We start from the raw sequence: 60,948 nt of genomic DNA, 5'->3' as shown, positions 1-60,948 counted from the left end.
GGATTTCACTTTGTTCTTAAGAAATTGAGGAACCTAATGAGCAATATGCAAAAAGCTCACTAATTTCTTGTCTGTGAAGGTAAAAATACACTAAAAAACAGATCACTATCTCACTATTCAAAGCAGTGTGCTCCATACGTGTGCTGAGATTTGCTGTGGTGATGCCCCAGCACAGAGCCACTCAGGGCACAGATCTATCTGTGTGATTGAAACATGTGATCATCTTCCCTGTGAGGAGACAGCGTTGTCCAGGCCAAGATCCACGTGAAGCAGCTGCACAGTCTGTTGAATCTTGTAACACTCGGCGTCAAATGGTACCACAATTCAAGTGGGAGCGAAGAGTGGAAAAACACACACATACACACATATCAAGATTGATGTGTTTTTTATTAAGATCTTTGCTGTGTTGCATTGCCTCTTAGTAATCTTACATCATTATGAAATCAAACTCAAGAGCGTGATCCATTCGGCACTACCGTCTCAGCCAGCTTTGTTGGTCTCGAGGCTCCTTTGCAACAATTGTGGCTGCACAGTCATCGATGGTGACTGTGTGTGTTCATATAACAGTGACTTTTGTAGCTGATGAAGGGTGATGAGGTTCATTGCGTTAAAAAAATGACAGTTTATGCAGAAACACTACAACAAAACCTTTATTTGTTGCCTTATTTTAACAGGGGGCTCCACTTACCTTTACCAGCTCCTGGTAAAAAGAATGCGGGTGGTTGCCTCCTTTCTTCCTCAAGACACAGGTGGTAGCATTCTGAGGAACAGCATGTTAGAAAAAAATCTGAAAAAATATTGTGGGCGGAGGAATAAAAGGAGGGGGGGGGTGAATGTGGAGGGTGAAGGAAGAAGGAAGGGAGAGGTTGAGATTAGGAGTGGGTGGGGCAGCAAAGAGGAAGGGTAAAGGGAGTAAAGGGATGGAAAGCGAGGAGTGGAGTGGAGGGGAGGGGAAAAAATCGAAAGGATGGAAAAATGTGGGGATATTGCAGCAGAGCGGATGGTGTGAGGGAGGCAGTGTGAGAAATGTTGCCGGAAATGCTAGAGCCAGCAGCGTGTGTAAAAAACCACACTGCAACATTTCTCATCCTTGACATCACTGACAGGCTTTCCAAACACACACAGTGTGCTTTCAAAGTGCACGGTTGTAATATCCAAATCTTTACCGCAGCTTCTCCTCTCAGATCATACTCTTTTGTTTTCCTTCCTTCTGTAAACACGGCAGATGTCAGAGGTATTAAATTTAACCAGTGCTGTAATTCTTAATTTGAAGGGTGTGTGTGCTTTAAGATTCCCACAGCAAATACAATAAAACATGTTTGTGTGCAGTGAGAACATTCTTTGACTCGCTCTCGAAGCCGTAGAAGAGACACACTGAGAGGAGTGAAGGGGTGAGGAATGACGGATATGAGGAGAGGAGAGGAGGAGGACAGAAGATTGTTGTGGAATGTTTGCAGATCTGGCCAGAACTGGACCATCTCATTTGTCAGGGCTTGACCTCAGCTCTGGGGTTAAAGGTTAAAGGCAACATCTGAGGGAAACTGACTCGGCTATCTCACGCCCGCACACACACAGGCAAGTAAACACACAAATGTGTGAGAGTGTCTCTCCTTTTGCATGCTCTCACACATAATTCAAGCTCATGCACACTACATCTGTATATATCATCATTAATATCCATCCCAGTCTTATTTGTTTTATTAATACCGAGTGTTATGTTGACCCCTAGCTATGAAAAGATTAGCTGCCAGTTTCCCAAAAGCATACCAAAGACTTTTTCCAAAACAAAGCACTGAAGAAGAATTTGAGTTCCAGGATGCTTGGATTCATTTCTGAGTAGAAAAGCTTGGAGTGTACTCGATAAACACACACTCCTGTACATAATGAAACAGAACAAATCGGGACTGGGCAATGGATTTCAAAGAGAGCAGCTCCTTAAAATCAAAGTAATGATTAATTCACCTTTTATGTTATATTTACCGCTCTTCGTGGCAAGTGGTCGCAATTCTCGTGCTTCTAAGCAGACGTGTCACTGTCACTGTCCTATGACCACACAACACTTGCCATAAATTACATCTCATCCGAGTGTCAGCCCTTCACCACACCAACATGTCCCACTGTGTGTCCAAGCGGCAGGCCACCGTGTTCCTCTTTGCCTGTGAGGTGACAAACAACACAAACTTAGCTGCAAAGGGCAAGGTTAACCACACGGAATCACTCAAACAAACTCTCTCCTCCAAGTTTCAAATTAAAGTGAGGACATAGCAGGAAATGACAATGTGTGTGGCCCGTTTCAGTGACCCACATAAACAGCAGACACCTGTGAGTCATATGAAATTAAAACAATTGGCTGATGGCAGCTACGCCTTGCATACTGAAAACGGCGGAACTCAGTCATGTTTGAGAGCATTTTTTTTTGTTATTATTATTCATTCATCTACAAATAAAGCAAAGCAGCAACTCACTTAATGTGACTGCACTTCCAGACACTTCCGTGCCCCTGTTAGGGAAACAAATTGTTCATTTTTTTGTTGTTTAAAATGCAGCCTTCCTCCCTGTTTCTCTTTTATTCAGCTTTAAAAAAAAAAGAAAAAAAAAAGGGAGAGAGACAGGTAGTGCAGTAGCTAATATTCATGGCTTTGAGATGCATTTTAAATCACACACCTTTGTCATTCTTTGGCCGGAGACATCAAACAGGTGCTATGAATAATTTATCTTAAGAGTTTCACATTGATAAGGTCACAATCTGCCAGGTCTGGACACTAAACACAGGCCATCTTCACACCTTCACTTTGCTGTCTCTTTAACACACATGTGCCCTCACACACACTAAAACACACTCCTTTAAAATGAAAACGTCAGCATGCGTGCGTGTGTGTGTGTGTGTGGGGGTGTGTGTGTGTGGGTGAGAGGGAGAGAGAGAAAGAAGGAGTTAGTGTGTGTCTTTTGATTTAAATATTTTTAATAGTTGCTCGACTGAGAAATTGTGTGACATGATAATATCTACATGTTAAGACATATTTCTCATACAGTATAGATCAATTTATGGCACAAAATATTTTTAAAGTTGGTAAATCTGCACGAATATGCCTCTCACTCAAACTGCCTCAGAGAATTACTGGGAAATGATTTCCTCTGTACTGATGTAAACTAGACTGCAGCAGCGTGCTCAGTCGCTCATGGTTCAGCTACACTACATTTCTAATTAATCCCCTGCTGTGTGTTGATTTTTTTTTTTTTCAGGAAAAAATGAGAGGAAAATAGTGCAGTGCTTATATCATGCCACTCATTCAGATTCAAAGGAAGGGATGGGAAAACTATGGCAAAGTATCACCAAAGGTCATCAGTCAGCGCAAAGCACCATAGCCCACAATGTAAACATCAGTGTGTTAAAGTTACCAGAAGAGAACTAATAAGATTCGTAAATGCTGTCTGATGTGAAATTGGCTGCCATAAATATTTTGAAATGGGAGCTAACTCTCATAGGTGAGTCCGTCACCCACTACAGCGCTATGGCAGTGACAGGACAATCTGAACATTAAGCACACAAGAAACACTCCTCCGCTGTGTTGACCCCCCTCTTCCTTTTCTCTCCTCGTCTGTCTCTCGCTTCTTGTTCGCTTCCGAAGTAATCGCAATACTTAAAAAAAGAAAGAAGGTTTTGCACTCTTCTGTGTCGGAGAGTAATCTCGCTCTTCTGTCGCTGGGCTATATTTCTACAGTGTGTTGTCGGATAATGTGAGGATGGGATGAAAGGTAATCTGCGTGCAGAATTCCTAAAGCTCCCTTATCCTTGTTGAATTTCTCAAGAATTCCACCTTTGGCCCCCCGGTTTCCCTGAAATAAATTACCTTAAGGGTGAGATGCCTTCACGAACCCCCGGTTAGGTTTTTTTTTTTTTTTTTTTTTTGCGTTGCCCTCTTTAAACTCAGCCAAGCAGGTATTAAGTCCCGTTCTAATTCACTTTGTTGCTCAGGGCTGCATCTCTCCCTGGATATTTGACAGGCACTTGGGGAATGAGACTAAATTATTTCCAAAACTTGTATGAAAATAGTCCTCACAATATTAAAATTGCGTTGTGTTGAGCATTTCTGATTACAGTGTTGCATTAAGTTGTCACAGTAATATAAGCAGGTCGCTTTTAAGGCAAACCCTCCGGGCACTGACAGTCACAAGCCCTTCTGATAAAACATTTTCCCATGTCAGTTAATTTTCTGTTAGTTTTTCCCTGTGTATTGGGCTTAGCTACTGATTGATATACGCTAGGCTTCCTTCCACGCTGGTTTCCTAAGAAGTACACACGCTGTTGAAAAATCTGTTTCCCTTCATCTAGCTCCTGGTACTTAAAGTTTGGTTTTTTGGTGTACTACAAAATTACAGTGTTTGCACTGTGGAACCACGAGGGTTTCAGTGCTAATGGATTTATAATCTCCGTCTCTGGGACCATCCAGAGTAATTAGCACATAGGCTCTAAAGAAATGATGGTTAGTGAGCAATAAAGCCATTGCCCATAGCATAAACTGACAGCCCCTCTAACCTAACCAACCTAAAGTCTAATTGGGAAAGTCGTTGCAGTTATTGTCCCCAATTATAGTCTGGGATTCGAAATCCCTGGAAAGAGACTTCAATTCATGACACGTTAAACTGAAGGGAGCGCATCTCTGCACACACACATCTACAGTAAATATAATGAGAAAATAAACATTTATTTCCATGCAAACTAAAGCGGCATAATATAAAGATAAAAGAATGCAAGAAATGATCACGGTTGTTGTTAATAAACTTAAAATCGTACACATCCGTTGTTGTTGGCATCTGGTTTTAAACTGAAAATGAAACTTTTTCTTTGTTTTGAGAATCACTTTTAATATATGTATAGTTTTCATTAATAATTAGTAAATGATTTATCGTGTGGACTCTGTCCTGTTAATTGTTTAGGTCTCCAAATAGTTGAAGCCCATATGCTATTACTGATTTTATATATTCCGACTATTTCTCACGAATCGTCTTTCCATTAAGAGCAATTAGATTATGTCTATTGAAAGTTGCTGATCCATGGGGGGGGGGGGGGCAATGGGATAAAAGGCGATTTCAAGTGACCTTCCCGTCCCTTTCACACCAATCCGAGCCTCTAGAATAATTTGGGGATCAGTTTTGGACAAAAAGAAGCCCCTCAACACCCCCCACCCACCCCAACAACCCATACCCTTCACCCACCCCTCCCTTTTCAACACACAACCACTCAGAGCAACAAAACCACCAGTTTAAACATGAGAATTAGTTCTATTTTTTTAATCAATATTATTAATTATAACTTGCAAGAAATATGACATTTAGGTATTTTTTTACAATTCTTATATACTTTTTCAAGAACAGAGTAAGGTGTTGAAAAAACAAAAAAGGTGCAGAGTAGCAATCAGACTGCTGCTTTAAAAACCAAGTCAAAGTCTCAGTTGTTTTGAAGAGGTCACGTGACGCGTTATTTTAGATTTAACTGCTTCAGCATAATTACAAAAATAATTTCATTTTGTTGCCCAACTAAAACAGGGCATATCAACGGACCACTACAGGTTTACTGTTAACACGAAGAAACAAATATGTTGGAAGTCGGTTATATATATATATATCCCCAAAACATTAAACTGAAAGACTGGCAAAGGGCTAAATTCTGTACTATCTCTTTTTTTTTTCTTTTTTTCTTTTTTTTTTTGTCGTTTTTTGACTCCTTCATTAGTAAGGTCAGATAAATGTAAATGCTAATTTTCCAATGTAAACACATTTTAATTAAAGTTAATTAAATATTTATATATCTATATAGAGAGATATAGATATATAGATATATATTTGGGAATATCTGTATTATACACATCATTATCTCACCTGGATAACAAGCGCACCAAGGGTCTGTTTAGAACATGAAAAGTAGTTTAAAAAAAAAAAAGTAACTTCTGTGACAAACTTTTTCACACTCCGCAGAAGCGGGGTTTAAACTTCTTTGGTGTGGCTATATCCTGTGCTCCACTTGACTTTTCATCAGTGTGTGTTACTCAAATAATAAACATTCGGGAGCAACATGGGAGATATTAAACGTTGCTTATAGTTGCATGCATAAAGGAGAACATCACTTCATTCCTTTTTGATGGTTTAATTGTTTTAATTTAGCACGCAGGTGTTGACGTCGCAGGGATCAGCTGTATGTGGCCCTTTAGCTCGGCAAGCAGAAACACAACACTCCTGTGTACACAGGAGGCGTTTTGAGCTGAGGCCCCTGGAAAAGGTAATCAGCCTCTAAGCCCCATACAATGTCTTATTGAATATACTGCGGTTACAAACTCTGAAGTGATTACATACACACAATCAATAATAAACAGACCTTCGACGCTTTTTTTACTAATGTTTTTTTTTCCTACATCAGTTTGCATCGTTTTAAATGCTCTGAAATGCATTCCTGTTGTCATCTGGTGTTTTATTAGGGAGCCTTGCACTTATGACCTCAGTGTTTTCCCAACTGATTGTGCTGCTTGTTGGTTTCAGCTGCGTTAAAGTTGCATTTTGTGAGCTTTACAAAGTCTGAATCTGTGTACAGAGGGCATTATTGATCACAGATTTGGCAAAACTGCAATGTGCTTCCCATTCTTACAAATGTTTATCTAATAAGGTCCTTTGACAAAACTACCATGCGAGGGAAATTTAAGCAGCCATAGAAATTCTATTTGTGGTTTATTCAAGTTTGATTGCAATGGAAAATGTCAGCCTTGTCTATTTCGAGACCGCAAATAATCTGTTGCAAAGCAAACCGTTGCATTGCAGTCAAAGTAGGACTGCTGCTATATAATGCGCAAATGCATCAATCACCTGAATGACTCGCTTTGTTAATGTGATTATGTCATTCTTTAGATGTTTTTTCCAATAAGTTCATATTTTATGGAGACGTCCGTATTTTTCTACCCGATTAAAAAGTGGAAACCTTAAGTATAGGACATGAAAAAATATTGCTTGGCTCACTTAGTATTAATTAGCATGAACTTTATTTCAGCATGGGAGGATTAGGTTAAATGTTATTATGTAAGGTTATTTTAGAAAGCCGTCTGGCACGCGCTTTGTCCTGGAATATATTAACCTGGCCCACGTTGCACATCGTTTATTTTATATCACTTTTCACTGCACTCCCTCCACATCAATAATGCTGCTTTGATGGAAAAAAAACACATACACACACGCATACTCCATGTCGCTTTAAATTTCCTCTCAGCAACATTTTCTGACGCATAATGACTTCTTAGAGGTGCGCTGATTTTTATTTGATTTTATTGATTCATTTATTTATTTTTTGAATCTATAATGTATGCATCTAGTAATATCCTGGCTAAATTGGCACTTGGGAAAGAGTGTAGAAGATGGGCAACGCCTGGTCTCCTTGATCGGTCTTTTAATCCGGTGACACTATCGCTGAGACAAGCAGACGGTTATCGATCTTTTCATTATGTGTTCAACCAACAAACAGCTTCGCAGGTGAAGTGCACTGGACGTCAAAAAAAGGGGCTCTGGTGTCCAGTTGTACTCCAACCAGCCTGCACTAACATCACTAGCATCAGATATACAAATCAGTGGGGAAAACGTGAAACGAGTGTCTACCGTCGCCCTTATCGTGGAGGGAGAAATGAGACTGTGCACTAGTTAAAAAGTTGTGACTTTGACACGACCCGGACTTCTGCACGCTTTAAAGTAAACGCTCCTGTGGCGGGACTCAAGAGAATTTTGTCCTTGCTTTCAGAAGCATGCGTGTGCATGGCAGAAGAAGTGAGTAATAAATAGTGCACTTGCCTTATCGGTGCCCGGTTTGCCCACGTAGAAAGCTGCTCCGCTACCGTTAACCACAGTCGCTGGCGCTTCTTCTTTAATGTCCTGCCGTCCACTTTCTCCTTTTTACTCTTGCCGATTCCCAGATTCTATTAGAGCGTCTACCCTGCTCCCATTCGCTGTCCCTCTCGCTCTCACTCTCCTCTCCTCTTCTCCCGCGGAGACCCTTTCCAATCTGTAGAGTTAAATCTTAATGATACACTTACAGAAGAAGAAAAAAAAAATCTTTGTCCGATTTAATCTTATTGGTTTCACCTTTTCAAAGAGCTAGAGATATGGCCGGGGAGTTTCAGTGGAGTGTCCGAGACAGGGACGGGAGAGAGAGCTCTCTTGTTGAATACTTAAAAAACAACCCATCCCTCCTATGCGTTTACAAAGGGGGCACTTGCATATTAACGCTCCTTTATATCTGCTATTATCTCGGTGAGGTTAAAGCTCTGTTTGCAACGTCTTTAATTCATTAAACAACAATTATACGTATTATGCATAGTTAGTGAGTCTCAGCACGGTATTACCATGTTTTTGGACATGTACGCACACGGTTTGGGGGTTTGTGTTCAATCTATATTCCGTGCGATCAAGAGTGTAGTGTATTATTGTCGCTATATTTATTCAGATGTAATAACACGTATTTTTTATGTTCGCTGAAAGTTTGGTGGGGTTTTTTTGTTGTGTTTTTTTGTTTTGTTTTTTGTTTGTTTGAGTTATACATCCCTAACAACAAAACAGTTGTACATTTCATAACCTCGTCAATAAAAATACACAAAGGATAAAAGACAACAGCGGCAAAGTTCGGACTTTAATATTTTTAAAATCAGCTTTTGCGATTTAAAATGCATGTCTGATGAGTTATGGATGCATTTATATGAGGCTGTAATTGTACAATGTACGCTAGATGGCAGCGCGATCCAGACATTTTTGAGTTGGAGAGGCAGTAAGCCTGCAGAAACCCTGGTACAAGAAAAAAGCCGGAATCCCCATGCAAATTGTCAGTAACTTCACATTTTGAATTACTGTCATTATTAAGACATAATATGACACCGGCTCAGTGATTGTAGAGACTATAGGACCTTGGTAATTATTGAATATTGCTCATTCCTCGGTCTAATTTTAGAGATTTTCGGCCGCTGGCAAGGCATCCCGTTTGTATAACACTGTCTTTTATGCATCATTCTTCCCACTGACATTTTCTTTCTCTTATTAACTGGTTTAAACTAAACGTTAAGTTTTAATCAGCGAGACTGTGCCGATTACAGGCAACGGTGTACCGCAATGCGCATGCCAAGGACAAAACAGCCTGTGAAAATATCAATCCATGGCAAAACATTAATGACATCCGTTAATTCTATAATGAAGATAACAGTCCGAGACAAACCATTTTGAAACTTCGGGGAATTTCTGAAGCAGAATCCCCCTTTTGCCGCTGTGTACATTTTTTTTTTTTTTTTTTGGTTTATTTGTCGTGCGTAAAATCTTTGTCCACTCTTTCCTTTACCCCGCTTTTTTGCTATTCTGTCCAGGGTTTCTTCCTCTTTTTTGGTGACAATAGACGGCCCATACTAATCAGGTTTCAAAGTAAATAGCAGCGCGGGGCGAGCTCAATGTAAATTGTGCCTGTCAGAGCGCCCCCCCCCCCCCCCCCCCCCCAGCCCCTCTAGTCGTCGATGGCAACACTGCAAAAAATATCCGTCCTCAGACCTCAGTCATTCGGTGCTGGAACCGAAGCGGGAGACTGAATCTTCCATCCAGGGGGGTGAGATGCTTCTACTTGTTCCTAATGCCAATCGATCCATTACTGTAAAATTCATAACATCGACTATTAATTACTAAACCGATCTCCCGCACGGTTGTCTTGATGTGAACATATCGACTCTTAAAATAACCCAAAAAACGACTCAAAATGCGATCGGAAACAAGGGGGATTCTATAAACCACAGTTATTTGTCTTTTTCTGCATTTTCAGAAAACAAAAATAACATTGGAACATTTGAACAGGAGACCCGGTGACTTATTTGGATGGACACTTTTTGCAGTGAATGAACGGAGGGGGACTCTAACCAATAGAGAGAAAGAGAGGGCTTGGCTATAACCTTAGCCTCCCATTTTCTCTCTCCCTCTCCCCCCCTTCTCCTCCTCTCCTCCTCCTCTATGCAGGGCTCTGGCCAGTCAGTCGCCTTTGATTATCAGTCTCCAGCAGCCCCTCTCTTGGCTCCTTGACATGAGCACCATATAAGGCGCAGCGATCTCCATAGAAACGTGTCAGTTTCAATAGTAGTGTCAAAGTTCACTATATACAGACATTCGCGCAGATCCCCCGTTTCGGAAACATTGCTCTGCTGGTCCTCCCGTTTAAGCGCATTCATTTTTTGGGTCTCTCCTTCTTCTTGCATATTCTATCAGTTGTTGGTGTTTTTCCTCTTCTTTTTTTATCTTTTCTCTTCGTATCTCCATTCCTCCTGCTGGAGAGAGGTGAAACTATACATGGGCACTTCATTCGGCGAAACGGTTTTCTTTCGCTGCCTGGCGAGATGATGAGGTTTATTTAAGAATATAGATGTAAAAATCCAGCTCTTCAGTTTTTCCTCCCCTCCTATACGACGAAGACGGGAGTGTAAAGGAGCACGGGGAAGAAAAGAAAAAGGAATTTATCTCCGCAGCACTTTGGATCGCGTGTCTTTCCAGCAAAAGCTTCTTTTTTTTCTCCACTCGTTCCTGCGTCCATGTGAATCGCTCCTGCCTTCCCTTTGTGGCTATTTTATATCAAACTGCAATTTGTTACGTCTGGACTCGGGTTTTCCTACAAGATTAGGGATTCCTGAATGGCTGACTGCAATTTACCTTGGAACTGGCCTCCCGATACTTGCATATCCTGATCGGGTGCCTATTCAATCGCACTCCTGAATTTTGAATGTATTGATCGCGTTGTACTCTCCTTCTCACCCCATATGAGATTGCGTGCTCCGATTTGACTTTGCACTGCCCCGTCTTTTGAGATCTCATTTTTCTCCTCTACGATTCATAAACATCGGCGATCATTTCGCTTTATAGCACTTTCCGGGGCCGAGATATGGCAATGGTAGTTAGCGTCTGGCGAGATCCGCAGGAAGACGTGGCCGGACCTCCGAGCGGCCCCAACCCAGCAGCGCAGCCGGCAAGGGAGCAGCAGCAGGCGGCATCGGCGGCGCCGCACACTCCGCAGACCCCCAGTCAGCCGGGACCCCCGTCCACGCCGGGAACGGCCGGGGACAAGGGGAGTCAAAATTCTGGACAGAGTCAGCAGCATATTGAATGTGTGGTTTGCGGAGACAAATCGAGCGGCAAACACTACGGCCAATTCACCTGCGAGGGATGCAAAAGTTTCTTCAAGAGGAGTGTACGGAGGAACTTAACATACTCATGTCGTGCCAATAGGAACTGTCCCATTGACCAGCACCACCGAAATCAGTGCCAATACTGTCGGCTGAAGAAGTGTTTAAAAGTGGGGATGCGGCGGGAAGGTGAATATATATATAATTTTTTAAGCCAACTCATGATTACGCATCATCCTAGTAGCAGAATAACAGAGCTGCCATGTTGCATTAAGGTCACAGGCTATATGGCTGGGCATACTGCAGTCTCCATCCATGTTTGAGAGGGATGTTTGCATGAATGGTTAGTCTGAGAGAAGGGTTAAAAAAAAAGGCCAGTGCAGCCACAGCAGCTATGCTTGTGAATGCAGGTCGCCTGAACAAAGCGACTCGTCCAGCTGACCCTCTTTATTTTGTGTTTTTCTTTGCAGGCTAAACTGAGCTCTTTGCGAGCAAAGGCGTAAAGTCGAGCAAGCCCGTTTTATGTATAGCTTTTAGACCAGAGGACCGATTTCTGTGTGTGTGTGTATGTGTGCCTGTTATGTTTGTCTCTGTGTGTGTGTGTGTGTGTGTGTGTGTGTGTGTGTGTGTGTGTGTGTGTGTGTGTGTGTGTGTGTGTGTGTGTACAGTATGTGTATGTGTGTGTCTGTGTGTGTGTACAGTGTGCAAGGCTAATAGTCCCTACCATCAAGTATCTGCAGCTTACTAATTTATAATTGTACAGTAGGATTTGTAGCCCGAGTTTCCGTGAATGTGAGGCGAACACACTACAAACCCACGTCTCTCTGGCTCCTTATGCTGACTAGACAGCTCAAACACACTAAATAACGTCGCTGAAGTTGTTCGTGGCTCCTTGTTTAGCTTGGTGCATTACAGGCCTTATAACTTTGCTCTCTATGTCAGGTGTTTGATTCCAATTTATGTAGACATCCCTCCGTTTAAGCCTATTATTTGCAGTACACAGTACGAGCCCATGCATAATGTACACCGACTTGCATTAATTTTTTATTTTTTTTTTAATATTAAACAATTGCCGGATTCCTTTTAATCCTAGCTGAGCGCTTGATGTGGGCAAAACGTGCAAATGTGCCTGCATTTAGCAGTAATTATCAATCGTATTTCGAACACGTTTGGCCGCTTTTAAAAATTATTTTCCTAAACACGACCCCACGTAAATACAGTGCTAAAGTGCCATGCAATTACGCCTCAAAACATCAAAGGGAGCAAAATTGTCAAATCTACTTTTAGATAAGAAATATATATATATGTGTGTGTGTGTGTGTGTGTGTGTGTTTGTGTGTGTGTTTGTGTGTGTGTGTGTGTGTGTGTGTGTGTGCTGTGTGTAAAAGGGAACATATTTTTCATTTGCATTCAACCTCATATACTTTGCATCCCTAAATACAAATGCAGTGTGAGGAATGAGGGACATAGCATATCTGTTCTGATAGAATAATTTTCTGTGAAATATTACAGTCTTACGATCAGGGCACAGTAGTCAATATGTTTTGAAAAGCGTGCTGAATTTTTTATTTCAGTGCATGCCTTTTTTCTTTTTCTTTCACTGAGAAGAAGCACACAAGCTGCAGCTTGCATCATGGTTATACTACTCATGAACAATCTTTATCAGTTCTGGATGCACATTTCCTCTTTTTTTCTTTCTTTTTGTCAGCGGTTCAGCGAGGACGAATGCCTCCAACCCAGCCCAACCCAGGCCAGTACGCACTGACGAACGGGGACCCTCTGAATGGCCATTGCTATCTGTCCGGATACATCTCGTTATTGCTGCGGGCCGAGCCTTACCCGACGTCCCGGTACGGGAGCCAGTGCATGCAGCCCAACAATATCATGGGCATCGAGAACATCTGCGAGCTGGCGGCTCGATTGCTCTTCAGCGCCGTGGAGTGGGCGAGAAACATCCCTTTCTTTCCCGACCTGCAGATCACCGACCAGGTGTCCCTTCTCAGGCTGACGTGGAGCGAGTTGTTTGTGCTTAACGCAGCCCAGTGTTCCATGCCTCTGCATGTTGCCCCTCTGCTTGCCGCGGCGGGCCTCCACGCCTCCCCGATGTCCGCGGACCGCGTCGTGGCTTTCATGGATCACATCCGGATCTTCCAGGAGCAAGTGGAGAAGCTTAAGACCCTGCACGTAGACTCGGCAGAGTATAGCTGCCTCAAAGCCATCGTGCTTTTTACATCAGGTGAGTGTCCCACATGTCACACAAAAACATGCCTAAAATCAAATGAGGCCTAGTTCCAGTAATGTCAGTGGGTGCATGCTCCTTAAAGCGAAGTGCTGTGGCATCAATAATATGGCTGTCAGGTTTAGGCTGGTCACAAATCTGAGATTACGAGATGTTTGTGTTGCCGATGAAAGCTATTTTGTCAACAGCTTGCTACATATCCACTTACATGCAATTCCATGTCAGCTGTAGCCGCAGCATAAGACGTGTAAACAAATCCAGATTGAGTAAGCGCATCAAGTTTTTCAAGTGCATCGCTCACTCCCAGTGCTTTTTTAAAAAGGAGATAATTAACATTCTCATGTGTAAATATTTTATAATTGTTGAGTTTAAAGTTTTCTGAACATGTCTGAGCCGAGGCTGAAATTGTTCGCCTCCATAAATTTTGGAACAGGTGTCAAATAATTGAGCGTAAAGATTAAATAGTCTATCACCGGGTGATATATGACAGCTGATGCACTTATGAGTGTCGGTGCGTGCTTTTATCCTTGCTTTTCGTGTGCAAACACATGTCTTGGAGTTGGGGGGGGGGGGGGGGGGGGGGTTGCAGGAAATAATCCTTAGCAGATTGAGAACAAAAAAGCTGATGAAAGTTGACTAGTAGGCTGTGTCAGTGGATCGCTTCTGTAGGACCTAGAGTAGCCCTGCTGCTTAGACTGTTTGTTGATTGCTTAGAGCCGATCTATTAATTTTCTTAGTTATTAATAGTTTGTTTCATTGCACAGCTTTGAAAAAGTAATCAGCTTTTCTTTTTTTTCTCTTTAAAAAAAAGAAAGAAAAAAACTTGCGTAGGTCATTGTTTAATTGACGGCCGACTGGGGCGAGGTTATAAAGGTCCTTATTTATGCTCGACGCACAATTTGGATGCTATTTTGGAGTTAGCTGTGTAGGCTTGCTGGCGGTAGGCCTGTTATGTCAGGGGAGTCTGTTGATTATGGGAAGGAAAAAGGAAAGTCTAAACTCGCTTGCAGGCCTCAAAGTACTTTGTGAACTTACCTCAAAGTTTTGACCTCATTTTCTCATGCTGGGCCCGTCCCAAAATTCTGCATTTAAGTTACATATTATCTATAATTGCGCATGCTCATAATAAAATATACAGTTTTGCTGTGCTTTTCAGATTTGGCTTTATATTAAAATAATTGGCACATTCATTATCCCTAGAAAGCGGCATAACATTTTAATGTGAAAGGGGTTACACTTGTCTTTCAGTGTGTTTCAGTGATAATTAGGCTATTTATTATTAAATTATCTTCGCTGAGAGACCTAAAACTTCACACGTATATTACCTTTACTGTTTCCATATTAAATTATATTATGGCTGTATTCTGTTCTTTTATATTTAATTACATTACTTTATTATTTTATTATCATATATTACTTTCTATTATTTTTTTATTATGTTATCACAAAATTCTCGCACATCATATTAAAATATCTCACAGTGTGTATTATGAGGATTTAAATTATCCCAAAAAGTTCAGTGCTCACTAAAGTTAAACAAAAGGAGCACAGAGTTTGTATTCCAAGCTACGAAACCGCCGTCAACTTTTACTTTTCCTCTTTGGTGAAAACATTACCACATAGGTTTTCCTACACTTGGAGAACTTAGTAATTGTTTATATTTTTAGTTTCAGAAGCCATAATAACTACTTCAGTTTGGGGCTTTGACAGTTTGGTTAATTTGATACGCCAATTTTTGGTGGCTCACTGGGAAGTAAATATATGTTTAAGACAAACAATACGTATTTGGTCTCTGTTACCGTTTTAGGTAATATGACAGCCTTTTAGATTCGCTTTGCTCAATATTAGCCCACACATCCTGTAATGTAGCTTTGTGCAGTGACATAGCTGACTATATCCTTTTAGTGCACAGCGTTTCAGTAATTCACCCCAGATTACCCAGAGAAACTCCATACACACATTAACATCCTCCATGTTTTCTAACAGATCATTTAGTTAGTTTGATAGGCTACAACTGGTGTCGGCTATAGAAAGTCATGTGGCACTTTGCCAAGATCAGCGTGGATTGTTTGCCTTTAATAACGCCCGACTTGTCAGTATTTGATGCATAAATAATAGTGGTCAGGCTAAACTATTCCGTAAGAGTTCAGGATCATTGTCTTGCATTAACTCCTTATCCACATGTGCACACTGTGGTGTGTGTGTGTGTGTGTGTGCCTTTGCTAACTCAGTGAAATAGTCGTTTGTGTATCTGGAAGCTATCTTTTCCTGTGTCCCACTCTATTGAGGTTATGGGGTGCAGTGCTGCAGACAGGGCCTTATGGGGAGCTATGGGGTGTCTTTGACCGGCTTTCTCTTCACGCATACGTTCATATGAAACATATTTTCCGCAATGCTTTGAACACCTTATATGGCTGCATTGCAAAATTCATGCCAAGCATTAGATTTTACTAGATATTTCCTAATGTAATTAACTTCAGCCGCATTGATTGCTGTAGATTTTAAAAGGGACACTCAGCGTTAATCCAAGGGGATTTGCATACATGGTGCTTTGACCGGCCGGACAAGGGTCACAGTAAATCACCCCGAGATCTCAGCGTTGGCCTCGGGTTCATAAGGTTATTGTGTCTGGCCATAGTGAATTATAACACTGAGAAATTAAGAATAGGCTTAAAAGTGTCTCCCAGCGCTAAATATATAGTGCTTAAAACTAAAGCTCTCATTCTTTAGTAGTTTCCACAAAAGCACGGCTTTCTACGAGATCTTTTAAGGACAACCTAGCCTTCATGTGGGATATATATGAGAGCGGTTACGCTGTTTGCGTTTACAGACGTTTATAAGCAGCGCAATACGCATGCCCGGATTGTGAAAAAATCTGATATTTTAACAAGAGATTAAAACGTATAAGACACTAATAAGACTGATTCAAGCCTTATTTGCCTTTGTCTGTACTGAAGCGTGGCTGCATATCCCACCAGTTACCACCTAACACGTCTCGCCTACGTTGTGCACAGACTCATTTTCTGACATTTTATGTCGCTTCTGTGTGACTATTGACTTCACCTCCTCTAATAAATTTGATTGCTTTTAGGGCCCTGTCCTATAGGCTCCATCGAAAAACAGGCCAAGAGTGGTCTATGGAGAGAAGAGCGGCGAAATCACTTAGCAGCTTACTACAGAGTAATTAGGTCACATTACATCTAGTGTAATTTCAGATTCATCAGTGCCGTTTATGTTTCCTTATACTTGAATCCCCAGAGCCCAGACATTAAGAGCAGGGGCCTTTAGCCCTGTAGCCAACCCTTCGTCTTTTGCCATGATGCCCGCCACTTCTTACTCTATATGTCTGCAATAGGTTTAATGACATTTAGAAATATATTCCGGTTGACTGGTTCAAAGAAAGGTAGCGATATCGTCCTCCGAATTGTGCATCCCCTACTGCAGCAGCAAGTCCCCTGTTTGTTCTCTGGGCTATAACAGTCCCACTCGCTCAGTGTGATGTAGCATGTTTGGGCAGCATGTTTGTTCATTCCACATTGTCAATAACACATAATGGCGGGTGTTGAATGATAACCAGAGCGCTTTTGCGGGACACGAATTAGGTATGGCAAGGTGTGCACTTGCCAAAGCCCACTTGGGGCAAAAAGTAACCATGTGCCTTTGTGTTCAGTACTCTGTGGAGAAAATGTCAGCGAATATATCGGCAATATAAATTGATCTGTGCGCCTTTAAAAATAATTTGTAAAAGAAAATGTAGGCCTACGTGGGTTTGGGAACACTCTTTCTTTCGCCTGTGTGTTTCTCTCCAAGCTTGGCGGCCTGACATAGTTTGGAATATAATTTTAATCATAGATTTTCAGTTATTGTTTGACTTTGTTCCTCGATATCAGATTCAGGGACTTTTTTCCACAACGTTTTGTAGCCCGGGGCTAAAGAAATAAGGACTCTAACCACAGTGTATTGTGTGCGTGTGTGTGTGCGTGTGTCTTTCTCAGACGCTTGCGGCCTGTCGGACGCTGCTCACATCGAGAGTCTACAGGAGAAATCCCAGTGCGCCCTGGAGGAGTATGTGAGGAGCCAGTACCCGAACCAGCCCAGCCGCTTTGGGAAGCTGCTGCTGCGGCTGCCCTCTCTGCGCACCGTCTCCTCTTCGGTAATCGAGCAGCTGTTCTTCGTGCGTTTGGTAGGTAAAACTCCTATTGAAACCCTCATCAGGGATATGCTATTATCCGGGAGCAGCTTCAACTGGCCTTACATGTCCATCCAATGATCCTTATATGAAAGTGGAAAAAAAGAAAGGAAAAAAGGACCAAAATTCAGCACCCCTCACCCCATCCTCCTTCAAGAAGACTATATATAGGACCTTTTCTGAGAAACTTGGAAGACATTACTTTTTTTCTGTCTTCTGGGACTGTGATGGAATACATTATGTACAGAAAAATATTGGAACTGGACTTTACACCTGTGTAAATCCACTCTCATCTTCAAGAACAAAACTCTTCATTTTGTAAAATACTAGTCTTTATTTTACTTTTTTGTAAAAAATACAAATAAAATGAAAAACATCATATGCGCAGTAAGAAAAAAGAATCAAGACTTAGCGGGAAAATAATGTTTCCAAGCAATTATAAGAATTGTCCTGTGTCTATGTACCTCTCTGTTTTGTATTATTTCTGGTTCTAAACCAGGGTTTCTGTGATTCTATACTAATAATTTTTTGATATAACCTTTTTGCTTCTTATAATGAGTGCGATATATGTTGTCGAAGCTATGTTCTCCAAGAATTAAAATTGAAGTGAGAATTTAAAAACAGAAAAATAAAGAAATTTAGACAAATAAGAAACAGTCTAATCGCTATGACAATATCACCACTGATGGTTGAACTTTTTCCCAATTGATACGATGGACCTGCAACAGCAGCAAACTGACCTCCAGGACATTTTTACTGACATTTTTACTCCAGGACGTCTGGGGCGCCTTTACCCGGACCATAAGTGCGTGTGGAGTCGATCATCAGTCACAGAGGAGAGACATGAAAATCAAAAGCACTTTTAATATATCATTTCAAATACATTTTGTTTGTTTCGTCTTGAAAATTTTCATTGTTTCTTGAATTTTATTGGTTGTTGCCTTCAATTTGCTTACTCCATGATGCAGCTTTTTGCAGAAGGGTCGGTTGATGAAGTTGTGTGATGGTGACTGTACTATTAAAAAAGAAATAGGCAACGATGTCTCCTTCTCAAGCGTTTTCATACAAGCAAATGTCAAGATGCTGTGGCTTATTTAATGCCATCTGAGGGAATATGTTATCTCTGTGCGCTGCTAGATTCTATAAGAGAAAAAAAAAAACCCGCAAGATATCCCTTCATTTACTGAGTCAGAAACACAAAATACTTTTCGCCTCTATTTTGCCTGACAGTGAAAACGAGATGATGCACGAATTTAGTGTGGTAATTACACAAAAGGACGCATGCCTTACATTTTTAACAGACCCACTGACATAACTGGCAGTGCGGATGCAACGGAAGGGAGACCATACGTGAGGAACTACAGCCGTGAGCTCTCTGCTAGCCTGTGAGCGCATTAATGTTTAATATTTTTCCCAGACAGCAAGGGAAGCCTGCGCACCACACAGAGCCACCTCTGTCCTTCCTCCCGTGGCTTAATCAAGGTGATTCTCCACAAACCAAACAATATTCCCCCTCTACCCCGTTCTTAAAAACCCTGCCTTGATAGTGCTTGCCTCAATATTGATGTGGGCGTCATTTGGCAAAAGGGTTAGGCCCCGCTGCAAAGCTGCTGTGATATGCGTGATCAATCTGGAAAATGTATTTTACAGCATGTAAGCCAGTCGATAGGAACACCGAGTGTGATGCATTGTGTGGGAATAGAGAGGAGAAAGGAGGGAGGGAGGAAGAGAAAGAAAGAGAGAGAGGGGGTAGAGAGACTATTGGAGCCAGTGCTGAGACAAATGAGAGAAGAAACGCGTCAGGAGGAAGTCAAGTGTATATCTGTGTGTGCGCGCGCGCGCACGCGTGCGTCCGTGAGCGAAACTAGAAAGACGCAAAGAGATGTAGCCTTGGTTTGCCTTATGCACTCAGGGTGTAATGAGTCCATCGATAAGTCTTCAATGTGTTAGATGGGCTACCTACAGTTGGTGTCCTTGCATTGGCCTGTTTCTCACAAGCGTTCTCTCTCGCTTTTTTGTCTCCATATCCTCCCCAAATGACAAAGGAAGCCGGGTTATTTACCTGGCTCTACCCACACTGGCAATACTGCATTACACTAACACTCAGAGTGATAAAACGTGATAAGTTGGAAGGCGTTATGAGGGAGAAAATGGGGTTTTGGTGTGACAATTATTAAATTTGCCTGTTATCCCCACCAGCCCACCATCACCACCACCCTTCATCATCAGACGTGTTGCTCGTCTGCCATATTGCCCACATCTTCATCTGCTGACTGGCAGTGATGAGGGGCAGTAGAACAGGAGCTGAACTGCATGTAGCACGTTAAAATGCCTGGATTTGATATTGCCATATGTTATCTACCTTATAGGAGTCGGGGGGAGGGGTGCTCGTGTCGGTGGTTTATTTGGTTTTTCTTGCTTGCTTCGCTCAAAGGCTTCATTATTAGAGTATTCATTAGTTGTTGCCAATGTAGGAATTCTAAGAAGGTTTTCATTTAGGTTTTTATCCGCTGTTCTCCAGCAGAAAATATATTTTGTTTGTATTATGGCTCATGCCTGTTTCTCGAACTCGACCTGTCACTGGGCCATGCGCTGTGTTGTTACCTGAAACACTGTACAGAGATAAATGCTCTTCAGTTTGGATGCTGGTTCCGTGTTGTGGATGTGATACTTCTAGAGTATTAGTTTAGGTGAAAATTGCATAAAAATCAGCTGATGGGGTTTTTCATTTTAGGGTGGAGACAGAATTAGATTTTTAAGGCAATTAAATAAATGAAAAATAGAAACAGCGACATGTAACCAGCAAAAACAGCAACGTTAGAAACACACATTGACGCGCTAGTAATATTTAGCCCATTTTGGTTTTTGGTGTGTGTGTGTGTGTGTGTGTGTGTGTGTGTGTGTGTGTGTGTGTGTGTGTGTGTGTGTGTGTGTGTGTGTGTGTGTGCTTTTATTTGTTTGCTTCTTTGTTTGTGCGTTTTCCGAATAATCCAGAGGATTTCCTAGATGTCGGATTGTGCGTGAGATTTATTTTTACATTTTATTTTAATTTTTTTAAAGAAAACGAATGTGGCTCCTCCGTGGTCATCAAAGCAGTTCAGAATGCTTTTGTTTTATGTAGCTCTGGTCTAAACGGTTTGCTGGGTTAATAAACGCAGCTTTCAGCTGGTTGTCTCCACATAATGTATTCAAAATCCCTCTAGAGTGACTATCTTTTATCCTCTTGCTGAGAGCATTCTGTTATACAATTGTTACACTGCAGGCTATATAAAGCAACAGTTCAAAAACAGATAAAATGGTGGCATGTGTTCCCAATTAACGTTTCTGTATAGGCAGTGCGAAGCAAAACACATGAGGACTCTTGGAAAAATGATATTTTGTACTTACGCAGTGGACCCATTTTTGACAGAGGCTTAATTTAGTATATTACGTAACACTTCAATTACTAAAATAATACGCGTCAAACAACAGTAATGTTTTCTTGATTTTACAATCAGCCGTTTATCACCAAATGTCTTATGTCCTGATGTGATGACAGCATTAGTATTAATTAAATGAAAGTTAAAAAAAATGAAAAGTATAAAGCAGCAATAAGAGAAAACTAAACGCACTGTCAGATTAGACCCTGGCTGCGTTGGGTAAAGGAGATAGATGTGTTGTACACTTTAAGCTCCATTTGTGTCTCTGTAATTTCGGAAACTCCGGTTACCAAAGTGTTACTACGAAATGAGTTAAATAACCATTTACCTTTGTCTGGTTTCATTCATCAAACCACAAGTGGAGGACTCCTAACACGGGGGGCTATTTGTTTGCTTTACACAAGCAGCTGGGTGCGATTTCACGTTTGAGATATCTGTCTGAAAGCGAAACATTTATTATCCTAAGTTGTCAGCGAGCCTATTTCTCCAAAACCCTCAATGCAAACCAGTGGTTTTATGCAGCAGTGGAAATGTCCTATTGGCGTCACACGTCACTACATTTCACTTATAGTAGCCCGGCTTCTCCCGGTCACATTTGACAAATACTGTTGTTTGAGACAGTAACAATTTCTAAAACAGCGGCTGCTCGTACTGGTGGGAGATTTGGGGTGGGGGTGGGGGGGAGAGAAGACTCTGAAGTGTGACACGGCTTATTTCTCACACTGTCTCGTGCATAAAAAAAATGACGACAACACAGGACAACAAGTGCTTCACCGGGTCTACCAGGCACCTTGAGACAAACTTGCAAAATGGCTGAGAGCACGCAGTGAGGACGAATGTCCGAAATGAAAATGATTCCCGTGACATGTTTGCTGTATCTCTGCAAACAGTCCGAGATTCTAGCTGTGTTCAGAGTGCACGGTCAGTGGAGAGGGGCATATCGTGTGATTACAGTGTGTTGTTCTGAGATCTGTCCGCAGACCACATAGGCAACCTTTAAGCCATGGATCAAATCCAGCCCTTCGGGGTATAGAGTATGCCTAGTTGTGAATGTGACAGAAGGGGGCGCCTCCCTGCTTGCACGCACGCGCGTGTGCGCTCCCGTGTTTGTCAAGACTGTGTCATCTGCGCTTGTAGGCAAATGTTCAGATTTTCACGTATAATTGTGAGGTGTTTGTGTATGTATGCGTGCGGGTTCGCTCCTTACCCGCTTGTGCGTAAAAGCGTGCATCTACCAACGTAACTTACGCGTGTGTGCGTGCGCCGCTGGCCGAGGGAGAGAGGTGATTGTGAAAAAGCCCCGATCGCTGTGTAAGCGGATCCCTTTGTGTTGATTTAGGAAGACGTTTGCTGTATATAACGTTCAAGGCTGATAATATCATTGCCTGGCCAGATAAATAAAGCATTGGCCAAAACCATCGGGTCAGCTATCGATCCGCTTTTTCTCCCTGAGAGAGTGGGGGGTGGTGGGTTGAGGAAAAAGAAGGAGAGAAAGGGAGAGAGAAAGGGAGAGAGACCTCACTCATTAGCATTCCACAGCCATGGACTAAACGCTGACAACTAACAGAGATATCCAGCTCTACACCACTGCATACATTTCCCCCCTTTGTCTTCTTCCCCTGGCCCTTCATTTCCAGCGGACAGATCTCTCGTCACAGCCAACACATTTTTATTTATGCCCTCTCCACTCCTTTTGCACGAATGGACCCCTTGCACAAGAGAGAAAACCTTCTAGTAAAGCAGAGAATAAAAGAGGGGGGGTGATGTTGTAAAAGCTGTGCAGAAGTGACAGCGCTAAGCACACTGGCTTTACTTGAGAGAGATACAATTGTGTGTGACTTGACAAAATAGAAGTGGGAGACGTTTTAAATTGCAACTTTAACTGCCACGATTTAGATATTTTAGGATTTTATTTATTATTTTTTAAATCTAGACACTACGTGCTTTACTGTGATATTACTAATTTTTATTTCTAGTCCGTTTTTAGCTGGATGTTTCTCCATCATGATTTAGATGTTTGGGTTTAATGTGGGACCACTTTTTTCAGCCTTAAAACGCCTGTAAAACAGTTTTTTGTGAAGGTTGTTATTTACGACTGCTCCAATAATGTGTGGATAAAATTAACATGAAGGACAAGAAACAAATGAAAAATAGGCGAAGGTTGAAAAGTTGTGCTGGTTTTTAATTATAGTATAGAAATAATTTACAAATAGCTCGGGTTTAAGTTTGACAGAAATTACATGTATTTATTAACGAGTAAATTCAAACCGAATATTTCACATTCAAAAGGTAATATGGAGACTGTCATTGAAACAATTTGGACAAGTTGGGCTTTTTTTTTTTCTTTTGCTTTTTTCACTCCCCAAATGGCTATATCTTAATATGGGCTCAAGTCTTGCCCAACAATGACAGCTGTTCATCTGATAGTAACTTCTTTCCAAGTTTTCTCCCCACCCACCCCGGGGCCCCCGGTCTCTGTCTTGCTTTGTTGTTTTAAAATATGCATGTCTCTCCGGAATGCCAGTCACGGGTCCAAACTTTGTGTGTCCCAACCTCCCACATGATGAAATGATCCTTTTAAAGCGGGCTCAATATGTCTCAATCTGCACTCCTCTTCCTTCTCTAAAGCTTCTGGGTTCGGGACACAGCCCAGAAATATATTAATTAAAGCGCACTACTACGGACTTTTTTTAAGCAGTGAGGAAGAAGTGGTTGGATCAAGTCAAGCTCTGTCAACGACGGATGGATGAAGATTCATGGCAGAAAAAGCAAAAGAAGAAAAGTAAGGTTCATTTTGACGCTCTCTCTCTCCCTCTCTCCCTCTGTCAATTCATCTCCTCCTCTCTCGCTTTCCTTTGAGTGTGTGTGTGTGTCTGTGTGTGTGCGTGTCCCTTTTGCTCAGTGTTCGTGTGTGTTCTTCGGACTGAAACGGATAAAGCCAGGGGGAGTGAGCGAGAAAGAGAGAGAGAAGTCTGAGAGAAAGGGGAGGAGGGATGTATATATCCGTAAAAAGTGAAAGAGGATGGACGTTTGTCTATGTTTGTGTGGGTCCGTATACACTCATGTGTAAAGGCTTGTCATGACCAAGAAATGAATAAAAAAAATAAAAAAAATTGGCATTAAACTACAAAGTGCAGGTTTGCTCACTGGTGCGCCGCGTGTGTACAGTATATGAACCCTTGTTTGCGCGAATGGTGGCGTTTACGCGTGTGGAATAAACCACTACCAGGGAAGAAAAAAAGGAAACCCGGATGGTCTGAAAGGAAATGCTTGGTTTTGAAGGGGGAATGCTTGATTCGGATGTAGCAGAGCATTTCAGCTCATGAACTCCCAACTCCTTCTGTCATGTCTGAGAAGATGTGTGCATATTTCTCCCTGGCAAAGATATGCTTTTTACAACAGACAAAGACAACTGATCATGATTGATGGGGGCCTGTGTAACAATGAGCCGCTAAGTTTTCAGGGGAAATTTGGGGGAAAGTTTGAAGTGAAACCTGCCAACCTGTTGCTTCTGCTCCAAACATAACAGCAATATCAGCACCATGATAACATCCCGTGAGCCATGCAGCATCTCATCCCATCATAATCCACTACTCCAAAAATGTAAACATACCAGCAGTGGGAATCATTGGGAGACCTGCACAAACAAATTGAATTTAATTACTGTGTTCATTTATTAAATTCAGATACGTTTTAATAGACATCCCAACAGTCTGATTATGTCAACATATGGGAGGCCGTGCAGCAAGGCCCGGGCTTACATACCTGATAACGCCTGGGCTTTTCAGCAATATTTACGGCTTCTCTTTCTAATACACTCCAGATGGTGAGTGACTGTGCCACCGCAGTCAGCGAGCTCCTCAATTTTTACTCAGCAGCATTTTGTTGCAATTACATCAGCGCTGGGACAGAATTTATTGGTGACCCACTTTCCCCGCATTATATGCATAAATGAAAATTTTAAAAAGAAATTAAATTCGTCTAAAAAAAACAAATGGTGTTTTTTTCACCAAGTTTTTTTTATTTATTTATTTATTTATTTATTTATTTATTTTTCGCACGTGACTTTCTACTATTAGAGAAAGGGGGAAATAAAACACAAAAATCTCATTAAACACACTCTTCAAATACTCCCCTGTTCACTGCGTGATGGATTAATATGTTATAAAGACAAAACACACAGGCCGCATTCATGGCTGACCAATCTTTGTTGTTGCCTGTGCGAGGTTTTTTTTCAGCCAGTCACTCAAGCAGAATAATGCGTGTAAAGATATAATCCACTAAGCCTATACTCTCTGTGCTCCCTTGCTATATTATCCACTGACAATAAATTGGCAAGCTTTTTAGCAGATATCCAGCGTCTCAACTGAAACACGTGCGAAATACACTTGCCAAGGGTTTGTGTAAAAATACTAAATTTGTTTATATATTGCATTACCACATTAAGTTTAGTATGGCATGATGAACGCAAGTGTGTCTGCTGTGGAATAATTCCAATGGGTTTTTTTTTTTGAGTGATAATATAATCATAAACACATTATCTGAACTGAACAAAGCACATTTCGAATCATGAAATCATAAATCATCTATCTATCTATCTATCTATCTATCTATCTATCTATCTATCTATCTATCTATCTATCTATCTATCTATCTATCTATCTATCTATCCGTTATAGACTGTTTAACTGTCAAACCTGCACCAGCTCATATTGTTGCTGTCGGTGTTCACCTGGATTGCTCAGACAGGCTGCTGTAGGTCTATTATGATTAACTGAAACGAAGCACTGAAGGGTATTTTTCATGTATGCCACTGGGAACCGCTCCTGACAGTGGTAAGGTTTCCCATTGACTCCCTTAAGTCTCTATGGTTGGATCTCTTTCTCTCTCTCTCTCCCGGCCACCTCAGAGGCTTGTTGATAAATACGTCTTTTTTTCCATCTTACTCAGCACCATCCATCAAATTTGTATGTCCACGTTACACTGCTGCGCTTAGGGGAGAGCGGGGATGCCAGCAGGCGTGCAGAAACACACTCCAAATCGTCAACAAGGGATGCATTTCTGTCTCTACACAAACTAAATAATTACTTCGCACCTCGTTCTGGTCATGTTAACGTGGTGAATTGTCTTAAATTAGGTTATGCTAGGGTTATGCTGTTTTGGAGATTTAGAAGTGGTCTTCTGCTGTGCTCTGAGGGTTAATAACCTCTTCACGCACTATAACCACTGCGTTTTGATCCTAGTAATACGCTGGATAGAGCGTTTTTTTTTTTCCTGGCTTGCCCACGGCTTGGACCACTCTACAGAAGACCAGTCGCCCTGTGGTTGCAAACTCTTTGTGGCCCCACATACCGCCGCTGTGATTATAGAAGTGCCTCCTCTCCCTTGTTAAAGAAGCAAAGCTCTAATCTAGCCTCTATGTCGCCCCCAAAGCCAGCTTGCTATGTGTACGTGTGTGTCTGTGCGCGCGCATGTGTGGGGACAAGTGGGGGTCGGTCTGAGCGAGAGGAGAGAGGAGAGTTAAAAAAAAAAAAGGAAAAGAAGAAGAGGGGGTGGCGGGGTGGTTATAACGCAGTGGCCCTTTCCTTCGTTTGAGTGACACGACCCCTCTCTTCTCTTCAAAGGCCATGCAGAAATAAACGCATCTCATTTGAATGGCGATTTTCTTGGTGGTATTTTACAGCCAAGATTTCTGGAATAGGAATGTGGGGTTTTTTTCCTGCAATATTGAATTGGGATGGTTCTGGTGGCCGGGTATTCAATATTCCCATCTCTCCACATGCAGCATTCTGCAGTCAGTGTGGTATTTTGTCCATGACTACATCACCAACACTACCCCCCCTCCACTCCCGCGCCCCCCGCCCCGTCCAAATTCATTTGCATCCGCTGATGATATCAGTAAAGAATTGCTGGCACCATATGAGGCAGGGTGGGGGGAGAAGGCTTATTTGGATAAAACTGGACCGCAGAGTGGACACGGCCCTAAAGGTCAGTCGCCCATTCATGTTAAGGTGGCAGGGGGTGTGTGTGCTGGGAGGGGGTCGGCATGGGGTTGCCAAAGAGGCTTATTTGAAAGCGGGCGTATATTTGAGGCAAGGGAGTGAAAAGAAGTGGACCACAAAGCTCGTCATACTTCAAATACGCCCCGTCACATCTTCACTCTTTCGTTTCCACGCAGGAGGCGGGTATATAAAGTGGGGTCTCAATGCTATGGCATGGCCTGCAGAACGCGCAGCTGAAAATAAAACACGAGGACTGAAAAGTAGATCTTAGAGGTTTAGGTGTATAAAGAAAGTCGTCTCCAAGGTTCTCCTTTTAGTGCTTCCCTCTGATTTGTGCAAATAAAATACTGAATGAATTAAAAATAAAGAAGCCAGAGTGGTTATCAGAAAGCCCCTTTTTAATGCAGCTGATGTGGAGTATTTCACGTAACCTCGCGGGCTTGTTTACAGCACCATAATGCTGAAGAGATAGAAAACCTTTTCTGAGATGGTTCTTTATAGCACCAAAATAGGGCTTTGCTATGGAGCAAGCCTATAATTTTCTGATTACTAGGCTCTATGCTACAATTTTGGTAATAGTGCAGAATTTCAAGGATTTACTTGTGAGGCAAAAAGAAAAAAACGGAATATAATGGTATGTGCGCGGTATATTTCAACAGAATCAACTGTTTTAAGTATGACAGATAAAAATATGTCATACTTAAATCTGGTGCTTCACATATGTATATGAATCTCTCTCTCTCTCTCCCCCCCATATATGTATATATATATATATATATATATATATATATATATATATATATATATATATATATATATATATATATATATATATATATATATATATATATATATATATATATATATATGTATAGTGCCCATGCAGTCTAAACTTCTGTTTCACTACAAAGGATGTACAGTATCATCATATATACACCTACGCTAATATATATAATTTCAAAAGTATTTTTATACTTCGAGATCATGTTAAAAATGGAGAGTCAAAATTAATTATTTTTATAGATTTTTTTCCACAAATTAAAACACTTTATAATATGTTGATTGAGCTTTTAGAGATGTACTATTACTCTAGAGTTCTTTGTTTACATCGCCTATGTATTTCTTTATTTTTTATATAAATGTAAATGTATACACCTAACTGTTCTAATGTGGACTCAGGTGACAAGGGGCCGCTGTTTGAATGAAGAACAGTGAAGCTTGATCACTTTAGATATATAGCTCTGCATTGATTGCTGCGCTAATAGAGCGTGTACCCACACTCGCGATCAAGCTTTTACCACTGCTATCATTATTCCTCATCATTATTACTGCTTATACTGTATGTGGCTATAACTGCTATTGCTGTTATTGAGCCATCATTATCAGCAATGATGTTAAGGGAACACGACTTAGTTTTGTCTTTGTATATGAAATAATGGCTGCGGTGAAGATGATTGGGTGGGTCGTACCATAGGAGCATATTACTGACCATTTTACTCACAAGGTTCTGCTTTTTCTGGCTTTTAATGTGCCGAAAAAGCTACCTCTTAATACGACCGAGCAGCAATAGGGAATCTCTTTCTTTCCTTCCCTCCGCATACATAAAATTGATTCCTAACTAAACCCTCGGCAGAAGATGTATTATTTGCTTTTGGTACAAATACACATCCCGAGTAAAATGTTGCGATTGAGTTTAAGCTGATAGTATCAGCAAATTTGTCAAGTGGGACAAATAGCAGTTCTTTGAAATAAATCAAAAAAAGTTCTCCGATTTTGAGTTTGACCACTGATCTGCTGGTTTGCCACCTTGAACCCTCCGCTGTCCAATAAAGCTGGATTCGGTGGAGAAGTAAAAAGCGGCACACGCTACAGTAACAGTAATAAAAGAGTTTTGGTTGAGTAGTGTCTCACTCGTGTACAAGCAGTAAACTTGTTTGGAGTGTCTGAGAGCGCTAAACCGCGGTGCTTTGTTGTGGCGTCCCTCTGCGCCCCTGTGTGCTGTCTGCGTAAAGGCAGCCTCCTTCTCGCAGACCCCTCCACGATGTCATTGTTTCTACCTTAGTTTGCTAGATGGCGCTCTGCGTTGTGGGACCCTCTGGCACAAGAAACGCCTCATACCCTCTCTCTCACTCTCTCCTCAGCTCTGCTCTCAGCCCACAGTGCACGGCGAGCAGCCGAGCAGCTTTCCCGTGACATTTTTTTAAACCAGACATTTTCGCAGCTGAAAACGACTTTAAAGCATATTCCACCGCTGTGTTCAGATACAGACTTTTCCAATTACATTACCCTGTGTCGACCAACATTTTTTTAAAAGCTGTGGGGACACATCGATTAAAACCAGCGATCAGTAATGCATTTAATTGCAGTGGAAACTGATAATAACTCAGACTGTCACACAGCATTTGATCTTTTAATAATTGTTTGTTTCAGAAATGCAGCATTGCAGAACATATATTCCAATTAAGTTTTAAATTATAATGAGCACTATAGAAAGCCTTTAAATATTTTTAACGATTTCACTTTAAATTTAAATAAAGAGAAACACGCAGAATCAAAAGATGTAACAGTAAAGTTGGACTGGGACTCGCACACAGCAGAAATATCAATATTTTGGCCATGAAGAAAATCTATTAACGATAATGACACGTCATGTCTCTAAGAAATGGCGTTTCAAGTGCAGTAATCCAAAACAAAGAACACTTTATTAGCCTGTAAAAAAATAAAATAAACGAAAAATTTTTTGAATCTAATTTGGCGTTTATTTTATTTTTATTTTATTTTATTTATTTATTCGCGGTCGTCTGTCAGACTTCAAGCAATTTTGGATTGGTTATTAGCAAGGAAAGGGTCCATTGTTGTGTTTGCTGAGTGGTCCACTCTGCTCTAAGATATACTGCTGCAGTTACACTTTCACTAAATAGCGGCTTGTCGGTGTCTGACGTTGATGAATGTGCTGGAGACTTTGAGAGCCTTTTACAGCTGTCTTAAAAAGCGCCGTGGCCCCAAACCAGCTACAAACAGATCAGGTGCAGGGGTCTTAATGCGGCAGTCAGCGACAAAGAAACACTGTTGCACTGAAACGCAAATATTTTATTTTGAAAAAACAAGTTGGCTCTTCTTGTCGGTTGGCGTTGAGAGTTTATCATTCTGAGATTACGAATTAGATTATAAATATAATTAAAACGAAGTTTTTATAAAACATGCATTTTAACCATCTTTCAAGTTGTCAACAGATCACAGGAGGAATCCAGAAAATAGATTTCTTCTTATGTGGCTGAAGATGAACACAGTGCAAGTGCAGCCCATGTGGGCTGTGAGTCGTGGTTTTGGCTTTTTTCCCCTTCCTGTGACTTCATCTGCTCCTCACATGAAGACGGTTAAGATACAAAGTGAACTCCAGTATTATGTTTGGAGTCAGCTGAGTCAACAAACTTGGATTATTTTTTCGATTAAGTTCTTTAAAAAAAAATTAAAACTTGTATTTTTAAAAAATAATTTAACTGTACACTTCAATGAGGAAAAAAGATTGATATATATCACTGTCTGAGTAGCTCAGTAACTTCCTTCTCCATGAAATAAAGTGGATGACGACAGGGTGGCTTTCACAAAACGCACACTCACACTTACACACACACACACACACACACACACACACACACACACACACACACACACACACACACACACACACACACACACACACACACCACAAACACTCACACACACCACAAACTTGTGGGCATGGGCACAGAAGTTGCCGGATCCGGAGCTCACTTGGTCCCTCTGCTTTAAAGAACACTGACCACAGGCAAGGTTTCATGGCTGATTGAGCTGTATTATCCATTTGTTCTCGACTCCATCCCCAACTCACACACACTCACACTTTCTCCCCCGTTGGATCCTGGGTGGTGTGGCACAGCAGGCTCGCTTGTATACTGTATGAGGGGGCCTCTCCACCTGCAGCCCCTAGGAAGACACAAACCCAGGGATTTCACCCCGTTCCCTTCAAACCCATCGTCTTTACTGCTATTTACATGAGCTAGCCTCCACATTATTAGCAAGCAGAGGGGAAGAGAAGGAAGCAGCATTTTTTTTTTTGAACAATAGGCACAGGCCCGTTATACATTTTGAGTGTTTGAGTAAGGCTCTCTTGGTATTTGTTTTCCACGACTTAACAAGCCATCATTTCAAACCTGCATATAGAATTGAAATAGCTCAGAGATCCCGCAGGCAAAGGGCGGGCTGCGAGTTCAATTAAGGTGGAATAATGCATGGGGACAAAGCCAATGATGACCTCGATTGAAATTGATCAGAAAACGAGACCAGAAAACGCATTCACGGGAAAAGAAAACACACGCACGCACACACAGTAGCCTCTTTGTTGTAACTGAATGTTACCTCTTTGTATCTGCACTAAGGCCTGTCTGCCTCTGTGAAATTGCAGGCTACTTAGATTTTAGAAATATTTCTAATTCCCGAATAGAAAGCTAAGAATTTAATACCACCGAACCTATGTCTAGACTAAGTCATTCATTGTATGACATCTCTTTCTCTCCTTCCTTAATCGAATTTGCCACATTTAAGCTGGTATGTGCGGATTTTGACGCATAAGCAGACATTTGGGCTCTATCCCTGGAATGACAGAGAATACGAAGGTTTGTCATAATTTCTTAAGTAGAAAACAAGATATTTCACCACCACAGTGGGATTTTAACGAATTAAAATAACTCACTGCTTGCCTGTGATAAAAAGGTATGGGATTGAGGCGCATGCTTGTTAAGTAACTTGCTGTCAGTATAGTTAGCAGTGCTCTGATATGGACGGTGGCTGCAGAGCTTCATCTCTTGGGGTTTTAATTAACAAGCTGTCTCAAAGCTGTAGAGCTCCATCAAACAGCCCCTCGCTCTCTCTCGCTCACACACACTCGCTCTCTCTTTCTCCACCAGTAAATCCACCCCCAGTCAGTGCCTTGGGCTCTCTCTCAAACTTTAGACATTCTGGGTCCCAAATCAACTTGTTACCACAGTATGTGCACCAGCTGATAGGGTGTAACTACTATGAGAAGATTTGCAAAATACAAACGCAAAAATATTTGCTTAGCATCTAGTTTCATGCACCGATGCCCACGTTTGTTCACCAGACGTCCACATACTGTACGTATTCTGTTGGGTTTGACTTCAAGCCTGAATGGCGCGTGGGGAATTCGTGCTTTCTCTGTAAGCTATTGCAAGGAATGACTTCCATCGTCTGTTTTCATACTTCTGTTTTTAATATATATATTAACTCTGCTTTGCTCCAGTCTGCAGAACATGCTCTGATCGATCCTAAAAAATACTTGATAAACTTAAATAAGAATCTTTATCAGATCCCATATATTTATATATAAACACACAATGGCCTAAGTTACTTTAGGTTTACAGGTTAAGATTTCATATTCATAATATATCACAGGCTTAAAAAAACATGCTGCTCTGTCATGTCTTTATCATCCAGTAATAAAGAAAAAAGTTACACGTGCAACAAACCTTTACAAGAGAAGAAACCCTGCTGCTTAAGCTTCAATTATGCAGTAATAAACATGCAAATACGCCTTCATAACAATGTTAATGCACCCTCATTTATTAATTTCAGTCATTTTTTAAACGAACATTTTATATTTCACCATGGCAACTATTTGGGGTTAAAAAAAAAAGAACGGAAAAAACACTTCACCACTTCCTTTTCTAGATGCTGGAAAACTTATTTATGTTTAGGATCATTGCGATGAATGTGACCTGTTTGAAATCGAAGAATAGAGTCTTAAAGTGAGGGAAGTAATGTAGGGAAGGTTGAATCCCGTGAGAAAACATAAAATAAAGTGTGCGTAAGTGTCACTGTGTGTGGTTTACATAGGTAGTCAGTGTAAACCGTCATCATCCTCTTGATGTTGATTCTCTACCACAGTGCTACAGAGTGTAAGCACTGGCTTCAGAAAAGATTTGTCTTTGGTAAAAAAAGAAACAAAATCTCTCTCTCTCTCTCTCTCTCTCTCTCTCTCTCTCTCTCTCTCTCTCTCTCTCTCTCTCTCTCTCTCTCTCTCTCTCTCTCTCTCTCTCTCTCAGCCTATAGTAAACTCCCACTGTGGCCCAGACGGGGGTAATTTGATAGCAAGGCAAGGTCAAGACAGTGCGCTGTCCATGGTACTGCGGCGGGGCAGGCTGGATGTTATCATCAAATTAGACAGGACAAGTTTCAAATCGATGCCACCCCCGGATGTCTGGAGACCGCCACCAGCAGTCGGAGTTAAAGTCCTAACAAGTCCCCCCTGACAGGTCAACACCTCAACACAAACACACACCTCTGATGCAGCAGCCTACAGGTCAGCAGCGCTGTGCTGGCGAGATAAGCACCAATCCCATTGAAGGCTCTAAGTGAAATATAGCTTTAGGTCCAGTACTATTCTGCGGGCCCTGCATGGGACTGGGATGAGGTTGGATATCATAATATTTTTTTTCAACCCATTTATTTGACAGTCTTTATTTATCATTGTGAGGAATACCTAGGATTATTAACAGAACTCGCGCGCGCGCGCTCAGCCGCGTACACACACACACACACACACACACACACACACACACACACACACACACACACACACACACACACACACAAAGACAGAAAGAGGGAAATAAAAGTTTTAAGTCAAGCTTATGTTTCTGGATGAAGTGCTTTTTTCCCCACTGATGATAACTGTCAGCAAAAAGGTTTAGCCAAGACAAAAATAATGTGCTTCCATCTTGACAAATTCAAAGAATGAGATGTTTAAACTGTGTTTTTGATGCATAAGAACTCAAAAAAGAACACTCTCTTTTATAGTTTTTACATTAAAAAACGTTGCAATACTGTAAAATATTCTTTTGCATAATATTTTTCTGAAATAAGCAGTGATTCATTTCTTAGATCCCACCGGGTACGAAATAAAAAAAAAACACTGCATGTTTTTGTTGTTGTTTTTATAATCTAAACTGCAAATTGCAGGTTTTGCTATGAGTTCATCTCATTAATAATTGTTTGAAACTAACATTGCATGTGTTGGCAATTCTACTCTGCTTATTTTTATTATTATTATTTTTATTATATATGTTTATATTTACGACAGCTCATTGCATTTCACTGAATACTAAATAATTAAAGGCGTGAATCTTCGCTCTCTTCGGACAAAAAGTGAAATCTTGGACTTTATCTAGCCTGTAAGTGTATTATGGGCTATGCATTATCCGTCTATTTGTGAAAGATCAAAAGTGTGTCGGAGTTGAGGGGGGATCTCAAAAAAGAGGGAAGAGGGCACTGATTAGAGATGCTGCCAATCTGTCACCCCCTGACAGCTTTTGCTGCGGGGATAAACAGCAATAAAGTCTAGATGGCCGCTGTGTTGTTAACTTCACACTCACTATCACACACACACACACAGCTCGCCACCGGAGGAACAGGTAAATTCACTCAGCTCCTCACAGCCCCCACCCCCTCGCCTATCATCGCCTCTGTCTCCCTCCCTGCATGTCAAACTACCCCTTCCCTCCGTCAAACTCTCCCCCTTTTCATCCTCCCTGCTGACTCAGGTAGCACACACAATGAGGACCTTAGCGACAAGAAAGGAAGCTATTCAACCGGATGGAGAGATTGTAGACGGAGGGAGAGGGAGAGAAACGTTATATTTGAATGGCTGATAAAGAAACGCAATAGATGGGAACAGAGTCTAAGCCGTCGGGATAGAAAGAAGGGGTTAGGCATCACAGAGCAGGCTGCAAGGTGACTGCAGGCCCTTTAATAACACAAGTATATTAACTCAGTTAAGCACTCACATTCAAAATGAACCCAGCTTCACTTAAGGGGCCCCGCGAACCCCAAAATGCACATAAAAACATACACCTGCCAATCCAAGCACCTATATTTCCTCCAAGCCCACCCCCCTCTACCCCCCACCTTCCACCTCCCACCCCTCCTCCTCCTTCCCCCTACCCTTTTCCCAGCTGTCTATCATGGTGTGGCCCGGCTAATTTGAGTTCATTGGATGGCAATAACTTCATTTAGACCTTCATCTCTTTTTGGGGTGGATGTAATGAGGATGCAGGGTGCTGCCAGTGAAAGGACGCTCCCTCAGTAATAATAACTTGGATCTTATTCTTACCCCACGCATTGCCGTGTTTATCCTCGGAGGGCTGCGTCCACATGATGAAACTCATCTATAATGTGTGATTTAATATCGCCTTGCACTCTTTTTTTTCTCTCAGAGAATTTAAACCCAAAAGAGAGTAGACGGTCGGCAAGTTTAGGGTAGAAGTTATAAAAATAGTTGTTTGCTTTTTTCTTCTTCTTCTTCTTTTGATCCACCATAACTTTTGTCAAAGCTTTCAGTCTAGATTGACTTTTTTTCTTTTTGAAACTAGTTCACATAGAAAGATTTAAAAATATATGTGCATGAAGAAAATGTTCCATGTAATTTTCTAGTTCCGTTGCTTTGACTTATTTTGTGCTAATTTAAGAAATATTAAAATAAGCAACATTTACTGAGCAGGCCAAACTTCATGTGGAAAAATGAGATTATTTGACACTGTCAGATAACTTTTCGAGATATGAGAGAAATGTATTTTCAAGGAAGAAATGTGATTTGGTAATTCGTTAAAAGACATTTTCATTTTTTACGTTTTATTTTGTATTTATTTATTTATCTCTTTTTTCCCAGTGTAAGTCACGGCCCTTTGTCTAACCGCTATCTAATCGATACCTTACCACCTTACATTCGATATTGATTCCGGGAGGGTTGTACTTTACGGGATTGAGGAAACACCTCATTATTTCGTTGCTTTAAGTGCAATAAAATAGTGTACAGTTAATCTTCTTTTGATTGATCCGTTATCTCGTTGTTTTATTGTACTGTAATATTTGATATTTTTGTTGTTCCTGATTATTATTATTATTATTATTATTATTATTAATTGTGATTTACCTTCTTAAGCAGAACCACTTCCGTTTCGATTTTAATTATATATATTTAATTATATCGTTGTTTCTATATTATGGTTTAAATCCGTTTGATGTGATTGTGGATTACCGAGAAGATTTTATAATATTTAGATATATATGTATTTTAAATTTGACCGTATTCAGTTAAATATCGAAAATATGTTTTATATTGCGTTATTACTGTGTTATTCACATTCCGTAATGCTTTTATTGTGATAGCGCGTAGATTAGGTCAGTCAGGCATAAATATAATTTTCAATAAAAGATTTACTCATTTAAAAAAGAAAGGACTCGTGGTCTATGTGGTTTACAGCCTATTATCAAATATTTTTTGCTCTTTTATAACTTTAATGTCACTCTTTGGATTTAAATCATCAGGATAAACCGGGCAGCTGGTTGAAAAATAACGAATGTATATCGTAAATAAACTTTTTTTTTGGGGGGGGGGGGGGGGGGGGGGAATAAAACATGACTGAGATCTGTGAGCAGGAAATTAATTCTCCTTCCACTTTTATGGTGTGTATACACTGAGGAAATAGAGGGAGTCATTATGTCACATTAGAAAAAAAAAACCCACGTGTGTAATTTAAAACGGCCACTTGCCCATATGATAATTTGACAAACTATGATGCCAATACACATTGTTTTTAAGTAATCAGATATCGACTCGCATTTTGCTCTTAGAAAGGCCCCGATCACAGGCCCACCTAGAGCCCCTTCATCTCGCCTGCCATTCATCAAGACAAAATGACCAATTTTCCCCAGTAAGTCTTCAGTGGCCTGTTAAAGAGGGCCAGTGAGCTGTGTTATACTTCCTTTCCTCCCTCCATCATCGCTGCTTGCCTAACATTGCCTTCCTGAAATCATCAGAGAGTATAGCCCCAAATCTTAAAAGTCAGTGCCCATTCTTCAAATGTATTAAATTTCAGAGGGTGTTTCTTTTACTGCAGGAGTCTTTAGGCCAGCAAAGTATCAGAGGAGGTGTAATTGAGGGGGCGGTGAGGGGATAGAGTAGCGGTCCGCCTGAAAGCTGCTATTAAAGCCAAATGGACTGAACACCGTAAAACGGCTCTGCCAACAGCTGTCCCACAATCGGAGTATTATATGCCAGGATCCTCGAGAACGCACCACACACACATTAGGCCATGCTGCTGATGTAGTGGCTACTTGTAAGTATCAGACAGCAAAGCCAAGAAAATAAAATACCAACGAATAACCACGAGAATGTCCCGATAATATTCGTGTTATATTCCTGTGGGTACTTAGGGGTAGCTGCGCTTCTTGGTGATTTTGGTCTCCAAAGGCATTTTTCACTTCTGTACAAGCCCCGATTTTCTTATAATGACCTGGGGAATTGCAATTTTGCTGGGATAGCCGAATTGCTTTGCATATTTTCACCCATTATGGTTATATTAGTGGGGTTTTTTTTCATAAGAAACTCCAAAACAGGTAGAAGCACAGTCTGGATAATATTATATGTGCGTCCGTCGATTAAGCTCAAAATTGTTATATCTTAATAATTTTTTCTGGGAACGTTTTGCTTAAAATATGCACTGCTGAATAATAATAAAAAATATATATGGCTAATATCTCACATATCAAATGATCCTCAATTTACAAAGGGATTTTTTTAAAATAAATATTTGCAGTTTATTTGGGGATGGTGGGTGGGTGGGAGAGACTTCAACCTTTAAGAACAGCCAACAACAGCTCACTTTAGGAGCTCTCTTGATGCAACACTTCTGACCAAACTTTGCACCTACAACTGTGATGCACCTTCCTTACCTTGGTTATAGTCTTTCCGAAATTTGATGTCTTTGTCCCCAAGTGTTGTTTCAGACTGCGACTCCTTATGGGGATCCTAAGCAGAGAGGCGATTGGAGAGGAGTTGTTTTCCAGTGGATTAAATGGTTTCTCTGCAAGTCAATGAATATGTAATGACGTCTAACGAAACCGGCCAAAGAACTCCGTGCTCTTGTATACTGGGCTTATATTAATAACCTCATCAGCTGAGGAAAAACGTGATATAAAGTTGAGAAAGAATATAGGGGGAAAGGAAGTGAAGGAATACAACTTTGAATGCATCTTCAAGTCTAAGCCAATTTCCCCAGTGTTTAGATTAAATATATATATATTTGCTCAAGTCCTGAGACGGAAAGAGAGAGGGCATAGAGAGGTTCTTATTTGCGGCGAGAGCGAAGGGGTGAATTTGCATTTTTGAAACTGATTTGGAAATATTGTTTCTGATAAGCAGTCATGCCAATAATGTAATTGAATTGAATTAATAAAAGGAGAGGCGAGATGGAGCGAAAGAGAGTCCCTCTACCATGATTGTGAAAGATATTTTTTTTCCTTAGTATACCCGATAAAACATTGATTGTTGCAGTTAGTTGACCCGTAAAATTTGGGGGTTAGTTTTCTCCTCTGAGCTGAGCATATAATTATGCAAATAGTGATCTGACAGTGATCCGCTGGAGAGTGTTGGAGGAGTGTGTGTGTGTGTGTGTGTGTGTGTGTGTGTGTGTGTGTGTGTGTGTGTGTGTGTGTGTGTGTGTGTGTGTGTGTGAAGGGGGTTGTCAGAGGGGTGACATTCCAACTTTGCCTAATGCCTGGTTCCTTTGGAAAGAGTTCATCTTCTGCAGGGATGGCGTGCATATCAGAGGGAACGGGAGCAAGCAAGCGTGACAACAACTCTCTTAAAGTAAAAATTGAAATATCAGGCGGTGGCAGCACACTGGTTCCCCAACTTTTCTTTCTTTCTTTCTTTTCTTTTTTTTTAATGTCATGGTCCCCACCCCTTCTCCTCCCAAAAAAAGCTGACATTACAGCACAGACCCCCCGTTTGGCAAGATTTCACCCTAAAGCTCCGCAGCTGATGTTATTTTTTTATTTCTTTTTCCCCCTGTTGCAGATATGATTCAGTGTGGAGCTGTCTGTTACACGAGTTGACGACACCAGCTGGGAGAAAGTGAATCCTTATAGCTTAATCAAATCAGACATACCAATACATTCACACGCTGGGCCTGCTTTTATCGAGTGAAGAGATAGAGGAAATCAGGCTTTCTGGTTTTGGTTTGGAAATCCTTCAAACGTCAAGGTCCAACTTCTTCTTCTTTTCTCCGTTTTTTTCTTTTCAGGAAACACCGAAAAAGCGTAAACTAGCGCCAGACAGACAGGCAGACAGACTGACAGACAGAAATCGTGGTTGTCATGGGGGTGCCCATGAAAGTGAATGACCAATGAGAGAAAGTTTGTCTGCTTTCTCGCAACTTTCGATATTTCAGCATTATCTATAAAGCCGTTCATAGCCAAACACTTAACAGTCTATGAACAAGTCTTAAGGCGCACTAATTCTTGGTCGAAAATATAATGCAACCCCCCTCCTCCAAACGTGTATTAATCGGATGCCTTTGATGACAACTGACTGGAGGTCCTAATTTATGATACCACTACATCACTGCTGTGGACAGAAGGCAGGTTATTTAATTAAACTCAGAAAATTCTCGCTAACACGAGAGTGGGGGTTTGCCTTTTCAATATCACAGAGCTGTGAAGTTACATACATATCCCGAGGAAGTTCTAAACACATTTAAGACAGAAAGTCGAGCCTAATTCACTTGTGTGTGTGTGAGAGAGAGAGCGCGAGTGAGAGAGAGCGAGTGTGTGTGTGATTGAATGCCTCTCTTTAATCTGCGCTCTGACACTGTGTGAGGGGGACTCGCCTGGTTCCACTTGTTGTTTCGGGGGTTAATGGAAAAGATTTCTAAAGATTTATTGAGGGGGCGTTTAATGACCTGATCGGTTTCACCGTGTGAAAACAAATGATGCCGTAAAACCTCGCTGAGTTAGAGGGGGCTCAGTTTGCCTAAATTAACGAAAAAAGAAAAAAAAAAGGCATTACAGTTTATGGTTTGTTTTCCCCCTGACACACGTATCGCTCAGTTTAACGCTCTGCCTCCAATACCATTACCTTTAAGGAGGTTTTTTTTTTTTTTTTTTTAATATGCACAATTAAAGTTATGACCCGTTTCACTACAAAAACAAAGCAGCACAGCTATAGTAAAATATATATTTTTGACAGTTTAGAAAACTGACAAAACACGTGGTCGACTGTGTGGTAGCAGAGGCATGTTTGGTGGTTAGTATTGATTTCACGTTTGGAAAGTTGTAGATACAACGGATGTGACTTCACCGGACTTTTTCCTCGATCACTTGACGCGTTCACAGCTGTCGTGGCCTGTCTGCGTTGTGGGGTTTTCCTTATGGTTTTCTAAATAAGCAACGTGCGCAATACCAGCCGTGAAAAAGTCAGGATGATTAGCGCGTCCATCCCAAGAAAACAAAGAAGAAAAATGAGAAAAGGAAAAAAGGAGAAGCACACGGTTTAAAAATCAAGATTTAAAGTTTATTTGCTTTGTTTTAATTGGTTATTACAACAATGAAATCATGTAAAAGTACAGTAATTGCTGTGCTGCAGAAGCGTTGAAAATAATTAAGACCTTCAAAACTGAAATGGATCAAAAGAGAATGAAACTATTTCAGAATACAAGAAAAAAAAATGAAACCTGGCAGGAAACTTTCAGTTTCATAAAACCAAAAAGCTTGTGCTGTGATTAAACAAAATAGGCGTGTTTCTCAATCCAATGCAACAAATAATAAACCATCTGCAAAAAATAATGACTTCAAGAACAATTGGCGAAAATATTCCCCTTTTATTTCCAAACTGTGCTTTGGATTTAGGCTGCTCTTACATCTTTAGTTCCCTTCACATATGGCTTGCTGGATATTATTAAAAAAAAAAACAGTGAGCAGAATCTTGTTTATTCCTAAGGCAACAATATACAAATTGTAGAGTGAAAAATGAACTGATCATAGTTGAAAAGGAGAAAGATGAGCAAAGATATCTTGAAATGAAACTCATCAAATCAAATAATAAGCCAACTTCTTTTGCTGAAACCTGGAGAGATCTAAATCAAATTAAAAGGAAATTAGGCCTGCAACCATCAGCCGCACTTGTCTCATTACAGCAGAAAGATAATCCACAAAAGCCTTCAACCATACACACAGTGGGCAGAAAAGGCAGGATTTCAGTGTTCAGTGTGGAAATTTAACAATGGAAACTGTTTAAAAAAAGGATAGAAAAGGGTAGGAATGTTTGAGAATGTGTGTCTAAGGTATCATATGATTTAGTATGCAATTTGGGGGTTTACTAATGCCATGACACATTAGAAATGCACTCCATTAAGCCTTGAGTGCTTTATAAAACATACCAGCTTTATGGAAAAAATATCATGTTTAAGACACGCAGTCAGATTATGTGCAGCTGAGCAGGGAGCTGACTTTGTCACTTCTAAGTACACAAGAAGAGTACTTTGGTGTGAGGAAAAAAAAACTGATATGTTACATTTCTCCAACATCTAAGGAAATATCATTCTGGCTTAGAATAATATTGAAATCTTGGATTTCATGACATGTGTAAGGCAATATATTGAGGCTTTATGAGTGTTGTGAGCTGACTTCTGGCTCCCGTTAAAATGAGATATCTCTCGAACCCATTTTGATGCCTGACTTTAAATGATTTTAAATATGCTCAGTGTCCTGAATTTTCCATATTCAGAACAGGTTGTGTTTGTTTTATTTGTTTCATCACATCCAATCAGCCACAGACATCAATTTCAAGGATATCAAACTGGAAAAAAAAGGAAAAAGTATATATATTTATAATAACCAGAGAAATGAGCTCTCCACACTTTTGCAAATCAAACTCATAGATACACTAAAGTAAACACTTACTCACTTACTTGCGCTGAGAAAATATTGGCTTAATATTAAAAAATAAAATCATAGTCATAGTGTCTGTATGAGACACTGCCTTCAAATTTCAGAAATTACGAAAAGTCTCTCTTATTATAATAACTGCAATTCCAAAAAAAAGAAAAGAAAAAAAACAAACAGGTTAGAATCACACTCACAAATCTGAATGAGAAAAATGAGGTTTAAAAGTTTTTTTGATTATGTGTGTGGATGAGTCAAACAATAATTATGAAGCAATCAAAACAACTGCTGTTAAACAAATGAGTTAAGAGTATTCACTCTTATTAAAAAAAATACTTGTGGTCGGTACAGGATTTAAAAAACTGAAATGATACCAAACTTACCACAATGTACCACACGGCATGAGCTAATTTCAGGATGAGTGGTCCAGGCTTTAGGACCGGGGGGGATGATGGAGAGGAGACTGAGCGGTGCAGACTGGAGGGCAGGCGGGGCATTAGCTCAGTTCAGGCTGATGTCAGGACAATTAGAGGTGCACCACAGTGCATTGTGCACAGCGCCTGTCAACCTTAATCTCTGCTGCTGTGGCCCGTACCCGCAGCCAGGCCACAGCCCACGGGAAGCGCTAACACTCAGGCCCATATTGCTTTGACAGTTGCACTCAACCAGAAGTAATGCAAAACGTTATTGTGATGTATACACAGTGACCCTGTACTCTTGTCTCTTACAACAAGAAGGCTATGCGTGTGCAGAGTCAGGAAGGGCTGGGAGGAAGAAATGACACTCGTGGAAAACAGTGGGGAAGGAAATCTGGTAGGAGGTTACAGAGGAAGAGAGAGAAAATTAAAAAAAAATATCAGAGGACCTTTTCTGCACTTTAACCTCTGTGCCCTCCCCAAATCTCCTCTTGTTTCGAGTCACTGTTGATGGTTCTCTACAAATCTTGGTGCTTGTTTTTGTGGGAGCCACTGCGTGTGGTAACAGAGTTGGAGGTCTCCTCTGCCTCCTCGCCTTCTTTTGCATGGAAATCACTGAAGAACCTGAAGATAGAGTCGAAACTCATCCAGGAAGTCAGCTCATGCCTCTCTGTGCCTGCGTGGAAAAGATAAGCACAAGTGCATACCAAGATATTTACTGACTGTAATGTTATAATTTAAATTAAAGCTCTGCATTCTATATACTTACCATGGCAACGTAAGAAGTGAAAAGAAACGGACACTATTACATAAGATTTTTAGTCTCATAAGATTCACAAACTCCCACAATGCTCCGTGCAGACCTAAACCCTTATGTGTGAGAACGATGGCAGCCTATGACCTGTTAGCCCAATGGGATAGCCTTAATATGTTATCCAATCGGATACCTGATAATCAACAGCACTGCACAACCAAGGAGATGGAAAGAGGTCCTTCCAACAAAACTAGATATATACACAATGGGTGCACTAAGTGAAACCAGTGGAGCGGTAGTCATTCGTTCCAAAGGACTAATTGAGAAAAGGCCAGAGAGAAGTTGGAGAGCGATAACTAGTGAACATATCAGGTGGTCTGGCAGTGACGGGGGGAGGCAGAAGTGCAGGGTTTCCCTCTGACCTTCTCCGGGTTAGCAAGTTCCCAAGTTGGGGTCACGCTGGAGCTTGAAATCTGGTACATGCGCATCAGGTTCCTTAGGGTTTGGGTGTCACAGCCCAGCCTTTTAGTTTGATAGCGCAACTTGATGGCAGAACACCTTGGCTGTGCCATCCAGTTGAGCTAGAACTAACACGTTAGTTGTAACACGGAATGGTTTGTTTGTGCCACCTCTGGTTAGCGTCTGACTGCAACTGAACCTGAAAAATGGTGTCCTGCTGTTCACCCGATGTCTGTTATTAGATAAAACTAAGAGTTTCATACTTTGACAGATGGATGTCAACCATGTTTGCACACAGAGTAATGGAGGAAATCAAGAGTGGCTGTAACGAGCTTTCTTTTGTGAATCTTTATTTTCACTTCTGCATCTGCAGCCTTTTTTTCTTAGGGACTTGCATTTGTTTGAAACAATATTACAATGACTTCCTGTAATTTTCCTGGAAGCATTTAAAAAACAAAAAGCAGTTAATCATTTAGAGCTGCTTGAAAAAAAAAAGATGGTCCCAGGAGAGAAAAGTCGATAACCACAGCCCTTCTCAATGAATCGAATCTCTACAATATACAGACATACCTTTTTACCTCGGTTCCTTTTCTCCGTGCCTTTCACTTTCCATCCTGGCTTCCTCCTCTCCCCACAGCGCACATCGTATCAGCTATAAAAAGCTAGACTAGAAGGCCGCCGGGATACAATTAGGAAGCAACTTAAAGGCTCTCACACCATAGACAGCCCTCTGATGACCACTGCACTGACCCCATGTTTATTAGATTGACCCTTGCCTGGAAGCATTAATGGAGATGGTGTGTGTGCATGTGTGTGTGTTTATGTGTATGATTGTAAGCAGGTATAGGGTTTTGGGCTGAGAGGGAATTTGGGTTCCAGGTACCAGTGGTATGTTTGTGTGTGTGTAATTTGTGCGTACGAGTATATAAGGGGGTTCTCGATCATTCTGAGACAGGGGTTTGCACTGCACGCTATATAGCAAGCAGATGGCAGTCAGTGCCTTGGGTCAAATTTACTGGCCTGGCAATCATGGTAGTCAATAACCCAGCACTCCCGGTGACTCCGCTACCTGTGTAGGGCTCATCATAACACCTATCCCTGGAAACAAAGACACAGCCCTCTCACACCTCTAATCTATCATTTATATCCAGTTTAAGGCACTGTGATCTTTTTATTCCACCTCTTCTATTTTCCCTGTCTCATTGTTCTCTCTCTCACTTGTATTTTTACTTCTGTTTTGTCTCTTTTCTTTTTTCTGCAGAAGCGATCAATGCCGCAGCACTTTCCAGTTCATCTTGAACTAGCGGTGAACTCCAGAATGCCGCCAGCGTCTCCACCCTATCCCATCGCAGTTCAGGGTCATCAGGGGGGTGTCTCTGTGCCAATATGCAAATAAGACCGTGGCCCTTCAGTGACTCTGGTGTTAAGCTCCACCCCTTCTATATGGTAGAAGCTTTGAAATAAAATCCTCTCCCCCAGACAACCTTCGCACACACACAGATATAAACCCACTCTCATGTAGACTTAAACAGGCCTTTAAAACTTCCATCCATTCCTCCTTTAATAGCCAAAGCGTGTTGAACCTAATGGATGTTGTCATAGCTGAGATGTGACCACTGATTTAGAGGAGGAACCCCAGTGACCAGGCAAAGAGAGGCAGAGAGAGAGAGGGAGAAGAAGAAGACAAGCGAGAGATATGTCAGCTACACCACAAATCAAAGTAATATCTTTTAAAAATTGTGGAAATCGATGGTGTCATCTGGCTGTATCTTGTGGGTAAAGGAAACCCATAAACAGCCAATTAGCTGATAAGCAGACTGTTTTTTTTCCTTTATGAAGAATCGATTTTATGTATTGGCAAAACAGCGTACAATGGACAAAGAGCTCACCCTTTTTAACTGTAACTTGTAGCCTGTATTTAAACTAAAGTACACTGTATAGCTGTTTCGTACTTGTGAAACAATTAAGTTGCATGTACAGATTTTAACAAGTTTACTGTAATGACATTAGCCTAATAAAGTTTGTTTTAAACGCAATAACAGTTTCATTTATTGCCGTTTCAATAATGATGTTGTCGAGCTCCACGACACTGGGTATCGTCACGGGGAATACAGAAAATTGTCTTTAGTTTTAACAGTGTTTATAATTACACTGGAGGAAAAAACAAACAAACTTAGATTAATATTGCACGTAATGATGACCTACAGGTAAGGCAACGCATACACACGATGATGTTTCACTGTTTCCCTGTTTCACTCTAAGGCAGCAAAGAGCCGGTACAGAAACATGTCCTGTGCTGAGAGCTCCCTTATGTGCTCCGTGCTCCAGCCATGGAGCAGTTTCAATGTAGCGCCTGACCAGTGCCCCGTGTTTGACCATTCTGTGTGTGTTGTTTGAGCCTGGTGAAGCTGCCTCATTATGTGACAGACAGAGAAGAGTATTTGATCCTGGATATTTGGCCTCCTCTTCTCTGTCACAGCCACTGGAGCCCTCTCAAGGTAATTGACTGACTGTTTGATCTCCCTCTGACTCTGCGCTGCTACAAGATGCTGCCACACACACATAAACACATTCATCAGTTGTAAGTGTCTACTCATGGATGGAACACACACATACACACACGCGGGCACAAACACACACGTATACTCACGCACACAGTTGTTATCATTTGTGTGCAGTGAGGTAAGGGAACAGAGGAGGAGACTTTTGAGCTGAAAACAAGGAAATTCCTCCATAGCTATGGGCCATGCTTTCTTCCCTGCGTACCAAACGCTGCATGCTGTTACAAATGGTAATCGGCTCTGATTGTCACAAATTTCAAAACAAACGCTAGGTGACTGAAAAGCCAAAGTGACGCCCCGAGTGATACTCCAACAGGAAGTGCAAATCAAAGCATGCCGACTATAATTAGGTTCCATCTGGGCTACATTATTTAAAGCCGCAGCAGTTAATTGCTTGTGTACAAATGGCCTATTTTATTTGAATCAAACTCTTTTTTTTGTGATTCGTAATTACACTGATGTGAAGGGGGCATATCTCTTTGCCTCACTTATAATATAAATCCATATTCAAATTATTAAGAGTACTTTGAGGCAGGGGGAATGTAAAGTGATGATACTTTTCTTTGTGAGAATTGAATTTCTTTAAACAATTATGACTGCTTAATCAAATATGCTGACATTTGGGTTAAACATTTAATGAGCTTCAATTAAAAAAAGGAGATGAACAACGATATAATCACGGAAGAAAATATTAAAAAAAAAACAGAAAACCTAACAAGACTAATATACATGATATTATTTCACGCTGAAGCAAACATTTTCTCATTTCCTCTTGTCAACGTTTTCATCAAAAAAAACCCAAAAAAATCCCCACAAACAGTGTATTATCTTATCAATTTCCTATTGACGGTAACCTAAGCTTTTGTTTTATCTCGATGTGAGGTAGAGCAGTGCACTGTGGTGCGGGCCTGGGTTGGTTGTAACCTTAGTCAGGCAGCTGTTTGTGGAAACTATCTGTTGCATGGATCAGCGGAGGAGAATCGCTATCTGTATCCTGGTTGTCAGACGATCGGATTTCTGTCCCTGACGCTCTCTGATATTAGATGATCTTCCGAGACTAAGTGCGCAGTGTGCGCTGGCACTGTGTGTTTGCGTGTGTCTGGTTGTCCACATGCAGTGCACATAACTGACATACAGTCAGCTATGCTTGTTGTCACTTTGCTTGCCAACATGCCTAAAGGTCAAGAATGTCATTTCGTCCCACATGGCTGTCTGTAAAGGGGGTGTGACATGTTGCCACAGGAGACGAGGTCAAAGAGAGCCCGGGCAGGTGACAGGTGGTCTGCAACACCACCAGAGCAGCTCTGTCCTCTGTAACAAAACATGAAGATTATGTTTTCAGTCAAAAAATGTATTAAATTAAATTTTACTCTCCCACCCATTCCCTGACACTATTCCCTAATCTCCATTTAGGATGAAGACAACAAACCCAGGAATAATCAGACTTTTTCTACACTGTCTGTCTTCAAATAAAAATCAGCTTGATCGGAGCAGAAACAGCCATAAATACATCAAGACAAAAATACTCAAAAACAGAACTCATTTCATCAAATCAGTAATACCACTGTTGCTTCTTGACTTAAATTCATTTTTAATGCTTGTTGGTAAGTGGGGTCTGCCCAGCCCCCGTCTCTCTCATACTGCTTTTAATTACTTTGCTTATTATTGTGTGTTGTTGTTAGACAAAAACAAGGCAGAACTCATTACACATCCAGAGATGAGAAACCTGAATCAGTACCTACAGGGGCCGCTGAGGGGGCTCTGTATTTACTTAGAATAAAATGCAAACAGAAGAGAGACATAGAGAAACAAAACCGAGTGAAAACACAGTGAGCGGAGGATATCACATTAACTGGTTGAAATCACGACCACACATAAGCTACTTTGAATTCAAGTAGTTCATATGGAGAGTGGAACTTGTGACAACAAAGACTCTGCACAAAAGACGGTGAAATTCTGTATTTTTTTATTACTTACTTCTCATTTTGTTAATCCCTCCAGCCTGTTATGTTTCCTCCCTACCGAGACACTGAGATTGCACTGAGTGCTTTTTTTATTTTAATGTGAATGAGTGGCCTTGGCCGTCATAAAGGACCCTTGCTTTTATGGACTTGGAGCAGAGTATTTACAAGATAACCCTGGTCCAAGGACTGTGCAGGCTATTTGATACCAGTGTCAGACTCTCCTGACTCTTCTTCAGTAAAAATCGAAGCCTGAATAATCCTTTGCCTCTACAGCACCTCTCAATGTCAGTTGTTTTACTCATCTCTGCTTAAAAGGGTTGAGATATTTTGGAATATGTGCTTAGCCATCTGCGTGTCGCTTTAATCAACATTTTGTATGCACCTTTTCTGATTTTTTTCTACACTGAAATAATAATGACATTAAATATAAAATTCTTTATCTATCTATCTATCTATCTATCTATCTATCTATCTATCTATCTATCTATCTATCTATCTATCTATCTATCTATCTATCTATCTATCTATCTATCCTTACAAACTTAATGTGGAAAAAAGCTGCTCTCATGCCAGGATGGACACAAAGAATGACAGTTAGCTCTTACAGAAACAATTGGTAAGATGTAGAATAAAATCATTCAATTAAATTCACAAATGAAATTAATGAACCACAAAATTATCATAAAACATTTAAAACTTTAAACATATGTGAATAGGGGACACCATTTGCATGCTATTTGGAAGAGTTGGCTTGCTAATTTATTTATGGTGACAAAGCAAGAAGAAAATTTGTATAGAGTCAGTGACAAAGCTATTTAAAATATATGAACTAGTTTTGACAGTATAGTCTGAACCTTCTGTTCTCTCATTATTAAAACACTAAGAATTGTATAAATTTGTAAATGCTTAGTTGGGTAATAAAAAAAGAAAGTCAAAATTATCAGTTGGATACACAAATTTTCTTATGCCCGCATGACACGTCCAAGTTTAATTCCATTTTTGTGTGTGAATTTTACAACATAGTATAAGATCTGCACATGTACCTGTTGATTCAGTGTGAATATGTGACATAAACACACACACACACACACACACACACACACACACACACACACACACACACACACACACACATAAAAAAAAAGAAAAAGACTGAGTGTACATGCACATGTATGTTTATGGAAGAGCCTTGTTGGGAGTGCCACCCAGACATTAACACTGTAAACAGTGCAGGCCTCCTTCCCTGTCCGGCCCTTTTGTTCCATCTCCGCCACCATTGGTTGAGACTTAAATGGCAAACACTCGGGGGCTGCTAGCTCGCCTGACACGGTTTTGTTTTTGGCCTATTGAGGGGCAATGGAGAGCTTTTGTTTCTATGCCCAGGCACAACGTGTCTCAAAAGCAGCATGGCTGAAAAGAGAGGCCCCCACAAAGACTGTGCATTAGTGGAGGCACTACACGCATGCATATACGTGCAACTCAAATGGGACCAAGCACGAACACACACACACACACACACACACACACACACACACACACACACACACACACACACACACTGACACACACAATGCCTTGCCAAGGGTAGGTTAGGCCAGGCAACTTTGGCCAGACAGGATGGAAAAGATGGAGTGGGGTTAGAGCATGCGCACAAGTGAATATGCTAAATGCCAGACTGCAAACTTACTACTTCACTACATTTCATTCACTCCTCATTCACATAAACACACAAACACCTATAGTCCACTTTACTGCAGTAAAATCTGCTGCACAAACCTCTCTTGCACTTCCAAGACAACACCAGGCATAGAGAAACACACACTCACACCAACACATCTACGATATTAGAAATACACACATCACTCAGTCACAAAAGAATTGAAGGAGGACAGGGCTAAGAGAGGCCCCCTTTGCACCTGTAAGAAAGACAGGGCGCATTCAGAATCTGTGGTCTCAGAATAGACAGCCTTGAGTGTGAGAACCCCCATTCATACAAGGCTATGGTGATCGCACACACCTTCATACAATTCTCATTCACAACACATGTTGCCTAAGGTCTATAGAAGAATCTAGCAAGGGGACTAACAGTACTAGTGTAAGATTGATGCAATGCATGGTATAATCATTATCCAGCTAAAAAGCAGTATATACTGGCAGCAGAGAATTTGCAGTATATATATCAATATGCTTTGTAAAGCAGTTTCCCACTTGTTTTCTTTATATCAACCACATAATCATATAAATATTTCTATCACACTACACCTGATGCTTACATTGGATACACCGACAAAAAATCCCTTGTTTCTTCACAACATCACCGGTAATATTGGCAATAAAAAAGTATTAAGTGCCTTGTAGATACAATTGCCATGACTAGCAGTTTGCTTAAATGGAAATACTATTTGTGTTGTGGATGAAAATCATTTGTGGGATATACAATGACACATATACATATATAAACATATATGACAAAACCTTTGTGCACTATTACTTTCAAGCCAAACAATTTAAAATTCAAGCATTTTTAAATGACTGTGCTATTAAGTTAACAATAGTATTCTCCCTTATGAATAAGAAACAAATCCTTTAGGGACACTGTATTAAGTAAAAACAACAACATTGGATACATCTGTGATCACTGACACACAAGTTGAACACATATTTGATTTCTTATTGGACAAATTCCATGAACATATAAATTCAACAATTTTCAACCTGTGAGCTCAGTTTAAGTACTTGTTTGCATCAGGCCCCCACATGGAAAAGAACTGCTCGAGTAATTTTAAAATTTCATTGTGAGACTTGTACCAGATGGAAAAAGGATATAGGAAGATCTGTGGTCATAAAAGAAAAAGAAAAACAAGCCATTAAAAAGTCAAAACACAGTAGCAGCATTAATCAAGAGGTACGTAACTACTTAACTATCGCTAATCAGAGCTGCTGTGGATATCCTCTTAAAGTGATGCCAACCATAGTACACCAACACTATTTAGCCATGAAAAATGGACCTTCAGACTTGCCCCTGGGGTCATATGACAGCTTAGCATTGCACTACATAAAACTATATGGCTTATGTTTTTTTTTTTTTTAAAAAAGTTTGTTATTATCAGCTAGAAACTGTCAGAACAAACTTTGCTAAAGAACATGAAAATAAGCATAATGAAAATGTGTACATTCTTTGTCCAGCTCAAGATAAATTTAAGTGGCTCAGATGGGGTCCAACATGTTTGGCGTGAATGCATAGCCCTGACAGTGAAAGCATGGAGGTGTAAGTGTGATGATATCAGGATGCGTGAGTGCAAAAGGCGTTGGGATAGATTACGTTTTTAGATGCCATGCCACTATAAATACCTGCTGATACACAAAAATACTGGCTAACATGATGACTCAGTCCCCGCAGGCTTGACAGGAGAAGAAAATTCCAGTATATGATGATGGTCCAAACCATACTGCCAAAATCACAGCAGACTTTATAATGAAAAAAGAAGTTAAAAAAGCATGACCTGTCCAAATGTATCACCAGACTTGAATCAAACAAAAGAGCTTTGTGTTGTTTTAAAGTGACAGTAAGTTCCTTTTATAGTATTAAAATATAATTAATACTATACATCTGCACTTTTAAGCTTACATTAGAGTAAAGTAAAGTTATAGAATACAATTATTCAGAGAAGATACACTTTTAAACTGTGACATTTAAATTATGTTGCACAGGATTATACTTGATCCTATAGGACACTGTATATTACCAGTATCATTCTATGTAATGCTCAGAAAACAGTTGCTTTATGAGCTTAGGACACAAAACACACAAAAAAAGAAGTGCAAATGATCCAACTAGTGTAGCTGCTCCAATTTTACATTTCCACTTAAACCATACTGAACTGAAGGCACATTTTGTGGCCAGATTTTCATTGTGGCCTTCTACCAACACTTGACTGAACACTTCTATGTAGCATCTCCCAGGTGCAGTGGGAATATACATGTAAAAATAGATATCAGAACTACACAACTCAAAATGCAAACCTACTGGCATGTACAAAGACAAAAATTCATATTCATGTGACATATGGCATATATATCATATTTATGTACGCTCAAGAGTTAGTTATACTGGTAACTTTTACACATACAAAACAGAGCTGGGTTAGAGAGGGCGATCAATAAAGTGAGTAGAGGGGGAAAAAGTGAGAAAACTGCTGTGGAATAGGGCTGTTCGATATAACGATATATATCGGATGACGATAGAAAAACGTCTATCGTTTCATTTTACGCTATCGTTTGTTTCGTGGTGTCGCAAAATAAACTGTTTATGGCAATATTTTTTCATCATTTTGATGGTCACTGTAGTGGCTATATTAATTTCTTAAAGTTCTCTCTTTCTCTTATATTTAATATAACCACACTACGGACGGACAAGCGCTTGTTTTTTATGCGTTTTCGTTAGCAACAACGACGGTAAAACCACGGCGTGTCCGTTTGTTTATTTTCCACATAAACCTTTCACAATAAAGCTCAAGATCCTGTTGAGGCTTTTCAAAATAAAACGAGTCACGTGAAAGATGCAGAGTATTTACGGATGAGAAGCAAAAAAGAGCCGCCAGGTGCTAAAAAATAAACCTTAGACTCAAACGTTAGAACAGACTTTTCTCCGCAGCATGCTGTGTAATAAATACTTACAAAGAAAACAGTGGCCGTTACAACTTATGTCTAAAAATGTATAGTTCCATGCATCAGCTAAAACACTCGACTCCAGGTACACGACGCCCAGCTGGAAACACTTCACGCAAGTCGAGATGCCCGAGATTCACAGAATTTACAGGAAATGTTACATTTTTGCAATTTATATCGTTATATCGACGATAGATTTCTTAATATCGGGATATGAGATTTTTGTCATATCGCACAGCCCTACTGTGGAACATATGAACACTAGACTGATTTCTAATTTGGTCTAAGAGTCTAGTGTGAGAGAAATGTAATGTTGAAATCCTGCAACCAAGAGTTGTCTACGAACCTCTTTTTTCATGTTTTTGCCTCAAACACATGCAACACAAGCATAGAAGTACTTATCACTTGACTTTGTGATTCCATGCTTGGCGACACTTAGAGAAAAGTGTGTGTGTGTGTATGTATGCGTGTGTGTATTCTGCGAAGGGTTAGACAAAAAGAGAGCAGAGAGTTCAGGTGGAGGAGGAGCAGGCCAGAGGTGGAGATAGCAGAGAGTGGGTGTTGAGGGTGGGGCAGGTCTGAAATAGATCACTTAATGGAACAAAGTGTAATTAATGGGTCACCACAGATAAGAAGACGCTGGCTCTATCTGGGAATGTGCTAATAGAGCTGACACACACTCAGCAAGATCAGTGCAAACGTGTGTGCGTGCTGTGTTAGTGCATGTGTGTGTGCACGTTTTAAAGACACACAGTGGATAAATAGTGGGTGGAGAAGACTGGCAAAGGTGACAGGTTAACTTGCTTTTCTTCATGACAAAGATCTGTCATCTCTGCAATCAGAGAAAACCCAGAAAAGGAAAGGCACACACATTTTCGCTCGCCACACGGCCTCCCTTGCTCACTAAAACGTTCCGCCCCACATCAAAACATGAATGATGTTATTACACTTGGTGAGCCAGCACGCTTTTAGTTGCAGGGATGTGGTTGTTTACGGAGAGATGGAGGAGAAGGAAGCTGCCTGGTCAAGAGAGGGTCAAACCTGAAGTGTTCTAAGAGAAGTAAACTGTCACAAACCTCTCCTCAAACTTCCTGTCTGTGTGTCCCTGCGTCAGGGGAACATGCCTGGAGCCAAGGGGGCCTATGCATGTGTTTGTGGAAGCGTGTTGGATAAATCTATTGGTCTTGGAGCCTGGCTGGGGAGGCTGGGGGAGGGTTTTCAGACATCCACATACATCGGGATAGTGAGATGGCCAGTGATGGACACGGCAATACAAAGAGGATTTCCCCTGTTTGTCTGAGAGCGTCGAGTTACCGCGTCACACACACGTAGAGAGAGAAGTCTGTCTCCGGGAGAGATTTTTTGAGAGTATGTGTGTGGCATGAGGCAATAGGTCATGCAACTGGTTGGCTTTGTGTGAAGGTGTGGGTGTTTATTTGTATGCAATTTTCAGGGTCGCAGACTGGGTTGGCCTGTCTGACAGTGCTTTAGTCAGACAAGCCAACTACCACATTACATTGGAGTTCAGCTTTGATATGGAATAATTAAAAAATATACATACGAAAACAAAAACACATTTGTTGCAGTTTTTTATGTAAATGGTCTTTTTATTCCATGACAGTCACCTTGACAAGTCAATAAATATAAAATGAAGTAAATATAACAGTTCTGAAATGTAAGGGCATGACCTCGACAATAGCAAGCTGTGCAGCTCTTGGCACTCTAGGTGAATTTTAAATATTGAAATGTCTTGTTATGTGTGTCCACAACCCAGGGAGTGTTTTATGCCTGCCTGTGAGGATTTAACCCCTGAATGTAGCATCGTGGGGTTAAATGCAAAGAGACGAAACTCTAGCCTGTTAGGACAGGGGAAGAACAGCTTCAAAGACTCAACATCAACTACTCTCTCTCTCGCATGCACACACACACACACACACAAACATGTATAAACACAAACTGACGGACAGTCCATTGCTCCCAGCATATCTCGAGTTTGTCCTTGGACTGTCTGAATACCACTGGAGGCATGATTTGAGAGAGCAAGTGGGAACAAGAGAGTGAGGGAGACAAGCAGAAAGGAAGAAAAAGGAAAATGATAGAGGGAAGGAGAGGGAGAGAAAAGAGGCACCCCTCAATGACATCTAAAGAGATAACTCACTCTCTAGAGCTTCTTCTCTCTTGCTATCACTTTCCCAGGCAGCACTCCTTCCACATAAGGCCTGAAGTGTCTATGTGTATGTGTGTGTGAATGAATGAGTGACAGAAGTGTATGTGGGAATACAGTGTATGTGGAGGTGAAAAGGCAAGAGATTTCTGAATCTCAATGAGATGATCTAAAGAGCTATCAAGCACAATGATATGCATACTACACACAGTGCATTGCACGTACTATGTTTGGCAAGAAAAGTGTTCCTGCTCTGACATCATGTTGGCTGTCAAAAATTGTGTAAAATCTATAATTAACAAAACAGGAAAACTGGTTTGCATGTAATGTCACTGTTTGATTAGATACATTGAATGTTGATAACACAAAATAACTAAGCACTCATATGTATTCATGTCAGAATCACTTTGCTGCACTCAGATGGCTGCTTAAGAAATGATGTACAGAACACAACACAAACAACAGCTGGCTTGTTTCTTGATTGAAAGTTAACTTTGGGAAAACAAAGCACCGGGCCACTGGCGGGTCATAGCAATGTTGAAAACATCCAAACAAAACAGCAGGAAAACAAAAAGTGGCAGCATTGGACGATGCTGCCACTGTCGTCAGAAATGCTCCCCTATGCAGACACAGACAACTGTGGGGAAGAGTTAACCTTTTGATAAGCTGCTTCTAGTCCCATCTGTATGCATTTTTCATTGAAATGTATGAGTCAGAAAGAGAATAATTATCTCCTCTCGCTCCGTGGAGACGCGAGGGGTTGTAGCCCCCAGTCTGGTCTTCATAAATCAACTAAGTCCTAAAACGAAGCCACGCTGATAAGCACTGAGGAACTAAGCTATGCTAATTCATAACCCCAAAATAAAGGAAATATACACAGTAAACCTTTAATGGTTACGCACAACAGCAAAGACATAGAGAAGTACACGATTACACTTGGAATACTAGACATATTCAAATCTTCCACTCACCTTATAATGGACACAGAATCACATTATGTATCTAAGAATATTAATGTTATTCCAACATGGAATTGACTTTAATAAAAGTCTGATAAAAAACCCATCCAATAAAACTTTGACGCTGTACTCAGACCAGACAAGAGCACTGCTTCATGTAATCCAGCCTCCTTAGTCATTTTGATGAAATCCATGTATTTGTGCAGGGAAAGCATTGTCATGCTTCAGAAACAGACAAAACATAGCATCTGTATCACACTATTTATAAAGCAATGTGTGCAATTGTGTATTCACTGTGGATCTTGCAGGTATTTCTAATATTTACATTACATTACTTTTAATTAGAGTGTAATGAGAGATTAGAGCCCAATAATGTTGTTGATATTAATTAGAAAAGCTTGTTGTATTACTGATGTCACATCCTCTCTCACCTTATGCGATTATTTCTGTGACCTGGGTATTCTGTTTGACAGCCCTGGTCTAAAATGCCCCAAAGGTTCTTATACTTGACAAACACATACGCACAAACAGAGAGAACCTGAGCAGTGTCTACTAGAACCAGGCAGGAACACTGAGCCCTCCTTCAGACGGGCCACAATCTCCTTCACAGGAGACATCAACATCCACCCTGGCACAGGGAGGGTGGGTACACACCCTTTCTTTGTGTACACAAAAACATACACAGAAAAGAAACAGAGCACCAACCTCAGCAGAGCTTTAGATCTTTATCTGACAGCATCAGCCAACACCAAATATACACACAGTCCTGTCCTGACCTTGTGGCACTTCAAGATTAATCAAAATTGCAGCTGGGATCAGAGGTGTGGTACAATGGGCAGAGAGAGTGATTCATTTTGTGTTTGTGTGTGTGTGTTTTTGGGTGTCACTCTACATGTGTGTGTGTGTGTATGTGTGGTAATAGTGGATGAGACAAAGTTAGAGACTGAGAGAGGCCAGGTCAGGGGAGGCACTCACCCTCTCAATCCTCCACTATTGACTTTAGAGTAGAGAGATGTTCCAGAGCAGTCAGTGACAAATAGAATAAACTGATCAATAACCTTGCACTTTTCAGAAGGGACAGAGGCACCTTTAAAAAAACAAAACAGGCGCCCAACTTGAACTATGCAAGAGGGGAACATTGATCATCACAGTGAGCTTCGCTAGGCTGCTTACACAGTTTTGTCTTCCACCCATGACCTGTGGAATGCTCTTCTCAATAACCAAAGGACCAAAGGTCACATTCAAACTGTATTTAAACAGCAAATAAAAATACAAAACTTGTAGTAGAAAAATCAGAAGAAAATGCCTTGCCTGAACGCGGCAAGCATTAAAAAAATAATTTGACTGAGTATGCATTAGATGTAAGATGAAGTTGCTTGTTAAGGCAGGTGTTTAAGAAAAAACATGAGGTAGAAAAGTCAGCAGGACTGCACGCAGAGAGCAAAGGGAAGAAAACTGTGAGTGAGAGAGGCAGAGACAGAAGTGTGGGAAGGAAGAAAGAGGAGAAAATCTACCCTCTGCCATAATTTAAACGAGCCATGGTCTCCCAATGCTGTGTTTACAATGTATAATTTATGCCTCCCAGTTCAAACACAGCTTTATCTGCACTCAGCTGCTAAGTGATATGATTTCACTTTTTACAACCCCCTCCCACCTCACTCACCCCCAACTAATCATATCCACTACAACCCCAGTCACTGTGTAATGTAGGCTAGTGTGATTCTGCACGCCTCATGCATTGGCTTTCAACTGTACAGCCCCAAGGGCTAAAGTAGCATATTAAATCCTTTCCTAACTCCGTCCTCTTCTCCCCCTAAAGGAAAAACTGCCCGTCCTAGACACATACTTATGCACGTGCATTCTTATGTTCGTCTCTGCAAAAAGCACGGACATGTACACTCTGCACGCTGCAAAAGAAGCCTCATATGTTACAGCTGTTAAAGTTTCTTTCTGTATTTATTGCTGTGGTGGTGAGCAGTAATGTTCCATTTCACAGCTGCACACTTTGACCTCCCATCCGAGCTTTTCTAAAGACCCAATCGCTCTGAGTTGCAGTACAATGCATAGCCACTTCGGTTACTTTAATGATGTCTTTCTGTACATATATAAAACATACCATACCATGTTGTGCTTTGGGGTTGTTTTTTTTGGGGGTTTTTTTGCAGCCTAAAAGTCTCTGTTGCTGCACTCTGCCTGGACATCTTCACTTTTCTTCATACTTTACTGGCTAAAGAAGTGTGAGGATCATCTTACAGTTAAAAGAGTCTTAAAACAATACTTCTACAGTGAATAAGAATGCTGTTAGCTGAAAAACACTGGGAATGATTAGGGCCTCTCTATCAGTACTACAGTAATACTACTTTCGACTGCTCCCTTATCACACAGGGTCACCACAGCGGGTAGCAACACATTTTTTTATTTGGCAGAGTTTTATGCTGGATGTCCTTTCTGATGCCACAGTGTAATGTTACCCACCAGTCTATGATAATACCACACTATCTACTACAAGAAAAAGTCTTACATTCAGAACCGTACAAGCATAAAACTATTACTAGCTAATTTACTTAAAGCTATTAAATGTTCTGCAGAAGTCTTTTGTGTTATATTACTGCAGCATGAATGTGTAGGCTGATTTGTTTTCTTCTGCAAATGTTTCAGGTTGAGCACATTTAAAATATTTTATATATATTTATGTAATTTAATCCATAGCAATGTATTTTTCGCATTTTTTTAAGATGATCAGTATCCTATGACTGAAGACAATCTAATGTTAAAAATCCACTATTAGTCTGGTATTAAAAATGAGAAATGCTGTTCTTCTTCTTTGTTTTGTTTTTCCTCCAGAGCTTGCAGGCTCTTTCAGATTTTTTCCAGTCTAATGTGGTCTTCTTGTTTTCAAGTATAACCAGTGGTTTGTACCTTGCTCTAAACCCTCTAAATTTCCATTCACCAAGGCATATCTTAACTGTAAAAAAAGATACGTCTACCTCCCTGAGAGTCTTCTTGGCTTGGTTAGATGTTGCAAAGGTGTTTTTCTTAACCAAAGAAAGAATTCTGTGATCACACATTTTAGTTGTCTAATGTGATCTTCCAGGCTGTTTGAGCTTGTTGAGCTTGCCACTGGATTCCTTCTTTATAAGAATGTAGAAATACTTGCTGTCTCTCTGATAGGTTTATTTATTTCGGTTGGATGACGGCTTCCTCCATTTGCGTCACCGTCTCTTTGAACCTCAAGTTCAAAGTTGCAATGAACAGCTACCAAATTAAAGTTCAACACTTGGAATCAACTGCAGATTTCTTCTCTGCTTAATTCAGTACAGAACAATAAGGGGACAGGCCTCATGTGGATATGAAACTGGTTGTGACACAATTGTCCAATTACTTTTGAGACTCTGAAAACATGGCTATATGAAAAAACTGACTGTAATTCTTTAACAATTACTATAACACTTCTGTAACACACCTTTCACTATACAGAGGCAAAACTACTGAATATATTATATTGTCAGAAATTCATGAAGTCATAGAATGTAGTGTAATGTTCATTTGATCACCTTTAATGTACTTTTTAATGTTAATTTTTAGTAACAACTTAAGAGTCAAACTGAAAAGTTTGTGTTATCATACATTTGCAATTATCATTACAATTTCAAACATCTTTTGTAGTCATGTAAGGATTGTAAGGATTTTGTGACTCATATACAATCACCACATCTCTATTCCTAGACATATATTTTATGAATGGTCTATTAATACTACATTTTTATATTACACATCAGTGTATATGTACTTCTTAAAAGTATAGCCTCTCCTCTTTTTGCCAGAATCCTTTAGATCAATTTTCCCACCATTTCCTCCTTCCTCCAGTCATTTCTCTTTTATATTGTTCTCTGCCATTTCCTCCCCTCTTCTTTCTCCGCTGTCTCTAGTGTTTGTGCTAGCAGAAAATTCCCACTTCATCTCTGGGGAGAAATGCATTTTTTCCCTGTTTCACTCATCTCTCGTTCTTCTCTTGTGTGTTTTCCATGCTGGCAAAGCTTCCCCTTCCTGCGTGCAGTAGGGAGCGTGCTCTGTCTATGGCTGTCCCATAAGAGACCCTACAGTCTGATGTTCCAATCTCCTCATCCAGAGGGATGCTCTCTCCATGCTCCTGTCTCTCTGGCTGCTCATTTCTGTTTTCTGTATAACTTACAATGTCTTTTTTTTATTGTCTCTGCATAGTTTAGTCTTTTCTATTTTAATCTGTTTATCTGATTCTTACCCTTTTGACACTTTTATCCTCACATGCTCTCATGCGCTGTCTCCCAAATGACACAGAGATCCTTAAAATTCAGCTTTTCCTCTTTAATTGTCAGATTTCTATTGTATTCTTTCCAGCGTTGAAATATATGTAGTCTTTCAGAAAAAGTAAACCTTACTCGTTTTGACAAGGAAAAAATTTGCAAGGAAGTATTTTGAAGATCTGGGTAGGACCTTTAACATCGATACGGAGTTTTTTTTTATTTCTACTATAGAAACAGTGTGTAAAGTCTAAAGCATCATAACCAAACCCTACTAGTTTGGTTATGATGCTTTAAATCTTACTAGGCTACAGATCAGAAACCGCCTCCACATGGTTAGGGATTGTCCCTTTAGATATTGATGGGCCACCTAGGGCAACTTAAAATGGACACCATATCCTATGACCTGGATAATGGTAAACACAGATAACCTGATCACTCATATCACACCACACACTGCAAATTAGTGCTTTAAAAGAAGACTTCCATTCATAAAAAGTATTTTACAAACTCATAGGGCTTTCTGTTGTTTATATCTCACAGAGCACTACAGTTCGTGTAAAATGTACTGCAACTGAGCTACATAAAATGGAGAGCACTGTTTCATATGATCGTAGGTCATTCTCCTTAACCATACCAAGCACTCTGTCAAAACAAAACTGGACGGGAAATGAGCCAGACCCTTATAAATAGTAAACTACATAATCCTATAGTGCAGTGCAGTTTACAAGAACTACTATATCTAAGGGGTATGATAATACTGTTGTTGATAAAATCTGAAAGACAACATCATTGAGTAAACGGAAAATGCGAGACAGTTTACAATTATTGTAACTCTACTAGACAGTTTAAGTATAAATTGGAGAGAAAGAGAGAAATGCCAGTTTCCTTATTTTACCAATAAAATGTGGAACACAAAGGTCCAGAT

General features: G+C 40.6%; 2 protein-coding genes and 1 long non-coding RNA gene across 3 annotated transcripts in view; 1 reads left to right on the top strand and 2 right to left on the bottom strand.

The window, feature by feature from the left end:
* Positions 1–368: 368 nt before the first annotated feature.
* LOC134638764 (uncharacterized) lies at positions 369–8,239 on the bottom strand. The gene is made up of 3 exons (XR_010573895.1): positions 8,116–8,239; positions 7,825–8,035; positions 369–2,156 (listed from the first exon to the last, which is right to left on the bottom strand). It is a non-coding gene; the product is annotated as an uncharacterized LOC134638764 (long non-coding RNA).
* Positions 8,240–10,014: 1,775 nt separating this feature from the next.
* On the top strand, positions 10,015–18,636 carry nr2f1a (nuclear receptor subfamily 2, group F, member 1a). Its single transcript, XM_063489636.1, has 3 exons — positions 10,015–11,357; positions 12,877–13,404; positions 17,403–18,636. Exons 1-3 carry the CDS (start codon positions 10,928–10,930, stop codon positions 17,675–17,677), a joined length of 1,233 nt encoding a protein of 410 aa, XP_063345706.1. The 5' UTR covers positions 10,015–10,927; the 3' UTR covers positions 17,678–18,636.
* Positions 18,637–40,403: 21,767 nt separating this feature from the next.
* arb2a (ARB2 cotranscriptional regulator A) overlaps positions 40,404–60,948 on the bottom strand; it is a 162,819-nt gene continuing 142,274 nt past the window's right edge. Inside the window, exon 11 of the mRNA XM_063490580.1 lies at positions 40,404–42,887. Within this exon, the coding sequence (XP_063346650.1) occupies positions 42,730–42,887 (158 nt within the window). The 3' untranslated portion in view covers positions 40,404–42,729. The remainder of the gene's footprint in view (positions 42,888–60,948) is intronic.

The sequence above is a fragment of the Pelmatolapia mariae genome, linkage group LG12 (genome assembly GCF_036321145.2).
Source record: "Pelmatolapia mariae isolate MD_Pm_ZW linkage group LG12, Pm_UMD_F_2, whole genome shotgun sequence".
NCBI classification, from domain to species: domain Eukaryota; kingdom Metazoa; phylum Chordata; class Actinopteri; order Cichliformes; family Cichlidae; genus Pelmatolapia; species Pelmatolapia mariae.
The sequence above is the reverse complement of the archived record's forward strand: the minus strand, read 5'-3'. Positions and strand labels throughout refer to the sequence as shown.

Excerpts from the sequence above, each read along its gene's own strand:
- nr2f1a (XM_063489636.1), top strand. The coding sequence starts at position 10,928 with ATGGCAATGGTAGTTAGCGTCTGGCGAGATCCGCAGGAAGACGTGGCC. Across the intron at positions 11,358-12,876 it reads AGTGGGGATGCGGCGGGAAG|CGGTTCAGCGAGGACGAATG; the intron begins GTGAATATATAT and ends TCTTTTTGTCAG. Across the intron at positions 13,405-17,402 it reads CATCGTGCTTTTTACATCAG|ACGCTTGCGGCCTGTCGGAC; the intron begins GTGAGTGTCCCA and ends TGTCTTTCTCAG.